Source organism: Camelus ferus, chromosome 3, assembly GCF_009834535.1.
Source record: "Camelus ferus isolate YT-003-E chromosome 3, BCGSAC_Cfer_1.0, whole genome shotgun sequence".
NCBI lineage: Eukaryota > Metazoa > Chordata > Mammalia > Artiodactyla > Camelidae > Camelus > Camelus ferus.
In genome coordinates, this window is record NC_045698.1 from 109,450,142 (window position 1) to 109,507,305 (window position 57,164).

Here is a 57,164-nt window from a genome sequence, read left to right on the forward strand (position 1 = left end):
AGACGGGCCACGCCCTTTGGTCTAGTTAGGCCACGCCCACACCGGGGTGGGGCTAGTTCTAGACCATGCCCACTCCCCGAACGCGTGGGAGGGGAATCGAAATGGAGGAGTAGTGAGCTTGCTCAATTGAATTGGTTCAACCAGTCGCGAGAGGGCCTAGGGAGGGCCATGTTCCGCATGCGTCCGCCGAGGTCGCCACACCCCGCCGTTTCCGCGGCGAACCCTCGGTTTTGCGCCTGCGCGCTGCTCCCGCGAACTCACAGGTTGGGCAAACACTCACGGAGTCGCCAGGGCGCGCAGAAGGGGAGGGGCAGGCACGATCAGGCGCGCGCGCGCTCGGAGTGACGCAAAGGGAGCAGGCGAGTCGGGAGGATCGGGTGGGTAGAGTGGTGCAGCCAGGTTGTTTGGTGGGCGGTGCGTAAGGTCGCTCTGGGCACTAGGGCGCTCATCTCACTGGGCCCTCGGTTCTACGAGCGGATCCGGGGCAGGGGGAGGGGAGTGCTGGGTCAGGGGCCGCCGCCGCCGCCGTCGCACCCGGGGAGTTCGGCCGCCTGCCCGCGCTTCGCGGGCCCTGCCGGTCAGGGTAAGCAGGCCCGAGCTTATCAGTGAGGAGCGTGAGATGAGAGAGTATGGGAGGCAAGGGGTGGGCCTGCGGGAGGAAAGGGAGTGAGCGCTTGCGTGAGGGACACGGTGTGTAAAGAGAGGCCCGTCGAATAGTAGTAATAATAACCACCACTGCCACACGATAATTCTAGTGATTTGTGCCAAGCCTTTCCAGAGTACCCTATATGCTTCATTTTTTTTTAACTTCTGCTACAATTCTCTGAGGGGGTGTAGCATCATTAAACCCATTTTACAAGAAGGGAAAACTGAGGCACGAGAGGGGTTTAGTAACTTACGCAAAGCCATACAGCTACTCCTTGTCCTGGCTTCGAACATAGGTCTGTCTGGCCCTAATGCCTGTAGTTTTAATATCTTTGTTTTACAAACAAAAAAAGGCGGGGGGATTAGGAGGAGAAGGAGAAGGAGAAGGATGAGGGTGGTTTGAAGTGGGAGCGTGATCAGAACGGGAAGAGGAGGAGACGTGTAAGGGTGGGGACCTGAGTTTGGAACCTTGCGGGCCTCTCCCTTCTTGGTTTTTGTGGCCCCACAACTTTTCCTTGCTGTTCTGTGGCTTTGTGAACCAGATCTCTGATCTCTGGAGGAGCCTGCTTACAGGCCTGGGCCGCATGGGTGGTTTTAAGAACTGGCTGAACTACGGTTCGGTCCGGGGGAGTGTCTTGGGACGCTGTTTGGCGGGGGCAGGTCGGGGTCCAGGAGCCGAGGACAGCGGCCGCGTATGCAGAGGACCCTCTTCAAGGCGGCTGCCATTTCTTCTAGAGTGCTGTACTTCCTTTTCCATCTTATCCGTGGGCGGCAAAGCCTTTGTTCGGCCCTCTAGAATGTTTCCTTTGAAACAAAAGCAGGAAAACCAAAACATTCTTTTCCTAAGCAGGGTCTGGTACTCTGGATTGCTTGCAGAGAAAGCTTTCGGGTGACTTAATCAATTAGTTGCTCTTCAGAGCTTTCCTGTGTCAATAAGGAACTTTGTTTTGGAGAAGTTTACACTGTAGATCATTGCATTGGTTGGGGGGGGTGGTGGCGATCTGCACAGTTCGTTCTAAAGACCAGCCCAGGGCTGGAACCTCCGTAACTTCTGTGTGACCTTTCTTTCTTGCACAGTCTCGTATTGGGAAACAACAGGTTTCAGAGCTTGTATTTTGCTTTCATGTAAAGTGGAATAGCTCATGTGGGAATCAAGATTTAAAGTCATCCTGTAAGGCAAACATTGCATGCAACCAAAATTATCCTTAAAAATTTCTTAGGTAGATGCAGAGTTGGAGATGGCCATTGTGTTTCTCAGTATATCCAGCAGTCTTTTTTCCTTCAGTTTTGAAACTTGTTACTGTTTCTTTGGTTGTAACCAAAGAGATAATGTAATTAGGATACCTTGAGGGGTTCTTTTGCACAAATAAACACAATTGAATGGCATAAAGTGTTTCTGCACTGTAAGGTGTGCTAGAGTCTGGAAAGGAGGAAAACTAATAAGCAAGGGGAACAGTATGTTTGTGATCCCCATTTTAGGCTCATTCTGGAGTATGTGTTCACTGAGTCTGAGTGGAAAGTGGCAGGCAGAATTGCTGGCGTTATTTATTATTATTTCTCTTTCTAGGGGCTAGTATATCCAGCAATTTATGCTAAGTTAAATGTGTGTAATGTGACTCCTTTTCAGTTTTTGAGTGGCACTACACTTTGGGGTTTGCAGGCTGTTGTTTATTTCCACAATTTTCTTAGGTAAGGGTTTGGCGCAAGAATGTCTTAAGTATTTTTGGCCAGTGGTTTGCTTTTGACTTCCTCATTTGTATGTATGACAATGGTTAGCTTTTAAAAATAATTTAAAAAATTTTAAATTGGAGTATAGTTATATAAGTTACAGATGTACAGTATAGTGACTCACAATTTTTAAAGGTTATACGCCATTTATAGTTATTGTGAAATATTGGCTCTATTTCCCAGGTTGTACAATGTGTCCTTGTAGTTTATTTTATACATAATAGTTTGTACCTCTAAATCTCCTGCCCTCACATTGTAAAAAGAACTTTCTTGGAAATCGAACCCATGATACTACGTTTTTACATTAATGACTCTGAATTTCAGTTTTCTTATCTGTTAAATGTAGAGAAAAATACTGTACAAAGTTGTTGGGAGTTTTCTCCACTGTTATTTTGAAGCAAACCCCACATTTGGTACATCACCTGTAACTATTTTGCATTATATCTAAAAGGTAAGAACTTTTTCCAAAAACCATAATCACAATATATTTTAACACACAACAAAAGCAAAACAAAACCCTGAAGCAAGAAACCAAAATCATGCATTGTTCAGATTTCTACTGTCTCAAAAATGTCATAGTTTTTTTTTCTAGCAGTTTATTTAAGGCAGGATTTAACTAAGGTGTGCATGCTTTGGTTGATAGGTCTACTGAAAGTCTTATTTCTTGCAACTTATTTGTTGAATAATCTGGGTTCTGTATTTTCCCATAGAAGTTTCTGGATTTTGCTGATTGCATTTCTGTGGTGTCATCTAATGCGTTTCTCTGTCTTCTTTCTTTCCGGTAAATTGTTAAATCTAGAGGCTTGGTCAGATTCAAGTTGGATTTTTTTTAGCAAGACTATTTCATAGTGGTGATGTGTTCTGTGTGGAGGCGCTAATACCAGGTGGTCTCTTTTTGTGATGATTACAGCCATTGTGATTTTTTAACAACTTTATTGAGGTATACTTTACATACTATAAAACTCACCCATTTTTACGAAGAATTAGCTAGCTGATTTTTAGTAAATATACTGAGTTATCAATAATCATTGTAATTAAGTTTGGGTACATTTCTGTCACTTCAGTAAGATACCTCAGTCCCATTTACCTTTAACCCCTAGTCCAACCCCACCACTGTAGGCTACTATCTGTCTTTATAGATTTGTCTTTTCTCAATAATCCATATAAACGCCATTATGATTATTGCACAGATCTATGAATTCATTAGGAGTTATGAAATGAGGATATTCCATCATTCCGTATTTATATTTTGCTATATAACTTTGATAAAGAGAAACTTCCCTTTAACTATTTGGTTACTTGGGGGTATAGTTTATATAGGAAAAACAAGTAGTTTTAAAAATAAGTCCAGTCACTAGCATTCTCCAATGATGGCCAATTAAGTTTATTTTCTTAGTTCATTATGAACTCTTGAATTTAAATCTATCCGAGAAGTTGTAATGCATTGTAGTAATTATCTGTAATGATATTCACATTGTCTTTTATTTGACCAGAGGGAGCCTCTTCAGATTGTTTTCTGATTTCTTTTGACCTTAAAAGCTTCTTTCTTAGCTGGGGAGCCTGGTTGTAAGGGTTTAATGTAAATACCTGTTTGTCCTATTTTTAAAACAGCTCTTTGCTGCTTGGGTGCGAAAGATATTTTTTGTTAGAGTTACTTTTGTTGCTTTTGCTATTATGTAACTATCTCCACTTAGTGATACCCACTTCCCCTAAAGTAGTTTTGGTTGTATTTGAAATGACACAGAAAGGAAGTGTGTTGTTTCACTGGAATGCTTAACATTAATGGGCATAGAAATGGTTTTATGCCCTTTTGCAGGGGAATACCTTAAGTGTGGTTTAGAATCTAAAGTTCTGAGTCCCAACATTTAAAAAATTATGGTCAGATAATGGAATTTATTTCAACAAAGTCTGAACTTCTGCTCTTTTCTGTTCTTGATTTGGTCATTTGTAAGCCTTTAATTCATTCATGCCCATTGTGTATAGAACAAAAATGAGAACTAGATTCTGCCTTTAAGAAGTGTCCACCACCTGTAATTTTTAGGAAGCTGCCACAGGCTACTTAAGTTTCAGAGTAATTACAGTAAGCCTAGTGTAATTTCAGAGAGGCATCTGTCAAAGTGTAGAGTTACTTGAATAAATGGAATTTTCAAGGGTTGGTGACAGACCAATAGATTGGTTTCTCAGAAGTGTCTCAGGGAGATGACACTTGAGACTGCCAGTTTTATTTTGACCCAGATTCTTATTGTTGCATCTGCCTTTCTTGAAAATAGAAAGCAAAGATTCATTTTACTCTTTCTAGGAATTTTCCCCTGAGTACACACACTGGAGTGGACTCTTACATTGTGTTGAGGATCCATCCGTCGGCTTGCCTTTTAAATAAATGCCCTTAAGATAAGCTTCTTTCTGTCTTTTTATAACTAGGCATCTCATTGCTGTAATAACAGCATTACTCTCAGGCTGAACCATGTTGATTGAGTTTTCTCTTGCAGAGTACTGTTGCCTCCCCAGTTTGCTCCCAGAGTATACTCTATAAGTCATTCTGTTTCTGGTTGAACTGCTTATACCTACTGTCTTTTCTGTTCCTATTGTTGAATTGCTGCTTAGTTCCTTTAGAATATTATATGCTTAAAAGTAGACATTAATAACTCAAATTCTAATTTTCATGGTGATTGTTAAAGGTTCAAATTAGCAAGTGGGATTGGTTTTTACAGCTTAAATCCCTCACTTTGTGATCTGTTTGCCTCTAGTTGTATTTGACTTTTGGAATGTGGGGAAAAAGAATTTCGTTGTTTGGGGAGTGGAGAGGCAAGTCCCAGGCCCATAGTCACCGTATGAGTGTTCAGACTTCAGTGCGAGAGTTTAGGTCCACATTCTTTCAGGCTTTCAGAGATCCTGGCACATTTAAACTGGCGAAAGTGATTTCTTTAGAAATTTTTGCATGATTTGGTCTCTGTGCAAAGTGATATGAAAATCATGGTTGAGGGCATATTTGTGTTCACAGGGAACTATTTTAGTCTTCAGGTAGGTCTGGAGAGGGCTCAGAAACTGGTTTAGGGTAGTTTTATGTCTGTGCTAAAGGGCACCTTGGGCAAAAGTTTCTTTAGGTTTCTTAAGTAATTTTAGTCTCTTTAGGTTAACGAACTGAGGAAAGGAAGGGGGTATATACATATATAGAGAGGAGTGTGTGTGTGTGTGTGTGTCTGTCTGTCTGCCTTTATAAAGGCAATTTTCCCCTTCATATAAACTGGAGAATAAATATAATAGTCTTAACCTTTTAGCTTAAGCTGATGAAGTGATGGTAAAATATTGTTTTGATGTCTTTGTTGTGTTAACATCTTATGCCAATGTATAAATTAATGTGATTTCAAAATGTGCTTTTGAACTTAGATCGGATCAACCGTTGGCTCGCCCTCTGTCGTAGTCATCTGAAATCAAGTTTCTTCAGGATGCCTGCGGCACTTGTGGAGAACAGCCAGGTGATCTGTGAAGTCTGGGCCAGCAATCTAGAAGAAGAGATGAGGAAGATCCGGGAAATCGTGCTCAGTTACAGTTATATTGCCATGGTAAAGAGCTCTACTCTAGTTGACTCACTTTCTGGTATGGACTTTGGGAATATTTAATGTGGGAATTTTAAATAAATAATTAGAATAAAGCTTTGGCAAATTAAACGTGATGGAAGGCTGTGTTGCTTTTATGAAACATCAGGATAGCCAGTGTGTCTGAGAAGGGCGTAACCTCTAGTGTCTTAGATTCTTTGTGGTGTTACTCTTCGTTTGGAAGTCTTTAAAGCAGAAGTTGTCTCAGCCCATAGGTACATCTGTCACACAGATATGGTGAATTTGACAGACAGGGTTTAAAGCAGTTTTTAATGAGTAGTTGCCAGTATTTAAAAAATGAAGAGACCTTACTTAAATTCCCTATGTCTGGCATCTCTGGAAAAAAATGGGAAGATTTGGCATTATAGGGTCTCCATTCCTGCCTGACCTTGAGTGGCTGGCAGGGAACACGTGTATCGTGGTGGTATCAGGAGCCTCTTTCAGGGGAGGCAGGTACTCTTTAGTTTGCTCCAGTCCCTGTTACTCGTAACCATTTTCATACCCAGTGCGTTTCACTCCTTTATGTTAGCTGCCTGGAGTTTGTGACTCCTGCTGTGGAGATCGTAGAATTAACTCTTTAGCCTGGTATTTAGAACTCTCTATGATCTTGTTCTAGGCTTTTTACTAAAGCCACACGTGGCTGTTTATTTATGTATTTATTTTCTGAATAGCTGTTTGACCTCCCTATGTTTGTTTTTTTATTCGTATATTGTTCTCCACCTAGAGTGTTCCTAATCGACTGTATATGAACCTAGAATGTTCTTAATGGATCTGCAGTTAGTCAGCTACTTCTGTTCGGATCCTGTTCAGGATCTCCAAGTTGTGGTGCAGATCCTCATGATTCTAGGTCCTTCTGTGTAGATATCAATGAAATCAGTATTTTATGGTGAATTTTTGTGCTTGAGCTTGGGGCATGTCACCTAACTTTTATAAATTGAGGTAAAATTTTTATTTATGAATGATCACTTCAGTGCCTACTTTTCTGTGAAACTGTATGATGAGAGACTTTTTCCTTTTCTAGGACACAGAATTTCCAGGTGTTGTGGTGCGACCAATCGGTGAATTTCGTAGTTCCATAGATTACCAGTATCAGCTTTTACGGTGCAATGTTGACCTTTTAAAAATTATCCAGCTTGGCCTCACATTCACAAATGAGAAGGGAGAATATCCTTCTGGAATCAACACTTGGCAGTTTAACTTCAAATTCAACCTTACGTAAGTGTCTGAGACCCCTCTCAGTGTTATTCTTAGATCTGCTACATTTGTGCAGACTGGCTTCTAACTGATTTTATTAATTTTAAGTTTTGTTTCCACCAAACCCAAGTGGGGGTTAGACAGCTGTCAAGCATAACATGAGATAAGGAATCTCAGAATGTAATGTCCCTCTTAAAGAACTTTTACGGGGAGGGTATAGCTCAAGTGGTAGAGCGCATGCTTACCATGCGCAAGGTCCTGGGTTCAATCCCCAGTACCTCCTCTAAAATAAATAAACCTAATTACTACCTCCCACCAAAATAAAATAATGAAATAATACAATAATAAAGTTTAAAAAAATTTTACAAGTCAACAAAAAGACAACCTGGTTAAAAATAGGCACAAAATCTAAATAGACATTTCTCCAAAGAAGATTTAAAAATGGCTTATAAGGGTGGGGAGAGTAACAGCTCAGGGGTAGAGCACATACTTAGCATGTTTGAGGTTCTGGGTTCAATACCCAGTACTTCCCTTAAAAAAAAAATGACTTATAAACCCACGAAAAGATGATCACCATCACTGATCACTAGGGAGATAACAAATCAAAACCATGAGATACTACTTCATATGTACGTGGTGGCCTTAATCAAAAAGACATAATAACAAGTATTGGTGAGGGTGTGGAGACATTAGAGTCCTCATATATTGCTATTGGGAATATAAAATGGTGTAGTCTATTTGGAAAACAGGCAGTTTCTCTAAAGGTTAAAAATAGAGTTACCGTATGATCTAGCAGCTCCATTCCGACGCATATAGCCAAGAGAAATGAAAACATACATGCATGTATAACTTGCACCTGCAGGCTCACAGCAGCATTATTCATAAAGGCCCCAAAGTGGAAATTCTGAATGTCTGTGAAGAGGAATGGATAAATGTGGTATATCCATGCCACTGGATAGTAAAAAGGAATGAAGTACTAATATGTGCTGTACTTTGATGAGCTTTGAAAACATGCTAAAGGAAAGAAGCCAGACACACAAGACCACATATTATATATTCTGTTTATACAAATGTCCAAAATGGGCAAATGTATAGAGACAGAAAATAGATTAGTAGTTGTCTAGAGAGGGCAGTGGGGAGGTTACGGGTTAATGGCGAGTGATAGCCTAATGGATATGGGGTTTCTTTTTGAGGTCGTGAAATGGTTTCTAATTGGTGGTGGTTGTACAACTCTGTGAATATACTAAAAACTATTGAGTTGTATACTTTGAATGAGTGAATTGTTTAGTATGTGGATTATCTATCTCAGTAAGGCTGTTTGGAATGAAAAAATGAAATCAATTCCCTAGTTAGGAGATCAGTGTTGAATTACAGTTCTTAGCGGGGTGAATTTGGATCAGTTATTTTACCTTCTGTAGTTCAGTTTCCTTATCTGTAAGACAGGGTTATTACTGTCTTTCATAATAGATATAAGGTATGGAGTAGGTGCTAATCAAGGGTAATTGGAACTGAAACCTATATGATTTTGAACAAATTTTGATGCACTTTAAAAAAAATTGTGGTTAAAAACCACATAACATAAAATTTACTGAATTACCTTATGTGCTTGCTGGAACACTGGAAGCAATGAATTGATCTGTTCTTAAACTATGGAAGCATTTCAGGAACACTTGTTCTGTAATGTGTAAGTTATGGTAGTACTGTTGCCCACTACTTCTGTGACCTTACCCACTAAGTGAACACCTTTCTTTTTAGAGAGGACATGTACTCCCAGGACTCCATAGATCTCCTTGCTAACTCAGGACTGCAGTTTCAGAAGCATGAAGAGGAAGGGATTGACACGTTGCACTTTGCAGAGCTCCTTATGACGTCAGGGGTGGTTCTCTGTGACAACGTCAAGTGGCTTTCATTTCACAGGTCAGTCTGAGAGAATGTGCTTCTCTCTTGCTTTGGGAGCAGGAAATTGAATTCTCATGGTATTTTTGCAGTCCTCTTGGTTCTCTTTTGTGGCTCACATCAGCTATAATGATGAAATGGTAACTGTTGCTCACATTTCAATATTTCAGAAAACACTTTGGAGCTTATGGTGGTTTGTTTCACACAGTATTAGGCTCTTTCATGTGGCTGTCAGTGGGTATATGTCAAGTTGAAAGGTGGAGGGTCGGAGGGATGGAAGCACTTGATTGTCTTTTAAATGGCTTGCCTGGGTTTTCTTTGGTACTCAAAAGCCATATTCTGCTTAGGAGATGTTATTTTTACTGTGCAGTACTTTTGAATTATTGATGAATAAAACGCACATTTACAAACCCTTGGGTTCTCTTATGTATCTCCCATATGAATTTGTTATGTTGTTTTTTAATGGAAAGTTCAGATTATAGTAGGTTAAACTACTTTGGAAAACTGAAAGTTCCTGACACGAGGTAGCATCATAAGCTCTGAGAAATAAAGCAGTCGAACACCGGGGTCTGATCACTGCTTCTCTTTCATCTCATTGCCTCGTTTTCTCCTTGTAGTGGCTATGACTTTGGCTACATGGTAAAGTTACTTACGGATTCTCGTTTGCCAGAAGAGGAACATGAATTCTTTCATATTCTGAACCTTTTCTTCCCATCCATTTATGATGTGAAATACCTGATGAAGAGTTGCAAAAATCTTAAGGTACGTAATATTTTTCTTAATACTAGTAACAGCAGTGACAGAAGCAGACTTGTCATTTTGCCTTATTGCAGTTTGTTCAGCATGTGCCCTTGAGTGCCTGCTAGGTGCCAGCATTGTGCTCAACAGGGTGCATATAGGGCTGATCAGCACAGGGATTTGTGTGTAACTGTCTTGAACCTGGGCATGAAGGGAGCCCTCTGCTTCTCTTACTGTAAGGCAGGCATTCTTCATGTAGGGCTCATGAACCTAGTGAAACAGTGGGCAACATGAGGTGTGTGTACAAGTTGTTAGGGATGGGGTCTGCAGTGTGCCAGACTCTCAGAAGGGTTCTTCACCCTAGACAGTTTAAGAACTCCCCACCCTAATTGTTGACACAAGAGGTTTGCTGCTAGAATTGGTTTGGCATTTACTGTTTCCTCAGCCTTGTTTCACAGCAGTTAGGACTTTCAGGGGCAGAGGTCTGACAAAATTAATGATGCAGAAAAGAAAGGAGTGAAAAGTGGAGTATGGCACAGTGTGTCATTTGGAGGGTTAAAAGGGAGTACTGCTGGGTTAAGGCCTGTTAAGTAAATAGCCTGTTCCTATTTCCCTATCACCAAAGGAAGGAAACTCAAGAATAGACAGAATTGACTCCAGTGGAGGAGTTGGGTCTGTAATATTACATTTGTTTTCCTTGCATCTCCAGGGAGGTCTTCAGGAAGTTGCTGATCAGTTGGATTTGCAGAGAATTGGAAGACAGCACCAGGCAGGCTCAGACTCACTGCTGACAGGAATGGCCTTCTTCAGGATGAAAGAGGTAAGGCCAAGGCTTTTGGGGCTGAAGTTTGTTGCAAATTTACAGTTTCTGCTGGCAGCTGATGAGCACTTTGAAAGCAGTTGCTTTTGGTTTGTTTGTTGTGCATATGTTCAATATGTTAAATGTGATTTGGGAGGCACAGAAGCATTTTGAAAAGGTGGCCACTCAGCATGCTTAAGATCAGATGTGTACTTGGTGTTCCTCGCACCTCTAATCCTTGCAATTATTTGCTTTTCTTCTCATTTCTATAATATGAACACATTTGTTAAACCATCCACTTATTTTATGCTAAGTTCTGTTAATGATCAGATGTTCCACAGCTATCCTCACACTCAATGGTGAAAAGCTAAAATCTTTCCTCTAAGATCTGGAACAAGACAAGGATGCCCACTCTCACCACTTTTATTCAGCGTGATATTGGAAGTCCTAGCTGGAGCAGTTAGACAAGAAAAAGAAATACAAGGCATCCAAATTGGAAAGGAGGAAAACTGTCACTATTTGCAGATTATGTATTATATATAAACAGTCCTAAAGATGCCACCAAAAAACCTTTAGAACTAATAAATGAATCCAGTAAAATTGCAGGATACAAAATTAGTATACAAAAATCTGTTGTTTCTATACATTAATAGTGAATTGTCAGAAATTATGAAAACAATTCCATCGAAAAGAATAAAATAACCTAGGAATAAATTTTACCAAGGAAGTGAAAGACCTGTAAACTGAATACTATAAGACACTGATGAAAGAAACTGAAGAAGATAAAAATAAATGGAAAGATATTCTGGGCTCATGGATTGGAAGAATTAATATTGTTAAAATGTCCATACTACCCAAAGCAGTCTACAGATACTTTGCAATCCCTATCGAAATTCCAGTGGCATTTTTCACAGAAATAGAACAAACAATCCTAAAATTTGTATGGAACCACAAAAGATCCTGAATGGCCAAAGCAGTCTTGGAAAAGAAGAACAAAGCTGGCAGCATCGTGCTCCCAATTTTGTCCCCCAGGTACCTTTGGTAAGATGTCTGGAGACATTTTTGGCTGTCCAACCTGGGGGAGTAGGGTTGTATGCTACTGGCCAGGGAAGCTGCTAAACATCGTACAGTACCACACACATTGGACAACCTCCCTCTCCCCCCCAGCAAAGAGTTAATCCTGCCCAGTAGTGCCCCAAAGGTTGAGATACCTTGCTGTGTAAGTGCTTAGTGTCCACTTTCTCACTTAGAACAAACTATTGTTACCTTATCCTGTTTTACCATGACTTCAGAAGCGTTGAGGTGACTTTCCTAAGATCACACGAGTCAGCTCAAGCTCTTAGCCACTGCATTGCCTGTTAGGAGAGGAGGTAGAGACAGTTGTACTAAGCAGCAGCAGCAGCACAGAGTTCTGGCAGTAAAAACTCATGGACAGTAGAAGTCTGTTCAGAGAGGGGGTCCTAGAGAGAGAGAAACATGAAAAGAATATAGGAAAGGTTTGGAGCCTTTCTTTATGAAGTTAGTTTCTAGTTGGCTAGATTTTCAGGGCTTTAAGAGAGCTGGGAGGTGCTGATGTGGTAGTGTTGCACCTTGGCATGACTCTTGGCATGGTTCTCACAGGGGTTCTCTGTCCTCTTCTGCAGTTGTTTTTTGAGGACAGTATTGATGATGCCAAGTACTGTGGGCGGCTCTATGGCCTAGGCACGGGAGTGGCCCAGAAGCAGAATGAGGATGTGGACTCTGCCCAGGAGAAGATGAGCATCCTGGCGATCATCAACAACATGCAGCAGTGATGGCGGCGAGGCTCTGCAGGGCAGGCCTGGTCCCAGAGTGGTGCTCACCGTGCTGACTGTCTGTGTACACTTGTCTTCCTTCCCAAGAGAAAACACTTCTTTTGAGCAAACTGTACCTACCATCTGCGTTGACAGAAAGACTTTTGTTTCACTGAAGACAAAAGATGCCTTTATTTTAGATCCAGAAGAAGGGAGTTTGCTCTGAATTTGTAAACACGTCTTCCCTATTCCTCATCCCTAAGCCTCTCCTCTCCAGTTGCCTCCTGCCACCAGCATCCATGGCTCATTTGACATCTTTTTAAATATTCAGGACAAGTCAGAAACAAACTAGTAAAATGTATATAACTCTTACCTGTTGTCATTCTTTTTCTTTTAAATTTGTTGATAACCTCTGAGGATGAAGACGTCTTGCTGTGATTCTCAGCTGAGCTGAGGGCTTCGAGGGAAAGTAGAACAAAATGGTGGTCTTGTGAAGTGGATTATAGATGTTGAGTCTCTTCCTTTTGTTTTTTTTTATTTTGACCTTTCTTGAGGACATTTGCTTTCCTCATATCTTGTTAGTCTTTCTTTATGTACTATTACATGGAAATGAATTACTCAGTGCTGAAATATGAAGACCAGATAATGAAAACTTTTCTTAAAAACAAAATTCTACTGAATCTGCCTACCCTTTATTCACGAGGAACTCCAGAATGGGTATTAAATTAGTCACGTAAGTGTCTCTAAGTCTGTGTTCCATTGTGCCACTGAGATTTGCTGTCACATGTGCATCATTCGAAATCATTTTGAGTTTTCATTTTGTAAAACATCCTGGATTTGATGCTGAAGGAAGTTAGTAGGGGCAGATTTTTGGATCATAAGTCTGTTATATTTTCAGTAATGTGATTTCAGATGGTCATCTATATTCTCCTGTCTCTCTTATCTGTCTTCCCTGCTTTTCCTTTTCAGAAAAATGAAGAGAAGTTAGGGAGAGGGATTAATGTGAGTACCAGGAATGTGAGTCTAAAAAGTTATAGTGGTTACATGTAAGCAGAGCAGTAAGGAATTTGGTTTACAGAGTTCTTTTGGAGTAATATCCCACAACTGGGGTAAGAAGCTCAGGACTGTGATTTTTTTTTTTAAACTAGTCATTTAAAAAGTACACTGTATTTTTTTTGAATGACTACAGTACAGACAATTTCAAAAAACCAAAAACTCTGTTGGAATAGTGGAGATGAAAACTGGTAACTCACTGAAGTGGGTGAATAGTCTTGCATTTTAAAAGCTTATGGAAAACTCAATTTGAAATGATTAAAAAATGTCAAGTATTATAAGCTAGTATTTAAGATGCTTGTAAATATTATTTATGTTTTTAATTTTGTAAAATAAAGATTTCTTTTTAACCACTGGCATGAAGGTTTGGTCTTTCAAAGCTCTGAATTGCTGGCTCTAGAATATGGTCGTTTACTGTCAGTGACATGGAAGCATCTTGTCTGTTCCCAAACTCTTCCTCTGTTTTCTCCAAGTTGGCTTGCATACATGATGTCTCATTTTGTAGGAAGCTTTTAATGAGCAGCTGTGTAAATGGAATTGTCTCTTCACTTATACCCCCTGCTGATTATTTGGCGTTACTAGGAAACCAGTTTTAATTCTATTTCCTGGTGCTACTGCCTTATATATGGCTGATTGGCTTGTTAACTAGTGGACTACTTTTAGACAAATTGAACTTCTGATATCCTAGTCTTGGTTCAGGACTTTGTTTCTAGTCCTTCTATTGATCCCCAAAGGTGGGGTTGTAAGAAGTCAGGTGCAGGAGCAGATCTTGGATTTGACTGAGATGTTCACATTTTGGAAGAGATATATTTATCATGTTAAGATTTATGGTAAAAGCAGCAAAGGTCATAGGTTCTCAACCAAGGAGCTTTGACATGCTGGTGACTGTGAGGCCGACACAGATGTCCTAACAAATTTGGATTAAAGTAGGGATTTCATCTTTGCCACAGTTGAGAACAGACGTACTGACATGTCAGGAGAAATGTTGAGTTTGAAGGGTTGAGGAACTCAGTGTTAAGTGGGGGTCTGGTCATTGCTTGGGAGAGTTGAGAGACAGCTTGTTAAAGTGGTGCTAAAGAAGGGGCACAAGTCTAGTAGAACTGGAAAGAACATCACCTTGTATAAATACTATTGTGTATGGAGCTGTCTGAGTGGTTATCTTCGTAAAGGAATGGTCCTGAAGGATGACCAAGAGAATGCTCACTGTGGTGTAATTCAGCTCCTCCGCATACATAGTAGTCCTCCCTCACCTGCGGGGTAACTGGTAGCACTGAACCCTACATGGGTACTGTTTTTTCCTATACTAACAGGCAGATAGCATACAGTGTGGATATGCCGGACAGAGGGATGAGTCACATCAAGAGTGACGGAGTGGGACGGCTGTGAGACGCTACTCAGAGTGGGCATGATTTAAACTTAAAAATTGTTTATTTCTGGAATTTTCCAGTTAATATTTTTGGACTGCTGTTGACTGTGGGTAACTGAAACTGTGGAAAGCGAAATCGTGGCTGGGTGGGGAGCTATTTTACTGCTAAGTGTTCTTGAATTCCTGTGTTCTGTTAATGTAGTAAGGTTGACGACCAGCCTCAAGCCTTAGTTGTCAGCCAGTACTGGTATGAATGAGCTCAGTTTAGAGTCCTCTAAGTTCAAGTTATTAATGAGCATTCTTTCAGTTTCCTGATTTATTCAGTCTGTAAGTTTCCATTATGCACTTATTAGATACTAGACACTGTAAGTAGGTGCTAGGGATAAAACAGTACATGGAAGACATAATCTCTACCCTCATTTGAGCTTACAATCTATAGCTGTATTGCCAAGAGTAATTTATAAAAATACCATTTGTGAACTATAAAGTACAGGTTGCTGATGTCCTTAAGGTTTAAGTTCAAGGACAGTCTTCTTAGAGAAAGGACGTTTCATCTGAAATTTAATAGATGAACCAAAGTGGGCCAGGTAGAGGAACAAAACAGGCAAAACCCCTGAGATGACAAGAGAACTTGGTGGGTTCCAGCAGCTCAGAGGCCAGTGTGGCTGGAATCTAGAATCAAGGATGGGAATGTCTGGACAGGAGGCCCAGAGGTTAAGGACTGGGACCAGGCACAGCTTTTATAAGCCACATTCAAGAGTGTCTCCTTTCTAATAGCAATGGGAAACTACTGAAAGTTTTCTAATGGGAAGCTGATGAGATTTGTCATTTAGACTAATCATTGGTATATGAAGAATGGATAATTAGTAACAAAGAGCAGATTCAGGGAGATGCTGGGAGTGGGAGGCTAGTGCTGTCATCTGGGTAGTAGGATGGTGGTTTGTATTAGAGATACAGTTGCCTATCAGAGCTAGAGTTACTTTGGATGGGGTAAAGTATCAAAACTAATTCTTCAGTTATTTATTGATATATCTTATCCAGTCAGAAAGCTTGAGTCATCTCCTCTGTGCTTTGGCTCTTCATGGTTCTAATGATTAGGGAGAGGGAAATGAAAACCATTTATTCAGATTTGAACAGCTTGATACAAACAGTACAGTATCTAGTATTGGAAAAATGGAGTTTTGTCACTTTTGTCATCTTTGCTTTGGGTAGTTTTCTTGCTTAGTTGTCCATAATTCTTGTTCTTACCAAAGCGGTAATTGGGGAGTGTGCTCACAGGGGATGGTTTTGGTAAATCATGAAGGAGTTTAGAATTCCAGTTTAATAATACTGCTCTTTACTCAAGTGGAAGGGAATAAATATTTTTTTCATTTCTGTAAGTGAAGCATTTGTTTAACAAAGATTGTAGAGCTGGTTGGTATTGAGTTCTCCACTTAAGCATGTCTATTTATATCTTTGCAACAAAGTAGATTCTCCAGCCACTAGTAACAATGCATCTTCTAACTAAAGTTTACTTAACGCTGTAAATAACTATGAGGATCTAAATCCTACAATAGTTCCTTTTTTGGTTTAGCATGTTAAAATCCTAAAGCTAGGTCTAATAAAACCAAACCAAACCAAACCAAACCAAAACCCCAGGGAGTCAGATCTTTGAAAACTGACTCTTAAAACGTTTTCCTTCCTAGAGAGTTCCTTTTAAATAAATTTCATTCTTGCTGGCCTCACCACCCGCAACTCTGGGAAATAATTGAAAAATAAATGGCATTGGAAGAGGAAAGCCTTCACGATGAATAGCAAAATAGTTCAATTATTGGGAAAGAGTGTTCCCTACCAACCTCACCCCAGACTGCCTGATTTTTACATCCTAGCAACCGGGATATAATGGAAACATCTGTTCCTGACACTGTTCAACTATGGAAATAACCAAAGAGAAGACAAGATCTCAAGAAAATGCTCATTAGTAGGGGGGGAAAATCAACAACAAAACCCCAACAAAACAACAAAACCCCCCCCCAAAACTCCAAAGGATTTACCATTAAATAGTATGTAGGATTCCATTATGCCAAAGTTGGAGTCCAGTGATCCCAAAATTACATATGCAAGATGAGGAATATGCATTTTTCTTCAAAGATCATCTGTGGCTTTAATTTCCAAAGGGTCCTGTGATCCAAAAAAGATTAAAGAACCACTGAAAAGGTAATTTCTTCCCGAGCTATTTTGATCACCATCAGTCATTTCTTACAAAACCGAAGGGATAAGACACATTTAAGTTAGTTATTTGTTCTTCTAAAGCTTTCGTAAGGGATTTGTTCAAATAAGCTATCCAGGAAACACTAAAACCAAACTTTTGACCTAAAGTTCAGATAGGGTAAAGAGTCAACATGATGGGTAAGGCCTATTTCACATTCAAACTTCAGTCTGGAAGAGCAGAAGGGGAGAACCCAGGTTAACAAAAACAGGGAAGAAAATGATACCAATAGTCATAAAATGCAGCAATTCTATCTCAAACAAGACTGACGTATTTATGATCAGGTGAAGCATTTATAAAGGTAGCCTGTGTTGAAGAATATGACACTTTGGGTGATTTAAAAAGTTTCTCCTCTTTGGGTGAAACCTGCATAAGGCTTTAGAGATGACCAACAATCACTCTGCAGGTGTTAGTTCTGAATAACTACTGCTGGCTTTTCATAATCTTTCCTCCCTGGAAACCACAGTTGAGTCCAAAGGCAGATTCCACTGTGCCTAAGCGTAGAGTAGATTCAAACTTGACCCTCATTTGTATTTTTTGGATCACTGCAGAAACATCTCTGGATCAAAGTGAATGTCTGGCGAGGTATAACTGCAGAGGTGAAAGGTGTTGGGTATTTTGAATTTGGCACAGTTTCTTAAAGGTCCTTGAAAGTTCATGTGCAGAAGGTCTGGCAGTGTCTTTTGTAAACTTTAGTGTTGCTGTATTTTTGAAGGAGCTCTTGAGCCTGTTGCTGCATTTCATGCGTCACACAGCCAGGATGTTGAGACTTGATGTGAAGCAGGATGAGGCAGCACTCCAGCACATCTGGGAAGGGCCAGGTCTGAAAGATGACACGGGGATGAACAAGGAAGCATTTGCAAAAGAGCCACAATCACCTGCACAGAAGGCTGCAGCGACTCAGCCTCAGGTACTAACACTTCTCAGGCATGGCTGAGCCATTCCTCTCCTCAGGCTCTTCTTTATTTACTCTAAGGAGAGATGATACTCAAAACTGGGGTGTCCCTCTCAAAAGATCCAGACTTTTTCCAGAGCCCTACTCAAATTAATTCAAAACATGATGCTTCCCTTACTACTTAAGGGCCACATCCAGATACACCTATCCATCTGTAAGCAATCAGATACGTGGTAGCAACTGTAATTTTATTTTACTTCCAGCTACAAAATTTGTTAGATTTTTCTGAAGACTGAGGTTAGAAATTTGCTGTGTTGTCAGTAATTCTACTCTTATAAAACATTTTAGTTAACCAAAGGATCCTGAATTTTTTAAGCATATACAAATATGCAGAGATTTTAGAAACTTAACAGAGAAGTAGATGACCACTAAAGAATCTGGTGTAGTCAAGTGATATTACAGAAAGTAATGTTTTACCAAATGATCTGCTATATAAATCTTACCTTAATACTCTCAGGAAACTTAGCTATTCTCTCATTCGCTTCTGTAAGCCTTTTGGTTAATTCAGGCAAAGAAACTGGCTCACTTTTTTCTTCTTTACTAGTAATGATAATAAAAAAAAGTACAAGTCATATGTCTTGCCCCACATATTATCTATATAAACAAAATTATATTATCCTATAAACAAAATTACTCTGTCACCTGGGTCTTTATCTCATCTTTGAATACAAAGGCCAAGAGAAGGGAATTTAATGTGATGTGGTATAGTTTTCAAAATGCAGTATCATTCCTCACCATTTTCCAAATCCCCACTTCTTAGACATATAGCTCCAATGAAAATTAAGAACCTGTAGGGGATTCAACCTGCAGCCAAGTGCAGAGGGCCTGGATTTCTCTGGGGAATGGTTAGACAGAGCTGGAGTTCCTACCCATGGGATGCATGGATGCACATTTTTCTGGAGTGTCTTAAGCTTTTCAAAGGGCTCCTCTGATCCAGAGGTTAAGAGCTGCTGGGTTAGATAACTTTTTAGTGCTTTTCCTGTTATTAAAAGCAAACCTAAGGCTGCCTAGAGTGTGGGAGCTTACTAGAAAAGTAACTCAAAACTCTGACTTAAGATGTCAATGGGAGTATTTTTAGAGCAAAAAAAAAAAGTAGGGATTTCAAAGCTTCTTAATGTTTTAAAGTTAGCAATAACAGCCATATGTTTATTGACTGTACTAGTTACTATGTTTTAGGCCCTGTGCTGGGGGGATATAATCAAGGTAAAAGGCACTTGGAATAACCAAGCAGTATTTGCTTAGCACTGCAGATGCCCACAGAAAAGTGCCCTGTGGTAATGCAGATGGGCTGTACAATGATTGGTGATTGGCTGCTGCCATCCACCTGGCCCCTGATTTCAACAGAAGTGATTAAGATGCTACATACAGCAGTCTGGTCATCTGGGATTTTCTCAGCTCAGCGTGTAGTTCTGTACACTACTCTTCTGTGTGTTTTTTGGTATACTACCGAACAAGTGAAAAACAATGGTTTTCATTAATGATGTGATAATGCAACTCCCATTTTTTACATGATTGATTTTTTGGGGAATCTACGCTTATTGGACAAAGGTAGGGTTTATTGTACTACTGTTATTAACAATATTTGTGATTTTGTTTAATTCTCAAGCAAGGTTGGAGTTTGTACTCCCATTTATGGACAAGGGAACTAAAGCTCAGAGACACTAAGACTCTTGTCAGGTCACTGAGCAGGATCAGATTAGAACCCCACACCTGACTCCAAAGCCTGTGCTTTAATGACTACATTGTGGTGCTTCCAAGTGACCAGATCAGTCTCGTCAAGCACTAGGTGAGAATCCAGCAGGGTATTTTTAGCTCCACCTGGTAGTGAATTAGTACTCACCACTGGTGCTGAGAACCAGAGAGGGACTGTTCTGCTTCCTGTTCAGGTTCATTCTTAGCAGGACCATCTGCCGTAGGTTTGCAGAGTTGTCTCTTCTGGTGTTGGCGGATCATGTCTGCCAGGGTTTCTTGGACTTCAGCAACAGTTCTCTGTGAATTTTGGAGACTGGCATGCTCTTCTGAAAAGAGCTCCTTACAAGCTCTCAGTATTTGCTCACCTTCTTCTGTGAGTCTCACGTCTAGTTCTGGAGGCCTGCTTGGCTCTGGCTGAGAAGCTTTGGGCTCAATTTCTTCAGGGCTGACATTGTTCAGCTGCTGGCTTTGCTCAACAGAAGTCATCCTTCTGTGAGCAGCCCTTACCCAGATGCTGGATTCAGGGCAAGGCCCGGAGAGAGACCACCAGAATTCATACAGACGTCCGTAAATAAAAAAAGCCTCCAAACTTTTGAAGGCTGGTGTGGTGGGGGACTGATGGTCACCCAGTTTGTCTCTAAGGTGGTCACAGCCTAGGAGAAGAACAGGATTTAGGGTTGTGCATTTCTTTATCTGCCAGAAATCTGGCTTCCTGCCCCCATGTTGTTTCCTGTCACCCAAGAGGCAGATCACATCCCCCATGTGATTCACGGGACTACATGCCTCCCATCAAAAGCCAAGCAGAGCTAAACACTTCCTAGCCCAGGATGATGTTCTCATTGCTAGACCACTTCAAGAATGACAGAAAAAGTATTCCATCTGTGCTACTGAAGGCTCTGGGGGTAAGATCCCACCGTGTCTCTGAAAAAACACAATGATTTAGTTCTGTAACAAGAAATGTCTTCTCCATTCTTACTAACTTGTGAACACACTGATATTTCTCTCTCTCTCTCTAGCTCTGTGTAGGAAAGTATGTAGCAGACAGTAAGGGGGGTAGGACCAGGTAAAGGAAAACAGCTCGGTCTTTTGGGCTACCTCTTAGGAACCTGGATAAGACAATTCAAACTTTCTACTAAGTGACTGTCTCTGTCTTTCAATGACCTATGTACTCCTGGTGCCACACCACTGGGCTGTGGTTATAGCATCCATTAGTGAGTGGGCCCCTGCATAACTGGGGGGGTCACTTACCCTCAGGAAGAAAGGCTGAGTGCACTTCCTGCATGATGGTGAAATTTCCTGAGTCGTAGCTCCGCATTACAGCCCGAAGCAGTTCTTCCACAGCTGTGTCCCAGGAGGCCACCTGCTGGCTCAGCACTGCCAGGGTCAGGTCATGGCAAAGGTGAAGCAGGAGCTGGAGGGAGGAGTTAGAGAGTCAGATCTCAGTCAAACACCCTGTCATAGCAAGCACTGGATGATACCAGAAATGTTCCTGTTTGGTGCAGCCATAGTGGAAAACAGTATGGAGAGTCCTCAAAAGACTAGGAATTGACTTACCATATGACCCAGGAATCCCGCTCCTGAGCATATATCTGTATAGAAGGAACCCTACTTGAACAAGACACCTGCACCCCAGTGTTCATAGCGCTATTTGCAGTAGCCATGGAAACAGCCTAAATGTCCATCAACGGATGACTGGATAAAGAAGATGTGGTATATTTATACACTGGAATACTACTCAGCCATAAAAAACAACAACACAACGCCATTTGCAGCAACATGGATGTTTCTGGAGAATGTCATTCTAAGTGAAGTAAACCAGAAAGAGAAAGAAAAATACCATATGAGATCACTCATATGTGGAATCTAAAAAAAAAAGGAACATAAATACAAAACAGAAACAGACTCATTGACATAGAATACAAACTTATGGTTGCCAAGGGGGTGGGGGTGGGAAGGGACAGACTGGGAGTTCAAAATTTGTAGATGCTGATAGGCATATGCAGAATAGATAAACAAGATTATACTGTACAGCACAGAGAAATATATACAAGATCCTGTGGTAGCTCACAGTGAAAAAAAATGTGACCATGAATATACGTATGTTCATGCATAACTGAAAAACTGCTCTACACTGGAATTTGACACAACATTGTAAAATGACTATAACTCAATAAAAAACGTAATTAAAAAAAGTGTTCCTATTAACTACATGTGGGAAGAAATACAGTCTACATTTAAGAAAGGCCCTCCACCCCCCTCACCCATTTTTGCTTTCCCATCTGAAACTTTCATATGTAGTTGCATTGCAACATGCACTGTCTGGTGTTAAAGTCTGCTCATGTTAAGAAAATGCCTTGATATTTGCATTTAATTAAAACAAAAAGTGAGTTTCTGGAACCAAAAGCTCTAATTAAAAAAAACTAGAGTGTAATTAAGAAAATTTATCAATTTTAAGTGTGTAGTTTGATTAATTTTGATAAACCCACACACACACGCACATGGTGTAACTGCCGCCAAAATCAAGACATAGAACATTTTCATTGTAAAATACTCCTGTGTGCCCCTTTGCAGTCAGCTCCCCTCTCCCTGTCCCCTGGCAACCACTGATCTAGTTTTTGCCAGTAATAATTTTGTCTTTTCTAGAATTCATATGAACGGAACAGTAGAGTATGTAGTCTTTTGTGTCTTCATTCTTTGAATTGCCATAATGCTTTCAAGATTCTCTGATAGTATTTTTACACTAGTAATTTGTTACTTTTACACCACAGTTTGTATATCCCTTCACCAACTGATGGACATTTGGGTTGTTTCTACTTTTTGGCTCTTCTTAACTAAGCTGCTATGAACACCTGTGTATAAGTTGTGGCCATTTGATTTCACTTCTTTTAGTGAAAAACTCGGCAGTGGGATTGCTGGGTCATTGTGCATATGTATGTTTAACTGTAAGGAACTGACAAACTATTTTCCAAAGTGCGATACCATTTGAGGACATCTCCTTTCTCAAAAATACAATGTTCCTTTATTTTCAAAAGAAAAAATAGATAAAAGTATTCATAGGATGGGTGTGGTGGCTGTATGAATCAGCTTGTTCTCTTTGTATGAATGTGGATAGATCTGACAAACAAGGTCACTGAAATAATCAAGCCACAAAATAGCACACGTGGTCTGACCTGTGGCCTTTGGTGAGCTAGGGAAGGGGAATGGGAATGAGGAAGGGAACATGAGGAACTTCAACTTGATTGTATTTCTTTTACCAAAAACAAAAGAATATACAAAACGAAACCAAAATTCTCCATGAAGCAACGATGACAGAATGTGAACAGGTGTTAATTCTAATTGATGGGTACTTTTTATTAGTCTCTGTGCTTTTCTTTATTTTTAGACTTTTTTTTTTAAAAAGGGAATACTGATCTAAGACTAACTTCAAAGCTAAAGGGCTCTACTTGGTCTGAAGGGATCTTTCTAGGTTTCCTTGGCCTGCCTTAGTCTTTCTGAAATGCAGACTGGCATTCTGCTGGTTTCTGTGTTATACTAGACATGGATTAAAGAAGTCTTAGTACTGAATGATTAATATCAGAAGCTCCCACGGAGAGAGCACCTGTTTGGAGGGAGTGTTACTTGTAGCAGAGGGGTACTTGACACTCTGCAGTTGCCGAACTGCTGCCTGATACTGCTCTGGGGAGTCGAGGCTGAAGGCTGTCTTCCACACCGCAGTCACTCTCTCCACGAAGGGCCCTTCGCTGCCTGCGGTCCAAGCATTGTAAGAAGAGGAACTTTTGACCTCCAAAAGCTGCTTTTCCTCCAGGTGCTTGGACAGTAGCTCAAGAAGGCAAAACACCAGTCTCTGACCCTGGAACCCAACAACAAAGAAGAGGAACTGTTACACAGGGAAGTGCTTAATTATCTAGAATTTTCTCTAATCTCTCACATTCTCCCCCTTTGCATTTGCAGCAACCGAACCCCCTCAGTGGACTGCCGCCCAGTGTTGAGTCTTGTGTGAGGGGAAAAGAAGTGAACTAATAGACCAGTGTTCCGGGTACCACTTAGGGGATTCCTACCCACAGCCCTTGGAGCGCAGGCAACCACGTTTATACCAGGGAACCCCAACTACAGCCCTACTCACTGAAATTTAGCCACACACAGGCCAGCCACCTAAGACTTGTATAGCCCAGTTTGAGAAAAGATAAGCTGGACTCATCCAGTTCTTTCCTCCTGCCCAAGCCGCAGATTAGGGAATAAAGAAGCTAAAGCGTAATGGGCAGAAGATCCCGGGGTACGCAAGCTGTGGAGATCTGAGAGCTGGGGCAATGGTTAGGGGCCATGTCCAAGCAGGTTTGGCAGAGGGAATCAGCTGGAAGAGAACAGAAGCACAGAGAAAAGGCCTAGAAAAATCTTTATTTTTGCTGGATTTTCAGTTGCCATGAGATTCCTTGTGTACCCTACAATATTTTCTCAGTTAAACTTGGGACGGTCTCTGTTTCATATAGCCAAAATAGCCCTTGTCAGAACAATATTTAGCATAAAGTTAGAAGTGCTAAATAACCATTCTGGAAACTTTTTTGTTGTTGTGGATAAGTTAAAATTTCTCTAGATTTGGTCATTTTATAAATAATTACCAAGTGACACTATCTTTCACCTCCATTTTTATTTTGCAGTTCCCAGAAATCTACTTAACATTTTTCCTGGGCTTTGACTGTTCAGCTAGAACTGCCTTTAGCCCCAGTTACTCTACTAGGCAAAGTGGAACTGAAAAAGTTTACAAAGTATCTGGCAAGCAGAGTTCTCTAAAATGGACCCAATGTACGCATGTTTTAGAAATTAGGTGAGAGTGCTGAAGCTTTTAAAATAATCTCTATTTTGATGTGTCAAAAAAGACAGTGGTTAAGTTACTCATTTTTAACCAGATGTGAACAAGATATTTAACAAAATGTTTTGATTTCACTCCAGATTTGTTATGGCTTATAGCTGAAGAGGGCTGCTCGAGGCAGAGCACCCTGATTTCTGTTAGAGCTAATCCCTCTCTGTCTTCAGAGCAGACCCTCTCTCTCTTCACTGATGTGCTGATGACATCAGGGAAGACACACCAGGGGCCAGCCCAGGGGCTGAGTGGACTAGTCCATTCAACTGCTGAACAGTGGGAGTTACTGTCAATGATCATATTATCTCTTACTCTGACCACGGCAACTGAAAGCCGTGGTATGGCCGGGGCTTGATGGACACTTCTCAGGATACCAGCCAAATTGGTACAGCTTGTGAAACCAGGTAACTCACTTGGAATTTAACTCGGAAAAGGATCAGGGGCTCTTCCCTCTTAAAAGCAGGAAAAGGCAGTAACAGACTGACCTTTAGACTTTCGTGAAGGTGCAGGGCTTCCTGGGCTCCCACCCAGTTCCTGGCCAGAAGCAGCTCTTGGGCACATCTGAGAGCCAGGGAAGCAGACAACTCATTCTCTCCTACGATTGAAGCCAGCTCTGCAGCAGTTCTAAGTGATGTCGCGTCCCCCTTTTTTGACAAAACTTTGGCTGCATCATAAGCTGAAGTGGCCCCTAAATAGCTAAAATACAAAAGAAAACTCAGAGTGTCATAAGCAGGTCTCCTACTCCTGCCGCCCAGAGGGTCAAATTGTTTCTCTCTGTCCAGTTTGTCTTGCATGTCTTCCTTTGGTCCCGGGTATGTCATTGCCTCTAGCTGTCCCTGTGCAGGCTGAGGCCAGTGCATCACGGAGAAGGAGAGATAGCATCATACAGGTTAAGGAAATAAAGGAACTGCAACAGTTGCTGAGTTGAACCCAAGTGGAGGAGTCATTCCCTCCTGCTTTTCGTATTTAATAATATAAGACCTCCCTATAGAAAGGTGTAATTTTTGAGTCTGCTAACTAGGATTTCTTACATAGTTATGGTGGTTTAGATAAATACCAACTGGGTAGATCCTGATGAGTCTTACGAAGTTGGGTTTAATACACATATGGTTTTTAATTTGCTGGTCACTTTACCTCCACCTCTAAACTTAATACTTTCAGTTCTTGCCCTGCTCTTCCTGGCAGAAGCTCTTCTATGCTTGGGTGTGGCTCCTGTTTCTCTCAGACTTACCATTTGGCTGCTAAAGCATAATGGCCATCTTTTTCTAGGACGGCCCCCCAGCTGAGGTACAGGTCTTTCAGGATCGGGTCCTCTGGGCGCAGCCGGGCCTTGGCAACTGCAATAGCCTCCCTAGAGGCAAAAATAGGTCATTAGCTAATTTGAAAAGGCTCCTCTGTAAGAGGCTGCAGGATAGGATAAATCATCCCTTTTGTGTGGCCTGTCCTGTTCCAACTTCCATAAAAAAACGATTTCCACATTACATGGCAAGTTAAAACCATGTACTGCGCTCAATTCTTAACCTAGGTCAGCAGTTCTTAAACTGTGGTCTGTGGATTCCCAGGAGTCCCCAGGGCCCTTTCAAGGGGTTCATGAGGTCAAAACTATTTTTATAATAATGTCAAGAGGTTACGTGCCTTTTCTTACTGTGTTGACATTTGTACTGATTGTGTAAAAGCATTGCTGGGTAAACTGCTGGCATCTGAGCAAGAATCAAGGTAGTGGCCCTTGTAGTTAAAAAAAAAAAGTAAATGCTTTTGATAAAGCAGGAAAAATGATAAATTTCATTAAATCCTACAATGGCTTGTTACTACTTTGTGTGACAAAATGGGAAGAATATTCTGTGTTTTTTGCAGCATTCCGAAGTACGATGGTTGTCCTAGGAAAAATCTTGTACAAATGAACTGCAAGCTGAACTAGCTGCTTTTTTTAGATGGAATCTTACTACTTCTTGAAAGAATGACTAATAACAAATGACAGTTACTCAGTGTTGAGTATCTAGCAGATGTTTTTTCAAAAGTGAACAAAAGTAAGCCTGTCATTTCACAGAAAACAACTAACAGTACTGCTGCCAATGATAAAAATTAGAGCTTTTGAGTGAAAATTAGAATTTTAGCTGTGAGTCTGACAGCTTCCCAGAAGTTTAAGTCTTTTCTGATCAAGTAAGGAATGTGATTTTTTTTTGATACTTTATAATGATACATGTTAACATCTGGAGGAGGACCTATATAACTAAGTGGACTACTATTTTCCAAATGACATACAACTTCTTGGTTGCAGCCAACATAAAGTTGGAGCTGGAATAAAAGTGTTTTAGACTAAGGTGATTGAGACAGAGTAATATTTAAGTAGTACGTATTCTGAGACCTCCACTTCCAGCCATAATGGAGTAATAACTAGGACCAGACCTAGCCTCCTGTCACAAAATTAAAACACTGGACAAAACAGGTATGAAACAACTGTTTTCAGATATTGGACACGAGGCAGCACAGGACTGTCATCCCAGAGAGAAGGAAGCAAAGGATGTGAGCCTTTTCATGGCCCTGGCTTTCTGCCTGAAGCCATTTTTCTAGGGGGGAACCCCAGCAGAGCCTCAGCAGATTGGGATTTGCAGGGCAGGACAGGAGGGAAGGAGCTGTCCAGAGAGAGAGCTCTATGGCAGTGCTTAGGGGTCCTGCTGAGTCTGGCTAATCAAAAGCCACCCACATGTAGGAAAGCCTTTACAGCTGGACAAAGGACAGTCAGAGAACTGAAGCTGAATAATTCCCAGAGCTCACTCAGGGCTGGGAGACATCTGAGCTTTGACCAGCCAGAGATGGTACATATATTTCTGTACATTTGAGATGTTTAATTACAGTAAAGGTTTTATGCTGGCTTTCGAAGTGGAGTTGTTAGGTAGCTTAATTTCACATTATATCCAACTAGTGGTTCAACTGTCGGGCCATACAGACCTGTAGAAATGGTTTGACTTGAGCAGCTCCACAGCTTCGTACACTTTGTGGATAGAAAGCAGGTGAGAGGCAGCCTTGACATACTGGTCCTGGAAACACAGCTGTTTGGCAAAAGCCTCCACAGCCCATACCCACACATGGTAACCAGCTTAAAAGAAAAAAAAAAAAAATAGAAAGAAGGGAAGAAACAAAAATGTGGTTAAATAAGAAGCAGGTTAAAAAAAATTTGGGTTGAAAATGCCTTGTTTTCAGTCACTGCATTAAGCAGAACATTTAGGCACTAATTCAACAGCCACTACAGGTCATCTGTTTCACCTACCTCTCCCTATGCCTGTTATGAAATATAAATTGTTTCTTGATTATGTAATACATAAAAAACAGTACAGATTTCAAAAGTACAAGAGTGTGGAAGTCAGGATAGTGGTTACTGTTGTTGGAGTGTGTGCAGACTGACTGAAAGGGAGCATGAGAGAAGCGTCTAAGGTGATGGTAATGCTACGTTTCTCGCTGTGGGTGCTGGTTACAAAGGTGTATTCAGTTAGTGAATCTCAAGTACACTCATAACCTGTGTACTTCTATCTCTCTGTCTCCTATCATACTTGAATAAAAAGATAAAAAACTGAGTATGGTATAAAAAATTTCCTTATTATCCTGGTACCCTCCCACCCAAACTTATCCAAATTCCTTTCCCTGGAGACAACCATTATTACCAGTTCCTTTTGAAACTTTTAGCGATAGTCTATGAATATATAACCATACATGTATAAATATTCTGTTGTACTTCTACACGTTGATTCTTTTCACTTACTGTTCTTTGGAGCTCTGTTCTACATCAGAGTGCACACAGCTGCCTCATTTTGGGCTCTCTGTAGTAGCTTCTACTGTACAGATATACAGGATTTAACCAGTCTCTTGCTGATGGACATGGAGGCTCTTGTGACCTTTTGTATTATAAATATCGCTGTAGTGACAGTCTGTGTTTATTTGTCATATTGCATGAGTGGGTACAGTAAAATTCCTACATTAGCACTGCTGAGTCAAAGGGATGTACATTTTAATTATTAGACATGGCCAAGCTGGCCTTCAGGATGACATCTATCTTTAGTCAACATATCCTAGAAATGACAGAGTTTTTGTTGAAAAGAACATACCCACTGGTGCCATAGCCACGAGATTGTCTGTCAGCTCTCCTCTCTCTGCTGCAGTCCGGAGAACACCTTTTAGATCTCCTTTCCAAAGCATGAGCTGGTGAAATAACTCAGGGTGGCCATTTTCCAAGTGCCCCTTTCCTGTTTGGAGGAGAAATAACATCTGTAAGATGTTTCAGAAATGTCTGTCTGCACTGACTTAAGAAAAAGGCAGGACGGAAGTGAGGAACAAACCCCTAGAATGTGCAGTCTCTGGCTGATGGGTGAGTCACTTCCCAGAGTGTTCACAATGCGGCGTGCAGCCCACTCAGTCACCTGTCCACCCACTCAGTTTCACGTGCACTGTCACTCACTCAGAGTGAGCGCTGCATGTTTACGGTCCTGCGACGATGGGAGGTGGGGTGTGAATATGCAAATAGGGGAGCCCCAAACCTAGTAGCTGACACGTAAAACCGACAGTTACCAGCCACAGGACGGCAGCCACAAAAGAGGCAGGTACAGAGTGTTAAGGAAGACAGCACTGTGTTGTCTGACTTGCCTCACCTTCAACTTCAATCATTCTGTACAGGGTAGCCCTGTCTGTGAACAGCCCCAGGTGAAATCTTTCCTCAAGATCAGCAGACACATCCTCATTTGGCTCTGCTAATTCAAAAAGACAAAAATTCAGATGAAGTGATTTCATAGGTAACTGTTTTCTGTCTAGTTACTTCCAAATGTACACCTAGAATTCCCATTTCAGACGCTGAGAAAAAGCATCTTGTACCCTTGTTCAACCGTAACAGAGACCCCTGCTGGTTACAAAGATAGCCGAATATGAAAAACTTTGTTAGGCTCAGCTTGGGCAAAATCCAATGAGACAGCTTAGTTTGCAGTTTGCTCAAAAAAAAAAAAAAAAAAAAAAAAAAAAAAAAGATGTGGGGAAGAAAGAGAAATGTAAAAAAGCCAACCCCAAATTCAGTGTATTTAAGTAAAAAAAGAGAAAACAACCCCAGTGTATTTAAGTGCAGTAAAAAAACAAACCAAAAAAACTAATAAGAAACGTCCTCTATAAACCAGAATCTACCACAAAGGGATTCATTATTCATTTTTTTTTTTTTTTGAAAAAGCCACCTGAGTAATCTGATAGTAGAGTGGCTTCAGGGAAAAAATGGAAGAGTAGGGTCGGGGTGGAAGGGAAATCTGCTTTCTTTTTATACTGTTTGAATTTCATTTTACCATGTACATCCCTTTTCAACACATAAAGTTGTTCAGATATCAAAATAACATGCATTAGAGGAGGCCTTTGAAAAATTAAAACCAAAAACTCCCATCAAAAATTTTTAAAGGAACTGCCATATTATGGATATATTTCTAATAAGCAAATAATTTTTTGCTACATGTAGATATTGCTTACTGGAGAAAAATAGCTGATGGAACTGATTTATGCAGAGATGTTTAAGCCATCATACCAACCCCAGCCTACAGATGGCTGGTAACAACTGGATTTTTAACAGAAAAGCAGAGTATTATACCGCACAGGCTTGGGGAATGCTGACAGTGGATCAGGATGGGGAGGCTGGCAGCGGGATGCAGGGCAATGATGTTTGGGAAAGAATGCAGAAATACAGAAAACAGTTTTGGACATTTGTTGGCACCTGTTTTTTAAAAAATTATTTATTTATTCATTCATCCACTCATTCATTTATTTATTTTGTTGGCACCTCTTATGTGCCAATTCCTAGAAGACTATGGATGGGCCAAGAAAGTGTATTTTTTGTACCTTTGGAGTGTTTTGCAGTGGCTAACACCAAACAGTCCTGATGAATCTCCTCTTTGGATCTGTGGTCCAGGCTCGTACTCAGTGGAAGGATGGAACGAGCTTTTCGCTTCTTCATTAAGGCTTCTGAAATACAGTAAGGGTACCGACTGTCTGAAAAGGACCTGATCGGAAACACAAAACTGAATGCCCACTGTGTAAATGTAACCTACTGGAGGGATACTGCTAGGCAGAGAAAGTTCCCACTCTTACAAAGAAGCTTTCAAATTAAATTAGGTGTGTGTAATGTTCACAATACACACAAACATGTCCCTGTGAACAAGCAACATCAACTGCAAAATGACAGTTCCTCAAGTACTAAAAATAGACCCCAAATGTAAACATAGCCAAAACACTTAAAAATATTTAAAAACTGAAACAAAAACAAAAGCCATACATTCCTGAGTTTTCCTTTGCATGTAATATGTGAGGATGGTTTAACAAAATATTTTAATTATTAGATACCAACCTGACTTCTCTTTAGGTAGCTCCTTTTTCAGTAAAGTGACTTTGTTATTAATGGTGACTTTTGACTTTTCAAAACCTACAGAAACTGGAGTGCAGCTAATTGGTTCTTTAGAAACTACACCATGGGGAAAAAGAAAAAAAAGTTTGGATGAGAACAATGTGGAATCTAGTTCTTTTTAAAAATTAAGAGCTATACCAGGCTTAAAGATACGATTTTTATCTATTACCCCCAAAATGAGATACAACACTTTAGGAAGGAGGCCCAGGTAGCCTCCCTTTCTCCACCTCACAAACTGTGTTCTGGGGGATCTAAGTTTATTACTTAGAACTCTGACTAATTGACCTAAGGAAAAGTTATAAGCTTCTAGCCTCCACAGCTTTATACCATGGGCCCAAGAGTTTCCACATTTGGCTCCAGTGGCAAAGGACTTCTTACATAGTTAGGTGATGACAGAGTACTAACTGCATATTTAATTACACAAGTAAGTAACAACTTTACAAATAGTAAGTGTATGGGATATGGAGTCACAATCCTGAGTTGTACACAACCATGAACTTAAAAAACAAAAAACCAAGTTGCTGACTTATAGGGGTAAAGGACATTTTATGCAGCCATTCTGTGATAAAGATGTATTCTGATGAGTCTAAAAAATAAATCCATTAAGCTTTTAGATCTTTATTTACCCAAACCATGGGTCCCAATGGCCATCTCTTGGGATGGAGACGGTCAGGGATGCCTCTATACCATTTATTTTGGCCATTTTAAATTGTCACATCAAAATGTTGTTTTGGAATTAAACGTGAGTCATTCCATTTATATTGTTTAGTATTTAATCATTCATTTTAACAAGTAGCAGGCACCAGAGCTTTAAGGCAAATATATAAAAGAAGTAAAGTGCTAAAACTTTATCCAGTTACAGTTTTTTCTTTTCAAATCTCATTATTAGAAATTAGTGATGGGACCCTAAAAAACTTGTTTTGTGAGAAATCTGAGAACTAACACTATAGCTTAACAGACTGGAAGAACCTAATCACATTTCATAGTTATTTTCCAGGAAAAAAAAACAGGTACAAATCCAAGTAGGAGGAACGAGAACTTCCAAGTTCCCAAAGTGGTGGTGGTAGCTTCCAGGTCAGACATTTGTAAGGGGCGGTGGTTTCTTTCAATGAACGTGGCAGATACGGTCACATTGTTAAGTTTTCCCCATGGAAGTTTCTATGTACACACTGCTTTAGCTTCACTTTGTCCCACGGTCTTACCCTGCCCACGTTGATGAGAAGTTTTCTTTATAGAACTTCACTATTTCCATCCCAGTCATCCATTAGAGGCCCCTTAATATTTCAAAGGTATTATTTTGAGGCTTAAATAAATCTTTTAAAAAAACTAATGCAGCTTCTGAGGGCACAAAGGACACCACCTAAGTTAAGGAGCTGGGAAAACGAGGTCAGAGGTAGAGAAGTTTCACACTGAGCAAGGACCTGGCCTAGTTTCCTGGCTGTGACTGTTAAGTCCTAGGGAGTGAGTGAAACGTGGGATCTGGCCATATACCGGCTGAGGTGACAGCACAGGGTAGCTCTGGCTCCCGGGCTTCCTCCTCGGTCTCCTGGTCCGACACGCCGTTCTCAACAGGGCCCGAGCTCTCTTTCACGCCCTCGTCTTCATTCCGGTCACACAATTCCTGCTTTATAGGCACTCTCGAGGTGGGCTTTTTCTTCTTTTTTGGTTTTGGCTTAGGCTGAGAGAGCCTTTTTTTCTCTAATTCAATACTTTTCTTGCCTATAGGAATCGCAGTTAAGAAAAGGATATATTAAAATATGTATTCTTGGTTAAAAGATTAGGGGATAATCTCCAAAAGCTTTGTACTCTTTTTGGTAACATTTTTACCCTATCCCTTCCCTCCCATGAATTCTTATATTATCAAAATATTAACCAAACCAAAACCTTTTGGTATTTCATTAACTATAAACACGATGCCCAATTACCCCTGAATACTTCAGTGTGTATCCTACAAACAGGGAATTCTCCTACATCACCACAGCATTGCCATTAAAATCAGGAAATTAACCATGACACATGACTACTACCTAATTCACATATGTCATTCAAGTTCTGCCAGTTGTACCAAGAATGTCTTTTATAGCAAAAGGAATCAACCCAGGATTACACATTGCACTGGCTTGTTGTGTTTCTCTAGTTTCCTTTAGCCTGAAACAGGCTCAGTTTCCTTTGACTTGCAGGAATAGAAACTCTGGAAGATTACAGGATAGTTGTTTTGTCAAATTTCCCTCGATCTGGGACTGCATTATGTTTTTCGTGATTAGATTTTGGTTATGCATTTTCAGCTGTAATACACAGAAGTGAGGCTCTCTTCTCACCTCAGTGCAACCTATGAAGTAGCACATAATTTCCATTTGTCTCATTATTTGGTTATGTACTTTGATTATGGGGCTTGGGAGGGTTTCTCCCTTAGAAAACTGTTTCCCTTTTATAATTACTAAGTATTTGCATTCACTAATTTTACTATCCATTGAGGTTTCATGACTAAAAATTGTAACTCTGGTGACTGCCAAATGGCAGTTTTCTCTTTCATCATTCATTCTACATTAGTTGGCATTCTACTGTAAAGAGCTTTTGCTTCTCCCCATTTATTTATACCTCCATTTATTTTTATCAGTATGGACTCATGGATTCCTATTTTATGTTTTAATGTATTACTGTTTTTTTTAAACATTTTAAAAATTTAGTTACAGTCATTTTACAATGTTGTGTCAAATTCCAGTGTAGAGCACAATTTTTGTTATACATGAACATACATACATTCATTGTCACATTCTCTTTCACTGTGAGCCACCACAAGATCCTTAATATATCACTGTTACTTATTTTTTGTTTTACAAGTTATTTATCCTTTGCTTTTTTAAAGTCATCTCTATTGAGGTATAATTTAATACAAGAAAATATACTCATTTTTTAACACTTTTATGAGTTTAGACAAAGGTGTAGTCAGGTAACCCTCGACCATAAATAAAATAAAATGTTTTTATTACTTCAGAATGTTCCCTCATGCCTTTTTGTAGTACAACAAACCCTGTCCCCAAGCCCTAGGCAATTACTTTGTTTTGCCTACTTAAGAATTTCACATGATTTATATTTCATACTCTATATTATTGCTGAGTAGAGTTCTACCATATGGATATACCACAGTTTACTTACCAGCTAATATATACTTAGTTTGTTTCCAGTTTGTGGCAATTACAGATAAAGCTTTTACAAGTCTTTCTGTGGATACATCATTTCATTTCTTTGGGAACATTTCTGGTGTTTATACACTGTCTAGTTTTCTAGCTATTTGTGGTAGGTGGGCAAATCTGCTACCAGTTAATCTTCTGTAGCCAGAAATGGAATTCTCCTGTTAACTGTTTTCAAGTTCAAACTGTCCCACATTTGGGAAGCCAGCCCCTTCAGGCTGACTTGTCATTTTGAGGTAGCTTAGTTCTTTGAGTGCCTTCTTTTTTGTGGCATAAGATGACGCTGCAGGCTTACCTCGTATTTTTCCTAAGCTAATCTGGAACCAGCCATTTCTCCGAGGAGCCCTGGCCGGTCCCTTTTAAGGGGGAATGGCATTTAGAATGCACGATGTGGGCGCTAGGGATACTTGTTACTCTGGGTGTTGTCCTCAGGCCCCTCATGGCTGCCATCCGTGCTTAGGCTTCCAACCCTTACCATACTCTTCTGCTGCCCAGCATGAGTGTCTTCCTTGCTTGACTCCCTGATCAACTCAGTTACTGAAGGAGAGAGAAAAGGAATTAGGCAAGCCTTTATGGGCTCCACCTTCTAACTGACCTTGAGGAGGCCGGGAATGTTCTTGCATGGAAGTGAGCCATTTGTACACACAGAAGTCATCTGCCCCTGAGTAGATGCAGTCTGGATCCAGTGGGGACCACACCACACAAAACAGTCGACCTCGATGTCCTCGGAAATTGCATAGAGGCTCTTCCTGGAGAGTATCCCACACCTAAAACCAAAAGTCACACAGGAGAATAAATGGTCTATTTTTTTTTTTTTTTGGGTGGGGCAAGCTTTTGGAAAAAACTTTGAGAAATCTATTGTACTCTTATTTCCTCTTGTGATTTGTAATTTTCTCTTAGGAGTTCAGTTTCAAGAATGCTTTTCCTGTTGGAGGCTTATGTGCTCTGGGATGTAGAAGCATTCCCATGGGGATGACTTTCAGTGAGCTTCAGTGGTACCCTATGGATTTCACTGTCCTGAACCAATATTGTACATTAATTTTTGGGCTGGGGATTCTGATACTGTGAAGAGAATTCTAATTGAGAGCCTACTCCTACATATGTGATGCATTCTTAGGATTCTAATTTCTTACAGTTGATTCTTTTGTCCCCATGTCCCTGGGCAAATGATCAGTTTCCTGAATTACTCCAGTCTCCATTTCACAAAAGGCAGCCCTTCATGGCTCTTAGCTCTGTGCACAAAGCTAATTATCACTGAACACTGAAACAGACATCCATCACAGATAATTAGATCCCCAGCTCCTAAAGTCTATTCTGGTTCTGATATCCGAAACTCACCTTATATCTCTGGCTTGGCATCTCATCTTTATTTTTTAGAATTTGGAGATTTCTGACTTAACAATTTATTATTAGAAATTGTTTTCATAATTTATTGTTACCATTCTGTATTGGAATAGGGGAGAGTACTTTTCACATCAACTTTAGTCCATCATAATGACAGTAAGTCAGAATGAAATCTTTAAAAGTATTAGAATTTAGCTAGTTCCTATCAATACTTATCCTTTCATCTAAGTAAAACAATAAAAAAACCAAAAAACAATCTTAGCTTGCCAAGGGCCTACATAGGTGGAATAAACTAAAATGCCCTTTAGAGCTCAGAAAATCTCCTTCCATTCAAGATAATGGTGAGGGAAGGAGTACACCCAAAACTAGGGGAAAAGAGGAACCAGTTTAAGTTAAAGTACATAGTGAAGAACCCACAGAATCAAGGATGCAACAGTACCTGAGCTGTACCATCATAGGAAGCAGATACCAGCCTTCCATCATGATGTGGGCTCCATGCCAGACTGGTAATCTTGGCTGTGTGCCCTGAGAGGGTCCGGTAGGGCTCTGTAATGGTCACCGGAGATTCAGAATTGCTCTCTAAAAGACAAGAGAACGATGTCATTTCTACCACTAACAACAACAGAAAGACATAAAGGAGGGTATGAAGGAACATGGCAGGAATGAAGATTTTGCCGTGTGCTTTTCTGTGTAACTTTCAGTGGGCAATACTGTTTAGTGTGGGCACATTCACAGTGCCTGGTACATGAGGTTGATGCAAGAAATGTTAACTATCATCCTTTCTTTCTAAAAGGCGTCAAAATGAGAATGATACCTTTGGATGTGATACCAAGAGGGAGGTAGCATCACGTATATGGTACTCTAGCTAAAAATGTGTAACCTGAATCTGCTTGTGAGAAAGTATGAGACCAAATCAAGTTGAGGGGACATCTACAAAATAACTGGCCAGTACTCTTCAAAAAAAAAAAAAAAAAAAGTAAGATAAAAAAAAAAAAGGGTGAGAGACTGTTCTAGATATGAAAGACAATACTGGATCAGTTGAAAAAACTAGAATTAAGGATGGTAGATCAAACTATTGTATTCAATTAACTGAAGTTTACAATGGAATTGTGGTTATGTAAGGGAGTATCCTAATTTTTCCAAAATACATAAATATTAAGTGATATGGGACACAAACAGCTTGGAAAAAATGCGTACATATACACACATAGAACAAAGCAAATATGACAGAATGTTTTTGTTGACTCTGTGAAAGGGTAATATGGAAGTTCTCTGTACTATTCTTGCAACTTTCCTCTAGGTCTGAATTATTTAAATATAAGAAGGTAAAAATAAAATGAAATAGACTCTGGCCATTTTCTATTTTTCAGTAGACATGAAATGAAAAACAAACTAGGATGATAGCATTACACCAAATACCTGTACTGCTCTTAATAATTAAGTTAATGCTCTTCAATAAGTGGTGCTGGGACAACTGGACAGCTACATGTGGAAGAATTAATTTAGAACCTTTTCTCACAGCATATACAAAAATAAACTCAAAATGGATTAAAGAACTAAATGTAAGACCTGAAGCCATAAAACTCCTAGAAGAGAACACTTTTTGACATAAATCATAGCAGTATTTTTTGGATGTGTTCCTTAAGGCAAAAGAAACAAAAGCAAAAATAAGGAAATGGGACTCAAACGTAAAAGGTTTTGCAAAGCAAAGGAAACCACTGACAAAATGAAAAGATCTATAGAATGGGAGAAAATATTTGCAAATGATATGACCAATAAGTTAATATCCAAAATATATAAACAGTTCATACAATTCAATGTCAAAACAACAACAACAAAAAACAATCAAGAACCCAAACCCAAAAAACAAACCAATGAAAAAATGGTCAGAAGACCTGAATAGATGAACAGACATTTCCAAACAAGAAGTACAGATGGCCAACAGGAACATGAAAAGATGCTCAACATCACTAATCATCAGAGAAATGCAAATAAAAACAACAATGAGATACCACCTCACACATGTTAGCTATCATGAAAAAGAACACACGCCACATGCTGGCAAGGATGTGGAGAAAAAAATAATCTTAGTACACTATTGGTAGGAATGTAAACTGGTGCAGCCACTGTGGAAAACAGTATGGAGGGTCCTCAAAAAACTAAAAGTAGACCCAGCAGTTCCACTCCTGGGTATGTATCCGAAGAAAACAAAAATACTAATTTGAAAAGATACATGCACTCCAATGTTAATGGCAGCATTACTTACAATAGCCAAAACATGGAAGCAACATAAGTGTTCACCAACAGGTGAATGGATAAAGAAGATGTGGTGTATATATACACAATGGAATACTCAGGCATAAGAAAGAAGTTAATTCTGCCATTTGCAACAATGTGGACAGACCTAGAGGGTATCATGCTTAGTAAAATAAGTCAGACAGAAAAAGAAATGCTTTATGTTTTCACTTATATGTAGAATCTAAAAATAAAACAAATTAATATAATAAAACGGGAACAGACTCATAGAGACGGAGAACAAACTAGTAGTTATCAGTGGGGAGAGGGAAGGTGGGGGCAAGATAGGGGAAGAGGATTGAGAGATACAAACTACTATATAAAATAAACAGAAAGGATAGACTGTACAGCACAGGGAAATACACATTACTTTATAATTACTGTAAGTGTATATAATCTATAAAAATATTAAAATCACTGTGTTGTATACTTGGAACTAACATAATATTGTAAATCAACTATACTTCAATTAAAAAAATTAAGTTAATGCCCTTTGCCAAAGCAGATGTTTAATTTGGAATCCCAATAATAATCATAGGACCAGGATGAGCTTTCTAATGTATATGGTCATTAATTACAAACTGCCTACTATTTATTGTTAGAAAAGTCTGTGTATACATTAATAGCTTCTCCATATTACTTTTAACTTGAGAGAGTCATTGCTAGAATCAAAAAGTTTTTGTTACAAATAAGGATTCTCAGGAAACTACTGGAAATTAGTGCTATAGAAGTTTAAGATGTCAGCTGTTTTCACCATGGTTGACAGCCCATACTCTGTAGCACTTTGACAACAGGTTAGTGTCACATTATAATTTCTTCATATTAGGAAAAAAGTAATTGTACTTCCCTTCACATTAAAAAAAAAAAAAGGCTTTTCTGGCCATTCATGTTCTTCTAGATGCTGAGGAGGTTCAGAGAAGTTTGACTCCTTATGAAAATATGAAAAAGATCAAGCTACCAGGCAGGGACCAGTAGTTACCAGAACACATGCAGACTCTGCCGTTAGTCAGTGTGGGTCGTGAGTCTAGGTGTTATTATATGCTAGCTGTGGGACTTAAGGAAGGGAGCTAGCCTTCCTGGGCCTCAATTTCATCAGGAAAATGAGGATAACAAAACTTACCTCCTAGGATTGTGAGAATTAAATGTCGTCACACATGGGAATGGGGTGTGTGTTATGTGCATCAAATACTCAAACACTGATGGAATGGGGTATAGACTGGCGCAGTCTTTTTGAAGAGTGACTTGGCAATAACTATCCTTAAAAAAATCTGGAGAAAACATGCAGCAAAGTAATCACACTGGTTATTACTGAGGGATGTGACTGTGGGAAGAACTTTTCACTTTCTAAGTAAACATTTTTGTCACGTTTGAAATTTTTGTTGTATTCTAAATAAGGTGGATACATGACTCTTGAAAGACAAAATTATTAAGAATGGTATTTATTTTAATAGCAAAAAGAAAGGAGAAAGGTACAGAGACTGAACAAAAAGTAGCTGAACACATATACCACCCCCAGTATGGAAAGAAACCAAAGTTACCTATGACAGTCTGCAGGTTGTGCACATAAATGACTGCATTGTTGGACCCAGAGGCCATCAGATAGCTCAGCTCTGGCTGGCTGCCGTGCTCATGATGCCAGCTAATAGTATTCACAAGCTTGTGATGCTGCTGGATGGTGCAGATCAGTTTCAAGTTAGGAACCCTGAATATTTCTATTGATCTGGAATAAGAAACACACCAACATAAGAAAGATGGATGCTCAAATTACAGTCCAATATAAACAGGTGTCTCCCTCAGTCCATCAATCAAAGAAAGGTGACATGAAGAGGATAACATTATCTAAATTGCAAAGGTCACTCTCCTGCAAAGAAACAGGTACAAAGGTGGCTCTTTCAAACAGCTTAAAAAAATCTCAACAATCTCTGGAAAGTTGTGTCTTACAATAAATGGTGCTAGGGAGAAGCTAAAAGAATTAATAAACCAATGAGGACTGTGTTACTATGATCAACACTGGAAAGGGCACGCCTAAAAAGCATTTCTGTTTAGGCTTACTTTAAAGAAATGAAGGGAGGTTTAGGCAGTTAAATTCAGGAGATGAGCATTCTGGAAGCATACAATAACCAAAACACAGAATAGGCAAACACATTTTCTTTGAGCTGAAAAAATTTAACCTATTTTGCAGTTCTTAAAGATGCAGAGAGCTCCTGAGTCATTTAAGGATGTCAAGGATAAGTCAGAATATCAAATACAAATATGCTTCCCCAACTGACATTACAGACAGCACTCGCCTGTGATCAAATACATGTGCAATTACCAAGTTTTTTTGTTTTTGAAAAAAAACAAACACATACCCATCTTCATTGCCAAGAGCCATGATTTTGCCATCTGCTTTCCAGCTGATCTCTGTGTGTACTGGCAATTTGTACTAGAAAGCAAAACAAACCAATCTTGACTGAAAACATTGTTCCTCTCACCACACATCTTACGAATCAGTGATGACAGTGTGAGAAAAAAAATTCCTAGTTTAAAAATGTTCTAATTATACAACAGCCATTCTTATAAATAATCTACATAATTCGCCAAAAGAGGCCAGTAAATACTAAACGTCTACAGTGTCTAATGATGCGAAAAGAACTTAATTTAAGTGATTTTTATCCCACAGTAAAGCATGAATCATGTCCACTGGCTTTGATAATATGGGGGTCATAGTCACCTTAACAGAAGTCATACACACTACCCTTGTTTTCTTCCTATCCTTTCTGTTTCTTGTCCAGGATTTTTCTTTTTTCCTAACTTTTTGTTTTGTGTTCCCCAAGGCTGCTTGGGGTTTCTTCTTTTCTGATTTCTCTTCAGACCACCTCATACATGCCCATAGAGTCTTTAGCTACCATTCACGTAAAGAGATTCCAAATTCCTATTTCTAGCCCAAACTCCTTGTATGAACTTCCAATCCATATATTTAACTGCCACAAAACCAAAAAGCTTGTTAGGAACAGGAATTTTGTCTCTTTCATTCATTGTTGAATGTTAACATTCACATAATGTTTAAGACGATGAAGGATATAGTCAATGAAAACAATTCAGTTTATGATTAAATGTTAATTTTATGCTAGCCATACAAAAATGATGACCAACAATACAAAATGCTCATTTCAAAGAGTAAGGAAATCTCAACACTTATGGTTTTACTTAAACAGACAGTTCTGGCATACAGATATACTGATAGAATGGTAAAGATAATATGACTACCCGTGGGAATCTGGGTCAAAGATATAAAGAAATTATTTCTATTATTTTTGCAGCTTTGTGTCAATATGTAATTATTTCACTAAAATATTAAAAACAAAATGACAGGTCTGTCTTGAGCAAAATACCTTTTGCAGCTGCACCTGGATACCATTTTATAAAGTTATTTTTCACCAAGGCCTCACTCTGGAGGAAGTGGCTGGCCTGAAAAGCATGCTTTATATTCAAGATCTGAAAGTTTGTAATAAATCACCACTGCATTAGAGACAAACTTTTTTGGGGGTTAAGTTCTCTGCTTTACTCAAGGATAAAGACTTCTTAGATAAGTGTTATAACTCACAAATTCACTGAGCCTTTTAAGAACATCTAAGGAATCTGACTGAGCATAATGGATACCTCTCTTCATGGCATTTATTATACAAGATGGGAAACCAAGAAGAGGCAGAGATCAAGGGCAGACTTCAGACCACAAGAACTCACTGTGATTGAATTGGTGTCCCTGATGAGTTTGTTGATGTCAAAGGCCTCTCCACTGAGTTTCCAGGGGTTGTGCTGTAAGACAATCCCCTCTCCTCCACAGCTGTATAAGGTGAGTGATGGTCTGTCTCCTTCTCCTCCTACATGAGATAAGAAAACAAAGCTCATCAGTTTTGTACTTCACCAGCTTAGCTATTTGTCACTCTAGTACGACCATACCATACTATGAGATGTTTAAAAAAGAATTGTATGAATACATTGGAATAAAGTCACTGTCCTTTGCATCTTATCACAATTGTTGGGAGCAAAAGTAAAAAAAGGTGTATTAATTATACATTAATATTTATAATGCTTTAAACATTCTTCTGCTACTCAAAATAGCAGGGGTGCCAAAGCTGGCATCAGAAAACCTGTGCTCAAAGTTTTTGAGAATTTGTCTTTTCTTCCAGAAACAAGTACTCTTTGGGCATTTAAAAATATGGAGCTGCGGGACTTCCTATGACTAACTGTAAAAAGTGTTCTCAAAGCAATGATTTCTTAGGTATTACAGTAATCATCTTGATTTTTAAGAAGCAAACACTGGTTCTGTTGGGTTTCTGTAAGGGCAAGTTTTATTTTCACCACTGCTGGATCTATGCCTGGCACAAATCAGGGATCAACATTTGTTGAATGAATGAATAAATGAGCTACAACTGCAATGCTGCTTGAGTTCTAATGATTTACACCGTCCCATGTTCTGCACCTATTATGGAAACTTAGATGTCTCATTATAGATGGTTAAGGAAAGATTACCAAAGACTTTTGCTGAATACACTCATTTTAAAAGATATTCTGAATTTGACACAACATTGTAAAATGATTATAAATCAATAAAAAATGTTAAAAAAAAAAAAAGATACTCTGCAAGACCTACCACTGTAGGAGTAAAAAGAGAAAGACAAAGCTGAGGGGCTAGAAGAGGAAGAGGGTCAGAGTACAGTCAAAGGCAAGAGGAGATCATTCAAGAAATTCTAAGTTTGCTTTAACTGTAGGTGAGAACAGATGATCATTATTCCATTAGTGCAGTGAAATGACATTATAAATCTGGTAAAATTAAAGTGATAGCAAATTTTAGTGAAAACTATTTGACTGGGTATCAGGGCCCAGCATGAAATAACTGCATTCACTATGAAAAAATTCAGCTCAAAGAGACTAAATAATGCTTTAATTTGGAGTCTGGAGAGGCTTATTCTGGGTGAATGTTATCACCTGCTACAACTGCCCTCATGGACCCCTGGGGACACAGCAGCTCGCATAAGCAGTCACTGCGCTAGAATATTTATGACTCTTTCCAGCTTGAATATCCCCAGATTAAAACTGAAAGAGAATGACTCAGACACTTACCGAGTGCTGTAGGGGGTACAGGTGGCCCCCAGGCTAATGTGTACACAGTCTTCTTATGATATGTGCTAGAAATCTGTGGAGGTCTAGGTGGAAGGGGAGTTACAAACAGAAAGATTTAAACAAGAAGACACGGTGGAAAACAGTCCATCTTTTTCAAAAAAGTCCATGTTACAAACTTAGTTGCTGATACTAAAGAAAAATAATTTAACAGTAGCTTCTCCAAATAAACGATTGCAAAGAAGCAAACACTTAAACAATAATACCATGTAATGATATCTACTAACAAAATAACTAAGTCCCAAACATACATTACACAGATAAAAATGTTATTAACCCACCCTCCCCTTCAAAACTGGCCAGTTTAGGATCATTTCCCTCTTCCTCTGAGCTGCCCACTTCACTTAAATGTCAAATACTCTAATATTACTATAGTTATATACCTGTGTAAAGGCTATCACAACTAGACAAAAATAAGACAAGACAGAAATTGCAAGTTGTGCAGGCCAGAACTAAAGTTACTGCTGAGCATATATTATCAGCATGTAAATGTGTCCACCCTATGTTCAGGTAAAACACTAGAAGTCATTTTCAGCTTAGCTTGTCATTAACATTATATTCTTAAATTAAGATTTTAAAGTCGATAGATTTTAAAGTTTTTGATTTCTTTCTTAAAGAAATCTTGCTTTTCAGGCTGCATTTGAGGCTGTTGTGATTAACGATATGCAGTATAGCGGTACGGGGCAGTGTGGTTATTACCTTTAACATATTACTATACTGTTTGTATGATTTTAGAATTCCAGGATTCCAGAACCCACAACTGAACTAGCTATTGACTTCTAACAGTTATTATTATCATTCTAGACAATAAACCAAATTTATTTTGACTAAAAGAAATAAAATAAGCAGTTCTGGCTGAACGCCTAAAATATCCATAGCAATGTCCTTTCTCCTACTATGTATCTTTGCTGGTATCGAGTTGAACATCCAGTTTATAAGCAGAAGAGAGTGATTTACTAGGATTTATCAGCAATCGTGTGATGACACAGAGCTACTTTTTCCCCCCAGATAACACGCGGTATGTCTCTTTAATTAAAAAACAAAACAAACAAAACATAGATGAAAGTTTTAAGGAAATAAAAATCCTAGAAGGAGGATATTTTGGACTCATAGTTGAACGGCCAGTTTTATGAAGCTATTAGCAGAATCAGTGTAGAAAAAAATGTGAAGTTCATTTAGTGCAACTCAGCTGGCTCAAATCTTTGTTGGAATAAGGCAAGGTATAAAGGAGAGGGAGAGTGAAGAAAGTCCAGGATCCTTCTCTCAAATAAATAAACTGCAATTCAGTAGATTTCAGCACCTTGCTCTCAAGACTTCACAGCTGGCTGTAAACCCTGGGGCTAGCATCTGGGTCTCTTTTACCCAGATGTTTTGGACCTGCTTTATAATGCAGAAAACCTCAAATCTGCAGTTTCTGGGCAGCTACTCTTAAACTTGACCTAGTGAGTTTAAATCCATTCCCATGAAAAAGAGTTGTAAATGATAAGTTGACACAGAGCTATTTAAATTGACATATAGTTTTATTTTCTTAGATTATTTCTTTGAAATAGTATAGCCTAAAAAAAATTAAAAACACAGAAAAATAGTTAACTGTGTGTAGATTATACATAAGTCCCTAAAAAGCTGCATATAAAGAGGTTAGCTCCATGGTATAATTGATTCTCACTTAGAAGCTAATGTTCTAGAACAGGAGTCGGCAAACTTATAAGGATCAGATAGTCTGCTGTGGTAGCATGAAAGCAGCCTCAGGCAAGGTGTAAAGAAATGAATGTAGCCAGGCTCTAATCAAACTTTATTTATGGACACAAATATGAATTTTTATTTAATGTTCATATATAGTTAAATATTCTTTTGATTTTTTTCAATTATTTTAAAAGATAAAACTATTTTTAACTCTTGGGCCATGGTTCTCCAATCCATGGTCTAGAATAGTGCTGTCTGATAAAGTAGCCCTTAGCCAGATATGGCCCTTGAGCACTAGAAATGTGGCTCATGTGACTAGGAACTGAATTTCTAATTTTACTACATTTTAATTACTTTAAGTATAAATAGCTACATGTGGCCAGTGGCTTCCAAACTGAACAGTGCAGGTCTGGAATCTAAGCAAGCATCTAGAATAGGCTGTGTCCAAATTTATACTGTGAGCCATAATCATGAGCCACGCCTGCATCTTAATGTTTCCTAGTAGTCATGTTAACAGAAGTAAAAGAAACAAGTGAAATTCAATTTTAATATTTTATTTAGCTCAGTGTATAAAAAGTATTATCTTTTAAAATATATTTAAAATAAATAATTATTGAAGCATTTTACATTCTTTTTTGGGGACTAAGTCTTTGAACGCTGGAGTGTATTTTATACTCACAGCGCATCTCAGTAGTCACTTGTGACTAAAGACTAGTGTAATGGACAGTGTGGCTCTAGGCATAGCTTCCAGTTTATAAGAAATATAGGGAATAGTGAAATGAGTTAGAAGTCACCACAAAGAAATCACTAGACAAGTCCAAAATGTAGAATATGCTACAAAACAACTTATCTGAAATCTTCAAACTGAAAAGGCAGTGTTATGGAAAGCAGTGAGGGCACTGTTCTAGAGCAAGAGACAAAAGAGATATAACAAAACACAATATGTAAACCCTGGCTGAAAAGAGGTTTGAAAAAAAATAGCTAGGAAAAATAGGGCTTAACTGAGGAAGTCTGTATATGCTCTGGATATTAGGTCATATCATGGATTACTGTTAATTTTCAGAAGTGCACACAAATAAAGCAAGTATGGCAAAATGTTAACAACTGGTGAATCTAGATGGAAGGTACAGAGGTGTTCTCTGTTCCAGGCTTTTAACATTCTTGGATGCCGAAAAACTTTTGTACAAAAACATCGAGGGAAAACAAAAGCAAATGTTTTATAACAGTGGTTCGCACAGGTCAGATGTGCTGAACCAACATCACCTGAAAAACTTCAAAGTTTTAAAATATTAAGCCTCAGTCTCAGAGTCAGAATCTTACAGATGTTTCCCAGGCCTATTATGACGTACACCCGGGTTTGTCATCTCAAAATTAACTCCGTCACTGACATTTTGGCCAATGGGCTAAATAACAATCATCCGTTTCTTACTTGCTGGAGTAGGTGTCGTACAATCCCACTTTTCCATCGTCAGTTCCAAAAGCTAAGCAGCCTTCCTTGGTTGGGTGCCAGCACAGCTACAAAAAAATATGGTGAAAGGGCAGTGTTAAGGGAAGCCTTAGGTTATTCTTCAAGTGTTCAACTGGAAAACTTTCTTGCTCTTGGTGTCTTCTAATTTTAAAAGTAACAAATTCATTTAAAAGAGAGAAACAAAGAAATATTAAAAACAAAGTAAAAGTCACCAGTAATCTCACCATCCAAAGCACCCCATTGACAATTTTGTATCTTTCCAGACATCTTTTTGTGAATAAAGTTTTGAAAATACAATTGAAAGAAACAAAAATAGGTTCAAACATTTAAATGATGTGTATGATACAATGTTGAGTGGGGATAACAAGATACCAGAAAAATTTAGAAACTGATTCTATTAATAACTAAGAAAAGTTGGAAAGATACACCACAAACTGTCCATTGTGGTTCTCTGGATGATGGACAGGGGAGAATGGAGTTGAGGGTGGGGTTGGAAACATCTTTTGTTTTCTACATTTCTGTACTGTGGTTTTCTTTTTAAACCACAAACATTTTTTTTTTTTGAGACTAAACAGCCACAACAGAGATTTCGATTTGGAGAAAAACAAAAAAATTATACATATTATTATTTTGTAATCTGCATTCCATGTTTGGTAATTTGCATTTGGGGGGGGACAGGCAAATAGCTCCATGTGTTTTAGTTTTTTCAAACTTCCCTTTGAATATTTTTTAAATTGAAGTAGTCAGTTACAACGTGTCAATTTCTGATGTACAACATAATGTCCCAGCCATACATATGTATACATATATTCCTTTTCATATTCTTTTTCATTAAAGGTTATGTAATTTGCATTTTTCATGAATCATTAACATATTCCCATATCAAAGAAAGATCAACATTATCACTTTTAATAGTCTGATACCGTTCCAATGTGTGGTTATAACTTAATGTATCTCGTATGAATGTACTTTGAGGTTATTTCCAATTTCTTACTATTAGAAAACAGAGTGACTTGAACAAAGCCTAAATTTTACAAAGCCAGATTTCTGAATTAGGAGGTAATGGGTTTAGTTAGAGAGGGTCCTTCTGCTTTCCTAGTTTCAAGCTTCATTGAAAATACCCTTGAAGAAGTTTTTCAGTTTCCAGTAGTTCAAGTATATGAACAAGTATTCTCTAAAAGAGAATTACTTTTTTGAAAAATGTTCATCACAAGCTCAAAGAAAGCATCCTTACCGCTGTAACCTTGGACTTGACACCCTGCCAAAAATTTTTCACATCATAGTTGTTCTTTATGGAGAGTGTATTCCAGATGCGGATCATGCCATCCCCAACGCCTATGGCCAAACAGCCTGTGTCCACAGGAGAGAAAGCCAGACTGTAGGCAAACCCTCCAAGGGAAGGCAGGGTCCAGCAGCACTCTAGGGTGGCCATGTCCCAACATTTTACCTGTAAAAGATTAAGGGTTAGGGCCTTTATAAAGATCACAGAAAGAAGAAAAAGAATCAACAATATAAATAGGATGGGCTCAAAAAGTGCATTAGGATAATGTGATTTAACTATTTCAGTAGGAATTGGAAAAAGTGTCTTCAAAGGGATCTCAGAATACATTTATTCCCTGAGATGTCAAGTGAATTGAGGGTCACAAAATTAAGAGTTCAGTGGCCTTTCCATTCTATTCTATTACAGCATTGGTAACCTTCTCATTTGCCAAACTCTAAATAAGAAAGAAGATGGCTTCAGGACAATGGAAGAATCAGCGTTCTTATCTCAAAAAGCTAAATATGTTATCATACCCAGTAGAAGAGGACTGCTAAGTTTGTAACTGTCTCTTAATTAACACATGGGCTTAGGAGGAAAAGTACACCAAACAAGCCTAGCTTAATTGCAAAATAGTAAGGTCTCTTAAATAAAGTCAGTTCTCTACCACAGAGATTTCATGAAGAGCAGATGGTTAAACTACAGATAAGTGTATTTTAAAGCTATACCATGACGATCTCATACATCCCCCATGGACGTATCTAGTCTTACTTATGATATTTACTTTAACATAAAGGCATCTTGGTGGCTCCTAACCTTTCCCTTATTTCTCTCCTGATGATGTTTTTAGTGCTGAATAGTAACAGTAACTCTCAATTGGAACTGGAGGTAAGGTCAGGTGTGAGAGCTGATGCATGCTTTGGAAAAGTCCTCTACTCCCATTGGAGTCATAAATCAGTGCTCAACAATGCTGAATGCAAAACAAGCTGTTCTTACATCTCTGTCCATTGACGTGGAAAGCAGCAGCTGTTTGTCATCCTCGGTTTGTAGAGGACATAAATTAAACACAATTCTTGAATGATTTTGCCCTTCTGATGAAGCGCTGAAGAGGGTATATTTCCGTCTCCAAGACTGAGTGAGATCCCAGAGCAGCAGTTCACCTCTGTGAAGGAAAACCAAGCATTAGGTTAGTTTTCTTTCACAAGCAATCTGAAAATAAGTGATTTGGGGCCCTTGGCTGCAAAATAATTTATGTTCATTCTTCCTTTAAGGAGAGAAAAATTATATATTCTGAAATATGCACAAAATATCTCTGGAAGAACACACACAAAAATGAGTCACTTGCCTATAGGGAGGAGAACCAAGCAGCTCGAGAAGACGGGTGGGAAAGGTACTTTTTATTATATGTACTTTCTTTTTGAATCACTCAAATATACTGGACTACTTTTTTTTTTAAGTCTTTTTTGAATTTATTTTTTAAATTCTTTTTTGAGGGTAATTATTTATTTATTTATTTATTTTAAGAGAGGTACTGGGGGTTGAACCCAAGACTTTGTGCAAACCAGTCATGCACTCTACCACCGAGCTATATACCCTTCCCTGGACTGCTTTTTGAACAGATTTTTCTAACGGTTTTTGGAGCAGTGGGTGTAGTAGGGCCGTGACTAACATTTTTGGAGATTTCTATATGCTTTACCTATATTACCCCTTTTAAAAAGCAGGGTCCTTCTCTGTTAAACGCACTTACCAAACCAGAAACTAACACAACATTGTAAATCAACTATACTTCGATACAAAAAATATTTTTTAAATTCACTTATCATCTCAATCAACTAGAAACCGGTGCTCAATAAATTTTGCTTAATGAATGGCCATAATCATCCTAAGAGACTGGAAACACTATAACCTCCCCCTTTTTTATGTGAAGTCATTTGAAGCTCAGAAAAGGGAAGGGTCACACTCATGGACACATAGCAGGCAAGTAACAGACTGATTCAGAAAGTGTTCTGCCTGACTTCTGAGTCCACACTGTTAACTATTAAGCCATACTTATTTGACCTTCTCACAACTCTGTTATTAGACAGCACAGGTATTAGTTCTATGATTTTCCTGTTTCAAATGGCCCAACATAATATAATCCTCAGCTATTGCTTTCTCCATCTTCTGTGTCTACAAAGAGAAGCCTAGGAATTCCTAAGGCTAGAGAGGAAGACAGAATGTCAGTGAGCATGGCCAAAAAAAAAGACTTACCCAAAACAGCTGGATACCAGCTGTGTTGGCTGATCCTTGGGCCAATGGAGTGTCAACCAAAGGCGCTCCTTAACAGTTGGGTCTATACCCCCTCCTCTTCTCTTTAGAGAGGGCAATTTCAACATCATCACCCCTGCAGATTAAAAGAAGGTCCGTGGACAGTCAAGACAGTGAAAGTACGTGCAAGAAGTCACCAGCAGTTCACAATACAGTCTGTGGCTTAAAAGTTTGTTACTTTGGTTTCTAGAATTAGGCCTCATTTTCTCAATGGAAACATACTAGCACATACACAGTGGTTAGTACAGCCTAGCTAATTTAGGTCTTACAAGCTTTTACAGGCTGTCTTGGCAACTTAAACATTAAGCATATTGTTTGTCTAAGAAAATGAGTTTCCAACTGGGATTGAGAATCCAACTGGTAACACAACACAAGATTCTTCAAAGCTGGAAGGACAGAGGATAGGAATCCTTCCAATTGGTGAGAAATCCAACAAAGGGGACAAATTAGGCAGTCAATACGTTGCAGCAGGGAAGTCCTCCACGCCTGACATGCTACTAATCAATGCTTCTTAGTCCATATTGCATATCAGAACCACTGCGGCACTTCTGAAAATACATATATATGCCAGGGCCCCACCCCTAGACGTTGTGATTCACTAGATTTGAAGTGGGCCTAGGCATCTCCAGCTAATTCTGCGGCATGACCACAGCTGATGGCCATTGTACTAGACATCCGTAAGTTTAGAGGTTACCCTTCTGGATGGATTTCTAGCCTGATGTTGTCCCCACTTGGGAATATCAGCCAAAGTATGTCGAAAAAACAGGGCATAAATCTTAAAAAATTCTGCTTTCCAACCACTGTTATATTATTATTATACAACTAGTGAGCACAGACTGAACCCTTACTATGTGCCAAGCACTGTGCTACCTGCTTTATATGCACTAATGCATTTGCACAAAGAGGAAATAAACTTCTACGGTTTTAAATAAACTGAGGAAAGAATATTGCTATAAAGATAAAGGCTAGATTTTTACAATAAAGGTAGCATTCATTCTATCTGGAGTGCCTCTCAATCTATAAATTTAAGGGCAAAGTTTTGTTCAAAGAGAAGCTTGGGAAAGTTATATGACTGAGCATCTCTGTAATTTGGGTAAACTGAACTTTTTCGTTTTAACGTGTACTTCTATATTGGGTGTGTATTATTTATTCTGCATTTGTCTATTAAAAGGTCTAGCTCTAGAGTGCTTTCCCATTCCTGTGGTCCAGGCCTTGCCATGTTCCGACATTCCCATTCTCATAACAAACATCTTGCCCTCCATGCCAAACAGTGACTCTTCTATGCATGATTAGAAACTCTCATCTCCAACACCAAAGCCAGATGTGCAGAGCACAGAGCGCTCCAGCCCAGGCTAAACTGGGGGAAGCAACTTTCTGGATAGAAAAGTGAAGAACTACTTTCTGACAGATGACACACTCTCAGGGTAACAAGATAATAAAAAAGCTTCTGCTTCCACTTCTACTGGATTGATACAGATTATATCACAAAAGAACATCAAACATGACTCTTACCTCGGCCTCTAGAGCAGCTCCAGATTCGAATGGTCTGGTCTTTGCTTCCAGTGGCTAAATAGCAGCCTTTTGCTACTGGAGTTTGTGCTGTAACTTTCCCATTGGGAATTTCAGGTTCTTCTAGGATAGATGGTAATTTTGTTTTTAATTTGAATTAAACATGTGCTTATCAAAGAAACATTAGTTTGCAAGAGCTCCCAAACCTTAGTTATTGCTTTCTTAGATCTGATCTGTAACAGCTGAAGTTTTAAATGTAATTCAAATGATACTATTCTACCCACTTTGTTCTTCAGGTCTAGAGAATACTGAACCCTCTTAAATCATCTCTACCTGAATTTTCCTCTTGATTTATGGATAAACAATCTTCACCAGGCAGGGGACACCAGGCTATGGAGTGGATCTCATCATCATGGCCTCGAAGCCTGTGAATAACTTCTCCTTTCTTACTGATGTCAATTATAACCACTATGCCATCCTTGTAGCTGAAAAGCAAGAGTTGGAGATATTATTGAAAAATGAAGACAGTCTCCCTAGTAAATATTTCACTGTAGGAATTACTGTGCATTTCTAAAATTTAAGTGCATTTGAGGTGGGGAGGAAGAGGGCAAGAAACAGTCTTTGTTTTTGTCCTTTTAAAACCAAAGTGCTTATTTCATATTGTTGTTTTTTAAACCCTCCCCCATGATCAAACTCTTGGCACTGAGTTATACTGTACACATTGCCTGGCACGAGGTCAAACAGTGGAGTCTGCTTGTGCTCAAAGGGGAACTTACAAAAAAATAGTTGTTACAGGGGCCCAGCAATTCCCCTAATTGGAGATGAATTTTTCCTAATACACTAAAAAAATAAAAACCCTTCATTTTTACAAATGATCTTACTTTTCTAACAAAGGCTGCAGAACTCTAACGTCTACATCTGGATATTCCCAGGCTGTTGTTTTTTGAATTCAGAAGAAACCGAGAAATTCTAAAACTTCTAAAACTTTTTTTAAATGATGATGTATTTCAGATAAAGAAGGATCCACCAATCAGCATAAGAAAAATTACCAATACAGTTAAAGTCCTCTGTATATCCCACTCCCATCAAACTTCTCTCCTCCTTTCTTCCCCAGAGGTAAACTGGTATTCATGAATTTTGTGTTCTATCATTCCTAGCCTTTCTTTATGTATATTCCTAAACAAGATCCAGAATTACTTTGTATATTTAAAAGCTTCATTTAAATGGTATCATGAAGTCTACTTTTCTGTAGCTTGCTTTTTATACTCATTCTGTTTGAGAGCCATCCAAGCTGACACATATAACTTTAGCTCCCAATCATTTATACTGTGGTATAATACTCCATTGCATCAATACACTACATGTTTAGTTATTCATTTCCCTTTTGAAGGGCTTCCATTTTTTACTATTACAAATAAAAAATGCTGCTATTAATAATCTTATGCACAATACAATTTCAGGTTTGATGCCTAGTAATAGAACTGCCAGGAAGTTTTGATATATATATATTTGCTTTACTAGAAAGTGTAAAACTCCTCTCCAAAGTAGGTGTACCTATTTATATTTCCTACATACTTGACAATCCTACTGGGAAAAACACCACTATAGCTTTCTTTGTCTTTCTCCTTTTATTAAAACATTTCTTTTTCCATTATAGCTTTATTAAAAAAAATCAAATCATAGACTATATCAAATCTTTGAAGACATGGACTTTGAAAACCATCAATCGATACAACCTAATCAGTCATATGATCAAGGTGTTTTGCAATTTCAGTCAAGACTTCATGGAATAATCAGTTTTGAAGAACCTCTGAAAACAAATCGTTCTAATCCAATCCTGTGTCTGTCTTCTACCTGAAAAACTCTTCTTGTGAATTCCTGCTCATCTTTCAAGGTCAGTTTGATTCAACCTTCTTCTGCCCCTGCCTACCACCCTTTCTGCTCCCCCTCTCTTGTATCCCATGGCAACAAGGCTCCCACTTCAAAGAGACCACCGATCCACAGAACCCCTTCCATTTGCACTGTTACTCACCCACATCTGTCTTCCTGTCCTTATATCCATGCAGCAAGGATTTCATGATCCATCATTATAATTAGTCCTTAAAAAACACCCTTATCTCCTTTGTCCCCACCCCCCAGGGGTATTTATGCTACAAAACCCCAAACCTGGTTGAATCCAACCATCTTCTTTCTCAATCACTTTGAGTAGTTTACTTAGAATTCATAACCATGATCCCTAGCTTGGCACTCAACAGCGACCACTGGACCTGCACTCTCCCTCAGTAAGTTCATTTTCCTGTTCTCCAAGATGACTGTTTTCATACCTTCATCCTGCATCCAGCTCCTTCCCTACCCTGAACTTGACTCCATCTCTCTTGACTTGTGTCTCACTAAGAAAATCAGAAGCTGTCAGAATCAAACACCCTCCCCCGCTTCCAAACAGATTGACCAACCTACTTGCCCCTATTTCCATATTCTCAACTGTTCTTTCTACTTGTAATCTGGATCCAGTTCCCTCTTGGCTTCTCAGTATCACTCCTGTATTTCACTGTTTACGCCTGCAACAAGCTCTCCCTCTTCTGTCTCATTTCCATCAGCATAAAAACATGCCTTTGTTATCTTCCATTTAATACTCCCTTGACCCCCATACACCTCCTCTGGCTTCATGTCTATGCACATTTTCACAACGAACTTCGTGGAAAAGTTGTCTCCATGTTTAGTTACCTCACCCCTTGGTCTTTTGAATCAACTCTGGTTGGACTTTCTCCTCCAGCATTCTGTGTTTGTGTCTAGTCTTCAAACTAGAGTGAATGGACATCTTTGGGAGAAAAGTAAATGGAGTGGTGAAGGAGAGGGGTATGCCCACCCAGCCAGTTTATGTGACACAACCTTGGTGATCACTGGGGAGACAGATCCCAATACCAGATCACGTTCCCAATCTAGTGGGAGAGCTGAGAACCAGAGACAGAGCTGAGTCATGTGACACCCTGGAAGTAAATGTTATACCAAGGTTAAATATGGAGGGGAAAAAAAGGTGAGAGAGGACATTTCTGATATTTGGAGGTTGACTGAAGAAACCAGATATGAAGTGCAGTATCATGGAAAGTGCAGTATCATGGAAACTAGAGAGAGTGGGAGAGATAGTGAGGACCTGGAGGTTACAGGAACAAATAATGCAGGGAGAGTGGTTAACACCTATAACCGGTTTCCTCTAAAGAATAAAGGGATAGAAGGTAAAGCAAATGCAAAATAAGGTCATAAACAAAAATAAATCATACAGATGACACAGGACTTACCCAATGGCTATTAAATCTTCATGATGAGGTGAGCAAGTAAGACATAAAATTGTCCTGGGTTCAATAAAGAGGTGCTGGCTGTCATTTCTGTTAAGCCAGTAACAGAAAACTACTCCCTTTTCATCTCCAGATACTATTAAATCCTTTACTCGAGGAGACCAGTGCAATGCTGATATTGTATGCTTTAAAACAAAACAAAAATGTATTGGCTTTTCATTTGTCAAGGCTAAATTTTTACTTAGTTTTTAACTTGTATAAATAAAGCTAGGCACATTATCTAGGTACTTAATAAATACCGTTAGGACCACTTGTGTAGCAATAAGACATTATCACCAAGTGATAGGAGGATTTAGCCTACTGGGAATCAAAGAACCAAAATTTTTCCTTTGATAGATTAATGCAAAATTCTTAACTAAGATTAAGTGAGTCCTTTCCTTTCCTACATTCTCTTAAAAGGCGGGTGTATCAATTAATCATGTAGTTTGGCAACAAGTTTCATTCATTTGTAGTGTACATCAAGAGTCTTTTTCAGGTAAGGAACCAGAGAGTAAGTATCTTAGTCTGTGTGGGCCATATTGTCTCTGCTGCAACTACTCAACTCTGCTGTTGTAGCATGCAAGCAGCCAGGACTTAAAATTGTAGACAGCACTTAACTGAAGATGGTGGTTGTATTCCAATAAAATAATTTGTAAAAGCAGGCAACAGTACAGTTTGCTGACCTCTGGTCTATATGCATTTCCTTCCAAAAAAGTTTTGAGGTACCTTACAATATAGAGCTTCTTATCTAATGAGCTAACACAGTAATAAAAGTTACCTTGCACAGATGAACTAGCAAAACTATACTTGACGCAAGAGAAGCCTGGCACAGATACACAATTATGGTCTGAGAAACCAGTAAGCCATGGTACCTGATGGAGTGCATGTTCCGTTACAACTGTTTTTGTCTCTACATCCCAGATTTTCACAGTCCCGTCGTCCGAGCTGGTGGCGCAGAGGTTGTATTGACCCGGGTGATGAGAAAAGGTGAAGCCAGAGACCCTTTCGGTGTGTCCCACCAACTCCCCTATGACTTAAAGCAAAACCAGACTCCAGGTTAAAGTGCTACCTAAGATTTCTGGTAGAATCATACTATTGTTAAATGGTTTGTGGGATCTAACTTATCCAACGGTATGACAAAAATATCCAGGGACTCATGATCCGAAACCCAAAGTTCTGGTATTGGCTCTGTCACGTGACTTCAGACAAGTCATTTTATCCTCTTGGGCCTAGGTCTTTTCAACTATAAAATGCTGTTTATATCCCTTGAAGTGCCTAGTTCTCAGGCTGAGGAGCAGCTCAAGTGAACAATGTAAAAGGGATTCTTACTTAGATCTGGCCAGAAGTCTCTAGGAATAGAGTATTTGGCAGGATCTCGCTTAGGGCCTGGAGTTGTAGGCAGCCCCCAACCCCAGGGAGGCTCTCAGGGGCCCACACACACGCGGCTGGGGAGGAAGGCCTAGATGTTACAAATGACTGAGATTAGACAGGCGTAACTTTGCAGTAAGTCCGCGGATCCACGTGAGCGCGCCAGGAGGCGGGATCGCTCAGCCACAGCGTGGTGTAGAGCTCAACCTTGGAGACCGGGACGCGACTCAGTTTAGATGACTGAGCAGACCCTTCTCCCTGCCCAAGCCTCAGTTTCCCCATCTATAGAGAGAGGGGTGTCTGGAGACGCACACTCGGCTCCCCGGGGGAACGCAAGAAGTGCAGGAAGGCTGGGGCTAAGAAGTGGGGGAATTACCTCGAAATGGGGGCGTCCCCGGGATCGCGTCCGCGCCCGGGCCCACGCGGACAAGGAAGACGGAGGTCCGCGCGGCGAAACCGAAGAGGCCCCCGGGCACTGCATCGCTGCATCGGGCACAGTACCAGTTAGGGGAGGGCGGCAGCACACGCGGCTCCTGCCCCATGATCACCGGCAACCAGGGACGAGGGAAGCAACCTCTGTGGCAGACCGTTAGTAGCCTCACGCCGTAGCCGGGAGGGGGGCGGAGTTGGTCCGGAGCTCCGCCTCTTCGGGCCCTCTGCTACGGCGCGCGCGGAGGTCCAAGCTACACCGCGCGCTCTGGCTGGGAAGGGCGGGGCCCGGAGCCATGCGCTCTGCCTCCCAGCGCCGCTTGCGGCCCGAGGGTCGGGTGCTGCCTGAGCCCAAACCCGGGTTTAGGCATTCTCACTTCCTACAGCAAGGTGTATAATTAAGAGGTTAGGCTGGTGAAGTCACCTCCCCGCACTGCTTGTTTATTCTCTGGGCCTGTTCCACTACTATGCCATCAAAATTTATTTTAAAGCTGTGTGTGTGTGTATTGCTAGCTCTGAAGATGCTTTAAAGATAACTACAAGAAGCCAATTAACAAAAAGATGAAAGTTTGAAAAAGAAATCAAAAAGGGAAGAATTTCTGCAACTGGGTCGAAAATCTGGCTCTGGGTTGTTGATACTCAAGGGTAAGCTAGTATTGCCAGTTGTTATCTGAGAGACTTTAACCCATCCTACATCTCTTCCCTCATTTGGAGAAGGAAGATGATAATCCATGCCTTGTTGGATTGCCAGAGGAATATCTGAAATTTAGTGGAACGCTTACTGGGCATATATGGTGGCAAGTGCCTGATGAATATTAATTCATCTTTTGGACGTCAACCTGGAGATTAGCGTTATCCT

At 39.6% G+C, this 57,164-nt stretch overlaps 2 protein-coding genes across 6 annotated transcripts; one reads left to right on the forward strand and one right to left on the reverse strand.

Moving 5' to 3' along the window:
- The first annotated feature begins 242 nt into the window (after positions 1-242).
- Positions 243-13,780, forward strand: CNOT8 (CCR4-NOT transcription complex subunit 8). Of its 2 annotated transcripts, none has more exons than XM_032477184.1 (7): positions 243-263; positions 5,761-5,936; positions 6,991-7,184; positions 8,919-9,080; positions 9,677-9,821; positions 10,507-10,617; positions 12,240-13,780. In XM_032477184.1, the coding sequence occupies exons 2-7, from the start codon at positions 5,820-5,822 to the stop codon at positions 12,387-12,389; spliced, it is 879 nt and encodes a 292-aa protein (XP_032333075.1). In that variant the 5' UTR covers positions 243-263; positions 5,761-5,819; the 3' UTR covers positions 12,390-13,780. The 2 variants fall into 2 exon arrangements, with proteins under 2 accessions (XP_032333075.1, XP_006194921.1); XM_006194859.3 differs by lacking the exon at positions 243-263 and adding an exon at positions 405-583 and having other exon boundaries at positions 12,240-13,778.
- Positions 13,781-15,881: 2,101 nt separating this feature from the next.
- GEMIN5 (gem nuclear organelle associated protein 5) lies at positions 15,882-56,505 on the reverse strand. Of its 4 annotated transcripts, none has more exons than XM_006194858.3 (28): positions 56,253-56,505; positions 55,381-55,541; positions 54,473-54,654; positions 51,510-51,661; positions 51,180-51,296; positions 49,611-49,743; positions 48,357-48,522; positions 47,337-47,549; positions 46,064-46,149; positions 42,895-42,977; positions 41,515-41,651; positions 40,140-40,213; positions 39,327-39,508; positions 35,933-36,072; positions 34,745-34,916; positions 32,450-32,677; positions 30,902-31,015; positions 30,397-30,519; positions 29,181-29,276; positions 28,641-28,778; positions 27,490-27,637; positions 25,772-25,891; positions 25,026-25,236; positions 23,281-23,532; positions 20,931-21,093; positions 19,831-20,335; positions 18,434-18,530; positions 15,882-17,858 (listed from the first exon to the last, which is right to left on the reverse strand). In XM_006194858.3, the coding sequence occupies exons 1-28, from the start codon at positions 56,416-56,418 to the stop codon at positions 17,691-17,693; spliced, it is 4,527 nt and encodes a 1,508-aa protein (XP_006194920.1). In that variant the 5' UTR covers positions 56,419-56,505; the 3' UTR covers positions 15,882-17,690. The 4 variants fall into 4 exon arrangements, with proteins under 4 accessions (XP_006194920.1, XP_032333073.1, XP_006194919.1 ...); XM_032477182.1 differs by having other exon boundaries at positions 29,181-29,279; XM_006194857.3 differs by having other exon boundaries at positions 51,180-51,299.
- Positions 56,506-57,164: the final 659 nt, after the last annotated feature.

Excerpts from the sequence above, each read along its gene's own strand:
- CNOT8 (XM_032477184.1), top strand. The coding sequence starts at position 5,820 with ATGCCTGCGGCACTTGTGGAGAACAGCCAGGTGATCTGTGAAGTCTGG. Across the intron at positions 9,081-9,676 it reads AAGTGGCTTTCATTTCACAG|TGGCTATGACTTTGGCTACA; the intron begins GTCAGTCTGAGA and ends TTCTCCTTGTAG. Across the intron at positions 10,618-12,239 it reads CCTTCTTCAGGATGAAAGAG|TTGTTTTTTGAGGACAGTAT; the intron begins GTAAGGCCAAGG and ends CCTCTTCTGCAG.
- GEMIN5 (XM_014567855.2), bottom strand. The coding sequence starts at position 56,418 with ATGGGGCAGGAGCCGCGTGTGCTGCCGCCCTCCCCTAACTGGTACTGT. Across the intron at positions 54,655-55,380 it reads CGGAACATGCACTCCATCAG|CATACAATATCAGCATTGCA; the intron begins GTACCATGGCTT and ends TTTGTTTTAAAG. Across the intron at positions 39,509-40,139 it reads GCTCTTGGCAATGAAGATGG|ATCAATAGAAATATTCAGGG; the intron begins GTATGTGTTTGT and ends TTCTTATTCCAG.